General features: G+C 40.4%; 1 protein-coding gene across 1 annotated transcript; it reads left to right on the top strand.

Annotated features, from left to right (window-relative positions):
- The first annotated feature begins 33766 nt into the window (after nt 1-33766).
- On the top strand, nt 33767-64526 carry pudp (pseudouridine 5'-phosphatase). The gene is made up of 4 exons (XM_076723043.1): nt 33767-33868; nt 34661-34879; nt 36037-36266; nt 62701-64526. The coding sequence occupies exons 1-4, from the start codon at nt 33799-33801 to the stop codon at nt 62875-62877; spliced, it is 696 nt and encodes a 231-aa protein (XP_076579158.1). The 5' UTR covers nt 33767-33798; the 3' UTR covers nt 62878-64526.
- The last annotated feature ends 7563 nt before the right edge of the window (nt 64527-72089 follow it).

Genomic DNA, 72089 nt, shown 5'->3' with positions numbered 1-72089 from the left:
AATTCTGGAGATATGTACTCTATAATTCCCTTCCAGCTGTTAATCACAATGCGTGTAATGACTTCCTCCAGTGTCTTTCACTTCAGCACTGCCACTTTCACAGAGCTGCAGCATCCAAGGAGGCTTTGTCCTAGATTCTCCAAATCAAACTTAACCACCACATGACCACAATGTTGGAACAATGAGAACGCTGTGGTTGAGGACCACAAATACAATCAAATAGAATGTTCACAGAAATATTTACCACAAACTTTTCATGACTAGCCAATGCAGCAATGCCACAATCCATTTTAGAGTGCAAATATCACATAAGCTAAACAAATGCCACCAATTTTCCCTCTTCCTGGTGTTCAGGAGTATGACTTCATATGTGAGAAAGTTGTATAAAGCCTCCCTCTGTCTCTAGAGGGAGCTGCATGAAGTTTGACAAATGTCCTCAAGTGATGTCACTTGAGTCAGCATGGATTGGGGCCAAAGACTATGAGTTTGAAAATGAAGTGTGAGGAGAAAAAAGTGTCTACCAGATCGTTGTAGCCCACTGCTCATCTCTGCTGCAGGCTTGAAGTGTGAGGCTACATTAACAAATATTACAGCAAAATCTCTTACTTAGCTGTTGGTGGTCAAACTACTATGCATTGTGGGTAATGTAGGCCTCAGGTTTTGACAAGGAATAGCAATGGTTCTGCATCAATTTTGACCCTTTTCACACTGCCATTGGTGAGTCTCACATTTTACAGAAGTGCAATGCTAGATCAGTGGCGCAACCTTTTAATTCTTCATAAACTAAATTAATTTTAATTCCAGAGATGACAAAGAAAGAACTACAACTACAACGATCAGAGCATAAACCTAATGTCAAATATAACCCCCAGGGAAGGAATTGTCATATAGGTGGTTACAGTGGTTTACATTACATTTATGAATCAGTTTGGGTTACAGAAAACTAGATGTAAAACACAACCAATAAGCTGCGATTGCTCTGTCAAGACAGTTTGCAGGTGTTCAATGGTTATCCTGCAAATTCAGTTTCCCAAAATTGAACTTCAGTATTTTCACCCATGAGAGCAAGCAAACAAGCAAACAAGCAAGTTTGCTTGTTTGCTTGGGGAGTTTGAGCCATAGCTGGAGTTTGAACATACTGCGGGTGGAGGAAGGTCTGGAGTAGACTACATGTAGGCCTATGGTACCTTTAGAGATGGTAATAACAATAATCCATGCCATATATCATAATAGTTACCACATACCTGATAATAAAGATAGAACTTTGTTGCCTGTTGTTGGAAATTAAAGCCATTTTTCCTATTTTCATTTGCTATTCCTCACTATTTTCTCTAGCAGCCTATTAGATATGCTAAGTAAAACTACAGACGCAACCTACAATACAGCTTCTTCAGCATGAGGGAACCATGGTAGGATACAAAAAAACAGATGCTACGAATGCTTATGCTACACTATTTGACATTGACTGATGGAGTGAGCATCATCAGTTTTTGACAGTCTCACTTTATGGTGGCGTTCCAATTATGTTATCTTATTATCATCGTCATTAACTGAATTAATCATCATTCATCATCGTCATCATGGCATGGCACACGCACTGCTGTTACGTCCCTGTTGAGCGAGTGCATGTTGCTCCCTGCTTACCACTTCAACCACGCTCTGCCTGCTCATTGTGTTCCTCGGCTTCCCTGCCACACACTCGCTCCTCTTCCTGCCACTGCTGCATCCCCTGCAGCAAACACCACTGTGTTTTTTTTTTTCACATTTGATGGCATCCGCATCTAAATTCTTTATTTTTTTTCTGGCCTGCAACATCTCCGCGCCCCCTTCTTTCATTTTTGCTCATCCGTCTTGACAACTGACAAATACGTCCTCCTTCACCCACAGATGTTTGGCTCTGAGCCGGGGGATCTGACATGAGAAACAGAAAGAGGTAAGAGAAGAGGCCCAGTAAGCGATGTGATTGGACCGGCCTGGTGTTATTGTTGAAAATGAGCCATTGAGCCATTGCCCCTGCTTTTTTATGGCTAGCTCCTTAGCAATAATTTTTTTATTGCTTGCGATCAGCCCCCAAGGTGCAACAGCCCATCGGGAAAATGCCTGGTATGCCAGATTTGCAGTCCACCATTGCCTTGAACCAGGTGTTCAGTGATTTCCTTACAGTGAGAGCACCAATGAACACCATAAGAAAAAGAGCAACTAACTCTAAGGCTAACTTCTAAAACTTAAAGTAGGACTTTATGAGAAATTGAATCTATTTAAAACGGCATTTTTCTCTTTTTTTCCATTTCAAAGCAGTTATAAAAGACCTGTTTATGAAAGGTTATTTCCTTTTTTTAATTCATGGCACATTGCACCATGCTTCATTGGAAATAGGTGTTTTTTGAAGTCAAAAAGAAACAGCATAAAGGAGATGCATACTGAGTCGTTGTATTACAGAAACAAATATGTGAAGTGAAAATGTTCATTTTCCTGTTTGCTTAAGAAGAAGCCCCATCAGGGAGATGTGTACATTTGTCTAATAAATAAACAAAACAACCACCAACATATTTTTCTTATTAAACACAAAAATACAACCATACACCTTCTGAATTCTCTCTTTCACTGAACTAAGATGAGCTCAATTGCCTTGTTAACTTCTCGTAAAACACATTTCATTCAAACTTGACATGCACAAAATAAAACTCCAGCCATCTTGGTTAGTCTTTCCACTAATCCAACCATCACCAGCTCTCATTTGGTTAAAATAAACCCTTAATTTAAAATTTTCTGTCTCTACATGCGAGATTTCCCCTGCTGCCTCTCTCATTTCTTTGGAGCCAGACCATTAAATTAGCAAAATAAAACGACAATATTCACCCACAAAAGAACAGCCCAACCCTAATTTGTACCATACTGAACTGCATGACATCATGTTTTTGGCAATTTTCTGGCAATGCATCAGGCCTCAATGATAGAAATGCACATCCATACTGCACAGAGAGTACAATGCCAGTGTACGTCAGTGAAATGTAGGAAAAAAAAGTTGTTTTTTATGTTTAACGAACTTTTTTCCCCATTTTACTGAATACAAAAAAGTAAACATCTGTAGAGCATGATATTAAAAATAAGCTTTTACAACTCAGTAACTCAACCAAACAGCATTCAAAGTTTCAAAATATAGAGTACTGCAAGGTCTAGTGGAAATACAATGAGAGAAGCTCCGCATGAAGTGTGCAGTACTGTGCCAACACTGAAGGACCGCTTACCTTTGCTATACACATTGTTCACTGCTGCCCTGGAAGAGTTTAGTACGTGTTAAACATCCCAAAAGCTGCAGCAGCTAATTTTCAGAGCTGCGGTAGAAATTGCTGTGGTAGAGACAGGTCATTCTGTTTGCAGTGCTCCATCACTCAAATTGGTTCAGTGCAGGGAGAGGCCTTTTAGAAAAGACCCAGGCCACTCAAATGAAACACGAACCCGATGTCAAGTTTAAGTGGGCCAGTTTAAAGTTAAGGTTGATGCAGCACATTGCAAAATTACCTCCCCTCTCCACAGACAGCACACGCTGCTGTGTCACTTACAAGTTAGTGGGTAGCTGAAGCTGCGGGAACATCTACCCAGTCTTGATAATAAAGGGTCACAGTATTCAGCACTTCCAAGACGAGGAGCACATGAGAGCCCTTTCACCAAAGTGGAGGACAGATTGAATGCCTGGGAAGCAACAGAGAGAAAGAGCCATGTCCGTCATGGAGGACTCCTAGGGGAGAAGATTGTATTGATTTCAGCTTCCCTCCTGCACGACTGAAACTGACCGAAAATAAACACAGTAGTATGTCAGTGATATGTCCAGGACTTAAAGGATTTCAAATATTGTGATTGGAGGAAGGACGAGATCAGTCCTAAGCCCTTTTAGCATGGGACTGCAAGGCGGTGACATTTATCCATTAATTACCCTCTGCCTTTTTTTAAACACACAAAATGAATATTATCTCTACAGACACAGCCATGGCTCTTAGAAATGAAATTTGTATGCTTTTATCAACAGCAAATCTTCAGAGGCATAAAATGTTCGTGTACTGCAAAAGGGTCAGCATGTATTCATATTTTAACAGCAACCACCATCTTTCCCTACTTAAAGTGCTTTTGTTGCCTAAACCTAACCACACACACGACTGTGAACCTTTGCCTCTGGTGTCCCTTCAACTCATGCACTGTACATAATCATAAATTCACAATGCAATGGGGAAAACAAACAAGTATGATATGTGTATAATCTCGAGGTTTTGTATGAGTAATGCGGTTAAAATGGAGAAATATGTTGAATTTGACCTGCTGCATGCACATAAGGCAACAAGTCAAATTTAATGACAACATGCATTGTTGCTCCAAGCACTCCATGACAAAAAAGGGGCAAAATAAAAAAAAAACAAGAAGAAATATTACCAAACATTATCAAAATAGCAAACCGGTTAGCCACTGGCCGGAAACCACTGCAGGACAAGGGAACAAATGCAGATGACCTCACAGCAGAAACAGAGAAAACACAGCAACTAAAGACACAAGATGTGGAAGACTAATGAGGGATAGATTAAAGCACTCCCAAAGACAGGAAGCAAAAGAGAACAGGCAAAAACCAAACTAAAAGAGAAAACCATGACAACATCACCACTGAGAAAGATGTTTTCTGATGGGAAGGGTTTGGGAACAATCATGGTCAGGGTTAAACGAACGTTGACTGTCAGGAAATGAGAAGTGAAACCCAGGCTCCTGTGTTAAAGTCCAACACTTTGTTGATTCACGCTGATGTGGAAGTACAAATGGAGAATAGCATTTGTTCTGCCAGCGCATTGAAGTTGTCCTTTTACAAGCTGATTGGCATCGGCTGCTTCATTCATGCTTCACAGTCACTGCTCGCTCATCAGCTGCCTAGCTACCAGCTGACCGGGCATGTCCGATGATGTTGATACGGGTACGTAACTTCAAGTCAAGTCAATTCAATTTCATTTATGCGACCAAATATCACAAATCACAAATTTTCCTCAAGGCTTGACACATGATACCCCCTGTCCTTGGACCCTCAATTCAGATAAGGAAAAACTCCTCCAAAACAAAGGTGCCTCCACCATGGAGAGGACAGACTACACAAACACACTAGAGGCAAAATTCATGCACATACAAACACAAGAAAGCACGCAAGCATGCAGAGGGATCGAGAGACGAGGTCAACATGCACACAAGGGAGAGTGCAAGAGACAAGAAGACAGGCCGAATCTCTTGGATCCTCAGCCCGATCTCATTCTGTCTCATGCAGATGCACAAGGTGCTGCTGAGTGTCTGTTTGAGACGCCCATCCACAGCAATATTAGATGCCCAGAACAAGGTGGTGTAGTATAAAGAGCAAGAGAGTGGAGAACGGTGCAAATGGAGGATGGCAGTGTGGATGGATGGGTCAAGCAAACAGGAGACAGCAGAATTTGTGTCTCGTGAGAAACCAAACAACAATCAACAATTCAACAATTTTTTGCTCTATGTAGTCAAGCACACGTGCATAATATAGGGGTCAGACCTCATGTAACCTACCGGGAATAGTTTTTATTTGGGCTTCTGATTGATGACATGGCTTTGGGGTTGTGGTTATATCACTGCCTGTTGGAGTGGCTCAATTTTGGGGTAAAAACACCATTTTAAGAAATACCTGTGTGCACATGAACTAGGGCTGAGTATCGCCGTTTAGTGCCTCATCACAGAATGTTATTGACTTTGAATCTATTTGACTTTGAATCTAGCTGAGCCATGGGGTTCGATGAACTGAGTGGACTACAAACATCTCCCGCTGCCAAGTTGGATCTATTTACTGCAGTAGGGAACATTTCCATTGCATTAGAACCTTATGGGATGTTCTGACTATCAGTCAAATCTTCAGGTGTTACCAGAGAAACTGAGTGATGGCTTGTGATAAACTGTAGATTTTGTTTCAAAATGCATATTAATGGTCTTTTATGGGCAAGCGATTAGAGTGTCAGCAGGATAATGCTCATTTAGGTGTCCATAATCATGAATGAATGGATAGATAACACTTTATTAATCCCACAGGCAGCAGCAGTATCAAAAAGACATAGAAAGGAATAAAATACACAACAGAAAATGTTTAAAAAGATCAAACACTCCATACATACTCATTCTATACAAGGCTGTACAGTGTTTTCATATTGTTATAGTAATGCTACTAAAAGGTAAGTAGCAATGTATATAAGAAAAATATGTATATGCATAAACTAGAGTTGTAAGTCTGACCGCAGTTGGAATGAAGGACCTGTGGTGGCGTTCCTTCTTACAGAGTGGATGCAGCAGTCTGCTGCTGAAGGTGCTGCTCAGGGTCCCCACCGTCTCATGCAAGGGGTTGGAATAGGTTGTCTGTGATTGATGTCAGCTTGGCATTGATTCCTGATAATGGACATCTGATTGGACATTATTGCTTACATGATGTAGCTACAAGCAGACCATTTTTGCATTGACATTTGTCAGTGTATAATAATTCGACCAAAAGCTCCAGAACAGCAACTGTAGAACTACAAATGGACCATGGTGTGGAATTATTTTGTCCACATTTGTTAATTCATTACACATAACAGATATACAAAGCCAGATAAAGTGTTAACCTTTGAAGGAATAAATTCAGTAAATAAAGAGTGAGCATTACTCATTTGTGTGCACAAGCAATACATTCAAGGATAATGACTCATTTGCAAATATGGGCTCAGCAATGAACACACAAACAAACAAATAAATGATGTTGTGAGAGTGGAGAGGGCTTTGAAAATGAAATGAAATGCATTATGTCTTTGTAGGATATGCACTTTTCAGAAAATATTATTTAACAGCCGAATACATAAACTAAGGACTTTGAATGATCACAAATATGTACACTTTATTTTAGCTTGTTCAGATCTTCTGGGGAGGGACAGGGGCCCCTGGTCTTCGTGTTTTCTGGTCCTCTTTTTTTTCATACTATTGAAGCTGTTGCTTTCTTTTATTTGCTGTTAATGCAAACTAAGACGCATCATTATAGAAGTATTCCACTAGTGGACATCTGCTGGGTGCAGCTTGAGAGGTTAATGAGTGATTGATTGCTGACAAAAAAAAAACAAAAACAAAAACATCTGGATGTGAATAATTTATGTCTTTTTTTTTGACAGCAGATTGGTTTTAAATATTGCAGTAGAGGAAGAAGATGTGCACAAAAGTTACCTTCTGCAGTTTTGCTGAACCTCATCTCAAAGCCCAAACACGCCATGAACGCCAGTAAAGCCCTGCCAGAATTCCAGGTTGTGATTTTGGTGTTGACGTGACATTGCTTTCAGTCTGATTTAAGTGCGCCATTATTTACCCCAAAGACTATTCTGTAAGCACTGTTCCCCGCAGACTGCCTCAGTCTTCCAAGCAGTGATGGATCATGCATAAAGGACCATGCAGCTCATTGGAAATATGATTTATCAGAAGTAAATGCAGCACAGAAAGCTTGTATTGTGCTGAATTATTCCTGAAGGGATAAGCACTGTAATCACAGTGCTTGTGGTACTTGTTCTAGTGGGCAACGCTCCAAGCACTTCATGCATTCCAATTTCTCCAGAATACATTAATATTGTCCTCTAGTTCTCCCATGGTGACAGTGGAAATTATACATTTTCATGAGGAGATCACAGGAGAAGCAGAGCATGGAACATGTAGTATTACAGTGTGATGGATTTTCACACCACTCCAGATTAAAAGTTAATGGAAAGAACTGAAGATGGGATGTGATGAGGCCATGTTTGCCTGCCCCTTCCCCCACCGTGGCGGCTATTCTGACTCTGCTCTTCAAATACATGAATCGCAGATTACGACTGTTCCCTCCAGTACATCTTTGATCATCCAACAGCGGAATCACAGCCTGACAGAGCTAATCAGAGATGTTCTCCAGGAAGAGCTGCACTGGAAGTGGCTTCACTAAGAGCTGCTAAGCACGCTTTGTGTTTTCATGTGTTTTCAGAAGCAACATGGGTTCTTTTCTTTAAGACAGTAGTTTAATTGACGTTCAGAAACAAGGCCGTCACTGAATGACTGCGGCCTCTGCCGACCTCAACGCAAAGTTTATCGTTGAACTTGGAAAACAGGATGTTTTTGGTAGATTCTGAGAAAAAGTTTTTTTCCGTCATAATCAGCCTTCTGTGTAGAAAATAAATTCCTACTACTTGAAACCTCCAAATTTCCAGAGGACATGACCTCAGTGTATTCGAGATTCATTCGTTCAGATGACTGATGGCTTCAATCTCAGAGCTCTGTTTTGGGGGTCCTTGTCTTCAGTCAGCAGTGAGCAGGCTTGTACTTAATGAGTTTATAGACATCATACAGTAACTGTGGCAGAAAGCTTGAAGAAATGAAGGAATAAAGCCTCTCTAATGGCCCAAACACTAACACAGTGCACACAGCTATATTTATAGCTGACTGGCTGCAATCAGCTGCCTTTTACCTCAACCACAGGCTGTTAGACAGCTCATCAATATGACGGACAGCTCCTGGACCAGACCAACCGGGGTGGGCGGGACAAACAATACACTGCTTCAAGCCTTAAGCTCCACAGTAACAAATCCAACTGCTTGTTTCCATTTTTTAATATCGTGATGGAAAGTAGGAAACGATAACTGAAGGACAGTCTTTAAATAATTAATATAAAATAAAATGTCTTTCTCTTTGTCCCTTGGATGACTGGATGAACTCATTTCTATGGTAGCGACACGCTCATTACACACAGCTGACCAAGAATAATCAAGTTTAGTTGGCACCAGCAGCTGCAACACAATGTCTGCCAGCTAACTTCGCAAGCAACGGGAACTAAGCAAGTTAGCACTGAGCGGCTAACTCTGCAAACAGCTATTCATCCATCTTGCACCATCATATCACTGCACAGCAAGAAGTGCATCATTTGACAGCGAACGGCAACTCTTTGACACCAATCTCCTGCAGGTAAATACGCTGACTATGAATAAGCTCCTCATACAACTCCGCTTCAAGAAATCGGAACTATCCCTTTAATTAACTGACGATTGATTTTCCCTTTTAGAAGGGTGGTGCCCCGGGGTGAATTCAGTGCGAGTTCAATTCTTGCATTAAATCTAAAAATGGATGGCATCTAAACCTTTTTCCCTCAAGCAATTTTTGACTTTTCACCTCAAGTGTAAAATGCTGAGAGATGGAACTGTACAGGATACGTCCTTCTGTCTTCATTTTAAGGTACTTGTTGGAGCATTTTCTAAACAACACAATCATAAACCTTGGTTAATGGAAACAGTGGCCTCCTGTTTTAAAGCCTGATGTTTTGTTGAACGATATGACAGTGTTGTGGCTCAATAATGCCGTCACCCCTTCTGCTCCTGTCACACTTCCTTCGGCTGCTTGGGGCTTAAAATATGTCATTTTGAGACATTTGCTTGAAAGACTGATGCTGTTGTTTTTCTCTGGAGGACATTTTCTTCAGTGAAGGATGGCATAATCAAGAAGTAACTTGTTCAATGTTGGTCATTCCTCTCTAAAGCACACCAATTTAAAAGACCAACAGAAGATTAGCTACAAGGTATGGTACATTAAAAATTAAGGTTTCACACAAATAATCAACATACTGTAGTTAATATGAACTACAATTTCACCTACAGTATGTGCACCTGGAACAACGTTAATTATATCGTAGGAACACACTGACACAGCGATATCAGATAAACCCCGGAGCACTGCGCCATCAGCTGTCTGCAAAGAAACGTCCGCTCTAAAACAACCAGTCCTGCAAAAACACTGTCAACCATCACCAAGAAAGCACCTGGCCTAGCGTCACGTGCCATTCGAATCCCTCCTTTCTGACCAGCCTTTGGAGATTGCTGCAGCTAATGGCACAGATGTTCACTTTGATGGATGGGCAGATGTTGAACTCCGGGTCTATAGTGACACTTATGTCACAATACAAGTGTTTGTATTTATGAGCCAGAACTATCTTAACTCTCCTCTTTCAGGCTGTAACGTGATATAATAAAAACAAACAAAGAATAGAGAGGTGAGGCAGATATTTCCACTTTACTCAAAGAAGCTTCAAGTGTCAGCTCTCCAGATTTTGATGTGTACTGTGAGAGCAGGGAAGAGGTGTAACTATTCCTGCAGGGCAGATTTGTGAGGTTAGGTGTAGAGTCAAGGGGCATGACAATGCTCTTTTAACCCAATCTCATGAGTAGCTGTCCTGAGGGGTTTTAGGTGTTTGTTGGTCCACAAAAGTTGTCAAATCCCTATTCAGAACCCCACTCAACACGTGATCCATCTCACAAAGAGAACACTTCTCGGAACATTGGAGGAGTTACTGAAGTGAAACCAGTTATCTGTTTTCCAGGTGGTTCAGAGCCAATATTCCATCCCACTGTAAACACTTACTCAGCTCAGCTAAGCACAGACAAGCAGAGACAGAGAGAGAACTGATAAAAAAGACAAAAGACGTGACATGTATACGTGACAGATTCTATGCTGCAAAGACAAAATAAGGACACAGGTTGTGTCGGAACCGCTTACTACAAAGTACTGACAAACACAATATGTAGTATGTGGTACATGTTGCATGCTGCGTTCGCACTATAAAACTGTTTAAGTGGTTTATTTTGGTAGTTTTGGAAAGCAGCACAGCTAATGGTGAGCAGCATTCCCTTCTGCTCTAAAATAGAGCAATTATTAATCAGGATTTTCCCAATTTACCAAAAGATGAACATTTACCTGAGAGATGGGTAACGCATATCTGATGATTTGAAGGAACCAAATTCACCAGTGTTCTGTCGCATTACTTCACTGCAAAAGTGATGTGGGTTGGAGCTGGTCCTCCTGATATTTCTGTTGCATGCATAATATTATAGTATAGTATTTTTCGCATACAACAGATCTTGTTTTTGTTTACAGTTTACAGTACTGCATACTTTGACAAAGTTGGCAGGTACACTAATCATTAGGGCTCAAGCCCTCACCCCTATTGTGTGTATTATTAGGGTTCAAGCCTGGGGGTCTGAATTTTTTGAAGGACAGTAATATGACTAGAACTTGTTGGATTTTGCTTGTACCGATACCAAAATTGGTATAGAGCATCAAGGGACAGAGATACACATTGCTATTATAAATAAGTAAGATTGGGCTGAAAACATGGCCGCCGCCAATACAAAGGTTTTAATGGAGTAGAGCTGAGCAGGAAAATAGCCACAACACATTAACAGTTTGTCCAGTAATCATAAGCCTTGCTACACATCTTCTGGCCGTGTTTGGGAATAGGCTTACTAACTTTTTAGCCCAACATTTTAGCCTGATTATTGAAATGCTGCAGACATTTCTGATAATGAAACAAGTGTGTGATTAGTCTCATTCCTCGTTAAAGCAAAATGAAACCAGCTGAAGTGACTTTGTTCACCCTTGTGAAGCCTGAAACACTCACATTGCTGCTCATAGCTTTAATATTGGCCCGTTGAGCTACTTCCTTCTGTTGAACGCAAAAGGGCTTGAACCCAGGATTGCTGCATATTCTAATATTATATCTGTGAGGTAATCCTTTGTGCTCTGGCAACTACTGCACAGTCAACAGTGTGTAATTAAGGCAGCATTAATGCTTTACATTTAATAACATATGATAATATCTAACTGCCCAGGGTCACATTTAGAACTAACCATTATGGATTCATTATATAATCATGTTATTAGAAGAGGTTGCAGCAAAGGACCAAAGCTACATTTGGTACCGTGTCTCTGCTTTTACAGCATATTATCATACATGATGAAGAGAAAAACCCTTGCTTCAGGAGTTGAATAGGTAGAATAAACATATTCAAGTATGTTTTTATAAAAATCATCAGTCACACTAAACTACAGATTTGTCATGTATACTACAATGGAACACGGCATTGTCCTTAAAACCTGTGATGCATGTCCAGCCTCCAGAGTGTTGGCAGAAAAGAGAATTGAGTTCAAATTTATTGTCACACGTAGAAGTGCCTGTTCTCTCATTCTTTGTGTACATAAACACAGAACATCCAAGCCCTCACACACATACGTACACATACACTCCATACCATAACTGATAAGTTGACCTAAGCTTTTGTACTGCATTAAGGAGCAATTTGTGTCAGATTGATGGTAAATGGACTGTATTTATAAAGCACTTTTCTAGTCTGAGGATCACTCAAAGCGCTTTTACAACACAAGCCTGCATTCACCCATTCAGACAATAATGGCCAGGCCACCTGCTCATTACAAGCATTAACATACTCACACACTGATGCACAGTATCAAGAGTAACTTGGGTTCAGGAGCTTGCCCGAGGAGTCTTCGACATGTAGGCCGCTGAGGCCAGGGATTGAATTACCGACCTTCTGATAGGTGAACAACCGCTCTACCTCCTGAACCACAGCTGCCTCATTGTGAATCTGTTTTATAAGCACTGCAAAGCCTTTTTGTTCACCAGCTGGAAATTTCTGAACACAGGGCTTTCTAACAGAATGCAAATCCATCTTAGAAAGCTACTAATTTCACTTTATATTAAAATGAACATGAACTATCATTAAAAGCAGATCCTTGTGGTGCAGAAGCCCAAAGTAAAAAAAAAAAAAAGGTATTGATTACAGTCATTATCGTGGTCTCCTTTGAAAGGTTAGACCACATTGTTAAGGGTTATTAGTTCCCATAACATATCACTTAAAGAAACTATGCACATAAACATGGATGGCTTACTAAACAGGCATGTTAAGCACAGAGCTTCTGCATGAAATGACATTTCTTGCTGGGACTACAGATACAAAACAACTACAAAGAGACAGAATGGACACAAAGAGACACAGGAAGTCTCTAAACATCCATAAAATGACTTAAGAAATGCACAAAACTCAAAAACAAGACCAGCAAAACAATGCAAAGAGAGACACACATTTACCACAAAGAGATGCGAAACAAATACAAAGACATACAAGATATAACAAGACAATCATGAAGAGATGCAAAACGACCACAAAGCAAGGACAGAGACACAACAACAAAAACATACACAACATGACCAGGGAGAGACACAAAACAACTACAGAGACACAGAATGACCACAAAGAGAGACAAAATGTCTTTTGCGACTCTTTGCTTCAGTACCAGACTGAAAGGCTGGTGTCAATCCACAGGAAATCATGAGCACCCATGGGGATGGCATGCACATGAGGGGAACAGGACAAAGCACACGATACACAAAGCAGAGTTTTAACCGTGAGCTAAACCTGCATCCATTTCTTTATTAATTGGGGATCACTTTAGCAGACGTTCAGGAGCAGAATCACACCTCCTCTTCCTGTTGCACCTACATATAATTTACCAAGGTCTCAACCAGATGCCATCCCAGATTAGCAGCCTCCCCTCTCAGACCATATTCAGGCAGCTGCTTTTCAAAGACCCCATTTGGTCTTGGACAAATTGGGTCACTAGCTGAGAGATATCTCAGAAAACCTATAAATGCATCCAAAAGGCAGTTAAGACAGTTTGAAATTCACCGCTGAGGTAATCTTCACCCCTCCTTCATCGTGTAACTACGTCAGGAAGCAGTGTGTAGAAATACCCTCCACTGTCTGATTTTCATCATACATGGTCTGACTTATCTGATCCCTGATCAGTTCCACCACTGAATGTATATGAGCAGCATGAGTTAGAGCCTTTACACTGAACGTATATGTTATCTTATGTTATCTTGCATCAGTTAATTAACAGCTTCCAGTGCATCACCATGATCTGTGGCTTGGTCAAGCTAGCAGGACATGGGGAATTTAGGTGACCTAAGTCGATCTTTTTGTAACGAATGTGGTCATTCTGTACAAATTGCATTGCATTCGTGGTACTTTTGCAATTAGATAATTGATTGCAATGACTGAAATGCTCCATGCGAGTCAAAACAAACTACAATGGTGTAACCGAATTGCCTTTTCACCTCTTTCACTTTCCATCCTCATGGCTCGACACACTTAGCCAATAAAATTATGCACTTGTGACAAGACAATTAATCTCACTGATAAAAGATGCAGCAATGAGGATCTGACTTTGGAATTTCTAATTACTGGAGTGTAAATATGTGAAGTAATGTTACAAGACTGATCCATTTCTCTCTGGGAAACTTAATGAGGCTAATGTACATCAGGCTGACTTTGACTGTTAATCACTCTACAGTTCCCTGGTAAGCTGTGGGAATCAAAGGCAACAAGGCCCTCATCAACATGCCTGTAGATAAACAGTATCCTTTTCTGATCAGGAAACTGGCAACCAGAGAATAGTCAGCCCGAAATGTTCTCATTGTCTGGCAACGTCTGAAAAGATTGCTTTACATAATACTATGTTATCACTAAAATGGAATTCACATGCAGCAAAATGTAATTTGCAAATATCAACAAGTCTCCTCCAAGGCAAAAATTAAAAGTGCCAAGACGGAGCTCTGCCACCAAGCAACACTTTCTGGAGCTGTTCCACTGCCAATGAATGAGCTGGCACATCGAGTATCCAAGGTGATTTTCTGGGATATGTGCACATTTTCTGCTCCACTCTGCTCGTTTGGATGTGATAACCCAGACAAATACTCACAGTTTACAGAATACATTCCACATTTGTTTCACTGGATCGGCTCCAGACGGGGTACCTTGGTGGCAACAGGGATTAAAGGACTAATTCACCATTTTGGGAGATATGTTTATTCACTTGAGATGTTCGATGGGTATCAATATCACGTCTGAGTTAAGTATGGTATTCTATGTGCATTCTTTAATAATGTCTCTGCGTCTCCATCTCTGAATTTCAAATGTTATCTGTCCAGGTACAACGGCGCCAAAGTGGCAACCTCACTGTGACATTTGTCAAGAAATAGCTCCAGTCTATGAGGCCTTCCTCAATGCAGAAGTTCAAACTCAAGTCTGACTGTATTCTAGTTTAAGTGATGAGATTTCTGATTTATGGTGGAGTATCCCCTTAAAAATACAACCATCACATCTATTTTCTCTCCTTCCCGAGTAGCCCCTCTTGACTTTTAAAGGGGGGTGCTATGGTTTTCATGCTGTAAACACAATGCATAGTGCTGCCATGAGGCCTTGTTAGTGGCACCCAATTAGGCACACATTATTTCCAGCTTTCCGCAGGGTTCAATTTACACAAATGATTATAGTTTGTCCAAAACCCCGAGGCTGTAGTGATTTCCAACCACACTGCTCTGCTCTGTATTTTACAGAACGCCGCTTATGTTTACTTTGAAGCTGTGAAGGCCAGTGTTTTCTGTAAATGGCAGTGAGGATATGGAGGGCTGCGGCGTGTCCCGCATAGATATGAATATTTTATTGGGCTGCTCAGGGGTCACTGCACGTCAGCCATGACAGCCACATAAATCAAGAGCCATATCAAGCAGGAAGATGTTCCTGAGGTGCAGCAGACTGTTAATGCGGGGCAACTGTGACCCTTTTTGCTGGTGACAAACAAACACGCAACAGGAATGCAGATAATGGGCCCCATTTATCAACACATTTGTGTGTTTATTTCTGCATCAAATAAATGAACTAAAACACCCAACACAACATCTCTAAATGGGAACCATGACGTGCGATTGAACCGTGCAGAGCAGGTGAATTCTTATACAATATTAAAAAAAACCATTAAATACATTTATCTTGATCTCTTTTGGAGCATTTATGTATTTATTTATAAGCTGGTTTTTGTTTTCAGAATTGTGAGCATAATTCATAGCACTACTGCTTTTACTCAGCAGGTTGAAAGCGGAGCTCTGAGGACACAGTGATTCTTCACATCAGGTCAAGTAGGGCAGCCACACGAGCCATCAGAGAGTTTAATCATATTCTACATATTTGAAACCACTTAGTGACAATAAAAATGAGGTTCTGCTTAGAACTCGAGCACAATGCCATTTCCAGCAAAAAGATTACTGAGAAGGGGCATTGGATGTAATCTAGTTTTTTTTTTTTTTTTTTTTTTTTTTTATTAACATATTAAGAGAAAAATGAGCATATACATGTTCATTTTACAAATTTTTCCTTTTTTTTCCCTCCACCCCCCCTCCCCACCCTACAACATGAACATCCGAACACAGCGGCCAGACACCAGAAAGGAAAGAGCAGAAAATAAATAAATGAAGAAATACAAATAAAATCAAGTCATTAAATAAAAATATACACACATATATAAGTAAATCACATAAGGCACATAATTAAATCAAAATTAATACATAAATATATACCGAATACGTACATACATGCGTACTATAATTCAATATCATCTGCATTCACATTCTCTAAGTAGTTCAGGAAAGGCTCCCAGGCAACAGAAAATTTCTGAATTGACCCTTTTATAGTATATCAAACTTTTTCCAGTTGAATATAATATGTGACCTCTCTCACCCAATGTGTATACACAGGCGGTGATGCATCTTTCCATTTTTGTAATATTATTCTTCTCGCCAAAAAGGTACAGAAAGCCATCATATTGGTTTGTAGCTTAGTCAAGCTGACATTTCTTAGAATCACTCCAAACAAATGGGCACTTCAATAAATGGGCATGGTTCCTGGGAGGTATTACAAACCTTCGACAGGGTATTAAAGATGGATTCCCAAAAACTGCTCAATTTTTGGACAAGTTCAAAACGTGTATTAAGGTTGCAGGCTCCCGTTGACCGATCACATGTAGGGTCAAGATCTGCTTTAATCTTGCGTAGTCTTGCTTTAGACCAGTGAAGGCAGTGTACAATTTTAAAGTGAATTACAAATTTAAATTGAAGTGGTTTACACAACTAGTTTAAGATAAGATAAAATAAGATAAGCTGTAGACTTACTAATAATTCATGCTGCAAATGGAAAGACAAAAGACAATTCCTATCCAAACATAGGAATGATGTTCAAGTATTTATTTCAACCCATGTGGATTTTCTCAATCTTCTCTCTGTAAACATCACGTAAAAATCTTCCCAAACGACTCAAAGATGATTCTTGAAATTGTCTTGAGTGAATAAAAAAAAAATAGTCACAGCACAGTTGTTGATTTTATTGATTCTATTTGTTGCTTGATTGTATTTGTCTGACTTTACATGTGTTGTTCTGGCATACTGAGTGTGTGGTTGTTTGATTATTAATCCCTGAGAGAGCAGAAGAGGTCAGAGATATTGATCTTAACAAGACTACTTGATTAATTAAAATGACTATAGTTACTAAATGAAAGTAACAAAAACAACAACAACAACAACAAAAAAAACCCCATCATGAACCTCAGTAGGAACCTTCCTAGAACACCTACATTACCATTAAAAATACATCGAAAAACTCACCTATGTTGAATATCAATCATGTTTTAAAGATGTAATATATTCTAATTTATATTCTCACTTAAAAGAATCAGAAAATCAAGAATCTTTAAAATGCTGGTAAGCAGACTAAAATCCCTGACTTTGGGTCACAGTGAGGTCACAGTGTATTGATGCATACAATGAAGATCAATGCAATTTTCCCGTTTTTTTTCTGTTGACAGTGATGTGCTTTGCATTCATTGGAGCGTACCTTATCGACACAAATGTCCTGTATAGTAACTGCCGATATACTGCACTGCCAAAATTACATGTTTACATTATATGCTGTGGTATAAATTACCAGCCCAGGGGCCAGACGGCTTAGCTAGGGCCAATCACATTTAGAATTTATTGTTAAATCCAATTAGCAAATACATTTTTTCCCCATTCTGTTTCATGCCTTTGCCTTCTATAGTAATCATTTAAGAATTCAAAGCAATGATAGCTGGCACAAACTGCACTATTCGTCGATGTAACTACTTAGAGAACTCTTATTTACCACGGGACACATGATGCCAAAATGTCTGTTAAAACCTAAAAGAACGGTTTAAAGGACCGATGTCCTTACGGGCAGAATTTTAGTTTAAAATGTGAGTAAATAACAGTTCTGATGGCATGTCAAAAACATGTGTTGCAGAGATAGGTAGGGAGAGTGGGGTAAGTAGTGCCAATTTTTACTTAAAGTGCCTTTTACGCAAGGGGATTACAGGAATGCCTCCAACTAAATTATGTACATATAGTTTAGGATGTTGTGCATCCCTGGGAGCAATCACTTTGGATCTTAAATAAACTGTTTGAGAAATATAGCTTTAGAAAAAAAAGTGGTTTTGTGGCACAACTTGCCCCCAGTGCGGGGTAAGTTGTGCCATTAGTCAGAATACACTGGGGTAAATTGTGCCATTGATAACTGAAGTAAAAAAGATCATTTTAATCTCACAAACGATAATGCTATATAAAAGCAAGACAATTTCAATACAAAAGTACTTGTTTAATGTTTATTTAAAGTTTTAACATCATCAAAGGCCAGTTTGCTTCAACAAGGCCTAGCACCACATGAACACATGCTCAGAACCAAATGAAAATTCCAAAATGAGCATGACACCTAAGCCATGAAACATTGCTGCTAGTGTTTTAATATGGTCAGCTAGCTCTTTCTCCATGTTCTCACTGAAGACTCGTTTGGCGGCTGCTGTTCTTTCATAGCCTGGCTTTGTTACTTCTCCTATTTTTTTCTTATCCATATATCTTTTTATGGTCATCCTGCAGATCTTCATCTCCTTTCCAACCTGACGTATGGTCTTCCCCTCTTGCACCTCTTTCACTGCTCTTTCCAACTCCTCAAGAGGAATTGAAACCCTGTCTGTCTTCCTTTTGTATCTGCGTGGCATGATGGATTTTGGTCTAAAATTAAGAATGGCACATAGTTTTAGTGATCAAATGTAAGAATACAATGTACAATAACAATAAAATACAATAAAGTAATATATAGTAAATAATCACAAGTTGGGGGAAGTTGTGCCACTGGCACAACTTAACCCAGCTCCTTTGGCACAAATTACCCCAAGCCCACCATTTTGCAAAAAATGCATCCCCCAGCTGTTTTGAGCTAGCATCATGCTAACTGTATAGACTCATGATGTAGCTTACTAAAGCACTAAAACATGTGTGAACTGTTTTCAAAGTTTTCTATAATTGTTCAAACACAGCAATCAAAAAACCTTAGTCATAGAAATTTTACTTTGGAGGGCAAAAAAATGTTTTTTGAACTTAAATGTGCTTACCTCTCAAGCCATGTTTCTCCCTTCTTTGCAGGATGAGCAAAATGGATGCCTCTTCAAAAATATGTGGTCACATGACCAACTTCTTCTATGGTTTTCTAAATAACAGGGGTGGCACTACTTGCCCCTTGGCACAATTTACCCCACTCTCCCCTACCTACTGAAGTTAGCATGCTAACCAGCTAGCACCCGCCCACCTCCTCTTGTAATACTACTTTATATCTCAAGAAATGATAGTATAGGCTCCCATAGTTTCATTTGGGAGATGTATGCTACGTTTAAGAAGTGCTTTTAGCTTTCTTAGTCTAATAAATAAGCAAGAAGGCTGCTGACAGTTACCTAATTGGGCCATAAGCTGCACAACCAACTGAGTTAACTAGCTAACGGCAGCTACTAGCTACAGCCAAAGATAGCTATAGCAAAAAGTATAGCCAGCAGCAGTTCATGGTTACTCTGGTGATATACTGACCCCTATCTGTTTGGAGCAGCCTTTGACAGGTAGCCAGTTCTTAAACATTGTATCTTTAACTTGACGACAGACAGCAAGATGAGAGGCAGACATTTGACTGTGCCCAGTTCTCTGCAGCATTTCCCCAACCGCAGGTCCAAGTGGTTCCACAGTTAAACAAAAACTCAGTCCCACAAGAGTGAATACAATATTTTAGTGGGGATGCAGAACACGACCTCGACACAGGTTGAGAGGTTTTAGCAGCAGGATTACATTTTTTGATTCAGTGGAAGTGCGAGACCAGTTCAGCTGATTAGAGTTCAGAGCATCTCAGGGCTGATTTGTGAGTCCCACAGAGGGCAACCTCAGCTGCTTTTTTTTTTTTTTTGCTCCTTTTGATTCTGTATTTCCTGCAGTCCACCTCCTGATTCTCATTTACGTGCAACGTGGACAGCACTGCCAGAGGCCAATGCACAAGTAAAGACTAACTTGTGTCTTACTCCTCAGAAGGGTTGTGTTCATGCTGACAGAAGAAATGCATGACCAAGCGGTTAAAGTGTCAGTTCACCCAAATTTTTTACCATGAAGTCGCATGGACAGACAAGCATCTCATTCACCGGGCAGTTTTGATGCCATCCTGCATCATTACAGCAGGTCATGCAGGACTCTATTGAACCTGATGTATCTATTGATAGTCTCTGGTGTCATAAAGAGCTCACCAAGAAACAAGTGATCTAGATTTTTACTAGAGTTCCTCAATTACCAGCTTGAAAAATACAATCCAATATGCCATCTGAAATTTCAACAGATGTTACCTTCTCTGTAAGCAAACCAAGAATGACTTATAAACTGGTACGCTAATGTTGCCAACCCAACTCACTCATGGTAGACACAGAGCAAATGTGCAACAACACTTCAACTAATGGTGCAAATATAAACTTGTGTGAATGCAACGTTAATGGATATGAAAGTAGGAGAACCACATGTGAGGAGGGATAATGACGAGGCTTATTAATTTCTTTGTAAAAACAGAAAGGAGTGGGGAATGTGTGGTGTGTGTGAGAAGGAGTGTATGTGTGTGTGAGCTACCTGCAGTCAGTGACTGCATATTCCACTCTGTACCCCGGCTTGTCAATTTGGAATTTGGTGGAACCCCTGGCCGGCTTTGAAAGAGCTCCTCATTTTCTTCATAGCATGGTCTAAAAAAATAATAATAATAAAAAAAAAATAAAAATAAGAACCCTGCCTTGCCAAGTGTAGCCCACACGGGGAGTTTGTGGACTGTTTGGACTGTTTTGCTTTTCCTCCAATTAGCTCGCTCAGTTTTCTTCCCATAAGATAATAGACTGCGCTCTCTGTTAGCACTCTTCATACTATTTTTATTTCCTAATTTTTATTATTTCATCCATCTGTGAAAAGGGTGGCACTTTGCACAAAATTGTGCCTATATGCATGACAGACAGTACTAAACAGCTAAAGAATAGCATATTTAAATGTTATAAAAAGTAAAGTGTAAAGACCCTCTTTATCAGGTTTCTGGTAAAAACATTTCTGACTTTTCATTTGAAAAAACTACACACTTCAATTTCAGAAGAGCCTCTTAGTATACGAATGAATTGCTTAATTTTTGAATGTGCTGTTGATGGATACTGTTGTCCCATAACCCGATGCAAACAGATACTGCTGGTTTTTAAGACCACCATAATGTTACCCACACTGCAATGTGAGGATTTAAGTGTGAACGCACACAGTCACAGAGAGCCAGGCTAGATACTGTTGAATGAACTATGTTTGCTGGTATTTCAATGTGAAAAAATAGATTGTAGAATTTAAAGCATGAATATTGCAGCTTTGAAGCAGGGCATCAACAAAGAAAAAGACACAAGTCATGTTGAAAGGAGATGAAGTGAAGCAAAAGCACTGATAGATTTTTCCTTTTAACTGCTCAACGGTGGAACAACAAACCTGTCAAGGCTCAGCTTCAAAGCACCTTCAATAAACACAGCGAGCTTTTGTGCATACTGTATGTCTCTAAATGGATCTCTGCATCCCAACTTGAAGCTGAAAGCTGCAAACTGGGTCTCCTCGGGTTCCGTTTGTTTAGCACTTGAACAGAATATGATTTAGCTCAACTTAACACAATTTCATAGGTGCAATATGTCGAATTATGTACAAGCCATAATTCGGTAAATGACATCAGGTGAGGGAGAGCTGCTGCTGATGCTTGCACAAAGTTGAGAAGAGCCAAAATAATAAAGCAGTAATAGATACATCTGAGCAGCTTAGTCTGAGTTTCACAGCATATTCAAGGGATAAGAGTGACTTTATTGCCATTCATCTGTATACAGTGCAGTAGGGGAGAGTGGGGTAAGTAGTGCCAATTTTTACTTAAAGTGCCTTTTACGCAAGGGGATTACAGGAATGCCTCCAACTAAAATATGTACATATAGTTTAGGATGTTGTGCATCCCTGGGAGCAATCACTTTGGATCTTAAATAAACTGTTTCAGAAATATAGCTTTAGAAAAAAAAGTGGTTTTGTGGCACAACTTGCCCCCAGTGCGGGGTAAGTTGTGCCATTAGTCAGAATACACTGGGGTAAATTGTGCCATTGATAACTGAAGTAAAAAAGATCATTTTAATCTCACAAACGATAATGCTATATAAAAGCAAGACAATTTCAATACAAAAGTACTTGTTTAATGTTTATTTAAAGTTTTAACATCATCAAAGGCCAGTTTGCTTCAACAAGGCCTAGCACCACATGAACACATGCTCAGAACCAAATGAAAATTCCAAAATGGGCACCTAACTGCATCTGCATCTGAATATCTTCACAGATTCAGCCTACTACTGGACATTCCACTTGTCAATGCTGCAGGGGAATGTGAACTTGTGCTCCCTTCTGGCTGTACCACCAAGCTTTTGTGGTGTGGGTAGTTTCTTGAGCACATCACCTCTAGGGATGACTCCTTCATCATTCTCTCTAAATGTGAAGATGGGCTTTCCATCAACAGACCTCTTACAACTTTGCTTCAGAAACTTTGCACTGATCTCGTCACCTTCAACATTCTCCACCAATCCAACATAGTTATAGGATTTGGATTTTTTACCTGCAAACTTCACAAAGACAAAGTCACCAGCAGACAGATCCTTGTCACCATCATCATCATCATCATCGTCATCAATAAAATACAATAAAGTAATATATAGTAAATAATCATAAGATGGGGGAAGTTGTGCCACTGGCACAACTTAACCCAGCTCCTTTGGCACAAATTACCCCAAGCCCACCATTTTGAAAAAAATGCATCCCTCAGCTGTTTTGAGCTAGCATCATGCTAACTGTATAGACTCATGATGTAGCTTACTAAAGCACTAAAACATGTGTGAACTGTTTTCAAAGTTTTCTATAATTGTTCAAACACAGCAATCAAAAAACCTTAGTCATAGAAATTTTACTTTGGAGGGCAAAAAAATGTTTTTTGAACTTAAATGTGCTTACCTCTCAAGTCATGTGTCTCCCTTCTTTGCAGGATGAGCGAAATGGATGCCTCTTCAAAAATATGTGGTCACATGACCAACTTCTTCTATGGTTTTCTAAATAACAGGGGTGGCACTACTTGCCCCTTGGCACAAATTACCCCACTCTCCCCTACAGTACATAGAGGAGCAAAACTGTGTTTCTCCTGGTCCCCGGTGCAAACATGACTGATGCCACTGGGAGTGAGGCAAATATTCAGAACTACACATAAGGTGCAACAACAAGACAGTAGTGCAATAACAGCATTAAACCAGCTTCTGGGTCCCTAAGGATGTTTGTGCATTAGAGCACATGTACAGAATATGCGTGTTGTGAGGTGCAAGTAGTCAGACAGTCCAGTAAAGTGAGCTGGGCATGAAGTAAGTCGGGTATTGCATTGTGGGAGAACAAATCTGTTAGCATTATCCAAAAAATACAAACTTATTAACACTGATAAGACAATAAAGATTTATTCACACTGCAAAAAGTGAAATCAAAGTAAGATGAAATATCTTAATTCAATGTAACATATGCTTGTTTTGATGACAAATATATCCAATGGCTGAGCCTTTCAAGGATGCCCCTTTCATACCCAGTTAACAATGAACGTTTTGTTGTGGAATGGTGTTTTTTGAGCATTTCCCAACTTTCCCAGTCTTTTGTTGACCCTGTCCCTACTTGTTTGAAACGGCGGCATCAAATTCAGAAATAGCATATATTTGCAAAAATCAATGAGTTGATGGGGTAAAGCATTAAATATGTATCGTGTCTTTGTGCTATTTTCACTTTAGCGCGTGTCAAAAAGGAGTAGCGAGTTATGACACTCTGTTTTATTTATGTTCCACACAGCATCCCGGCTTTTTTGGAACTGGGTTTGTATTATTAAATTTGAATCACTGAATTGAATTGAAGAATATTCCTGTTGTTATTGTTATTATCATTGCTGCCCTTATTATTATTGCTTTCACTTTTGCTGGTACTGCTAGTGACCTCCACAATCTGAGTAATTAGAGCAATTAATGTATAACAAATACATTCCATCACAACCCTCGCTTCTTATTGCTGCTGTGATGATTGTGTCCACCCTGTGAAAGATGCAAAATAAACCAAAATGCTAAGCGCTTTGAGTGGTCTTCAGACTAGAAAATCGCTATACAAATACAGTCCATTTACCATCTATGTCTTGTTTCAATAGTGGAAAAAATTAAATAAAATATGAAAGCAATCATAATGTGAAATCTCTACTTCATGACAGTATTGTATGTCTGTTATTTTATTTTACAGGACAGAGCTGTCCCCCACAAGTCCTGAGCGATGAAGGAGCATTTTGGAAAATGTTTATTTCGCAAGAGTCGCAAGAATATCTTCTTTACCCATTATTCTGTCATCGCTGTGACTCAAGAGGAGAACATGCAAGCAGCAAGAACGACGACGACCAGGCGAATTTAATGAACTCTCAGTCCACTCGTCAGTGAGAAAGGATCTCCTCACATCCTATTCTCTCTGATTCCATTCAGTTACATTCCCATGTGGCTTGTATATAATTAATATTAATATAAACCACCACAAACAACGCTCCTCGGTGTCAAAGCCACGCACTCTGAGGTAGCAATGTCACACTTCATCCACCTTTGCTTCCAAAAGTCAGCAGTCATTATTTACAAGGTAGCAAGAGGTCACATGTCAGGAAAATGTAAACAGGTTGTTATAAATGTTTGAACGAAGACATGAACTGTTGTTTTTCAGGTGTGCCGCAGTCCTGAAAAGACAAATATGGACTCAGAGAACAAAAGTTGTCACTGTACCGTGACCCCAACAAGATACCAGTCACTTCTTGTAGCACAAGAAACACTGATGATCTCACACACCAGCCCAGTAACAGAATTCTTGATGCAGATTTTAGTGAATTGTCTTTTTAATCTAATTTATGGATTTTTAATCTGTTTCAATTCCTGGTCCTGTGTACACTTACTTACTTATTAAGATCAAAATACTAAACTCATTCACATAAACTCTTCCTGTAATCAACCTTCTAATTGAAAAGAGAGAGGCCTCCAAATGAGTGCCACAATTACCGTTATCATCAGTGAGGGGAAGCCACTTCATAAACACTTCAGTCTCAAGTGCTCACAGCCTCCCTCTGAGCGAGCCACACATAAAAGGAGGATAGGGGTGATTTTATTGAGGACTATATTTAAAATGGTGTCCTGCAACCTCCATCATGTTACCCTTTATATGTTCTCTCAAGTTTGTTCAGGCTTACTTCTGCTAAACCAAATATTCCTAATTACAGCCTGATCAGCACAAAATCAGCACCTCACTTCACACTTCCATCAAACACCTCGAGTTTCAGAGTTTTTGAACGCAACTTCAGCAAAGGTTCTGAATGAAGCCTCTTGTCTTTGGTATGTACGTCTTTTCTTTTAACAAAGCTGTTGTTCAATAATGCAGCAGCTCAAGCCATCTAAGAAGGGGCTTTGTCCTTCAGTTGGAGCTCTACAAAGTTCCACCACACCCCAAACATCAGTTCAGGGAGGAATCAGATCATCGGTTCCATAAATCTCAGCCTCAAGGCTTCGGAGACATCCTCTCCATTCCTGAAGACCACTAACGGTGCAGCTGTTTAGGATTGCAGTGTTCCACGTGTACGAATCTGCAGTGAATAGAATTGAAAGCTGAAACATGTAAAGCTTCACTATCTGCAGTAAATTTCAACCAGAAGACTGACAGACTGGTGGACTTAGAGTGGACACCAAAAATCACACGGTAAATCCCATAACATCCCAACACTCACACAATAAGCTCTTTGGCGAACCACCTGAGCCCAACTCTGGCCAACACAGGAGTTCTTATTCCCCTTTTTCAATCTTAACCAGACAATGAGGACTCTCACAATTGGCCTGTTAGTCAATTAAGACCACAATTATCTGTAATAGGTGCTGCAAATGAAAGGAAACACTGTCAGTCAGCATCTTCAATACCAGCGTCCTGGAGCCATCATTTCTGACCCTCCTTTGTGGTTTCCAGTCCAAATGTCTACTGTATACTATTGTCTTATTGCTATGGTGCTTGCAGGTTAATATATCTCTATGTAATACGCACTGATTGGTTTATCTGTTTACTGAAACAATGTTAAAGGGAATACAGATTTAATGGACACCTGGCAGCAAATCAGAAAAGCTCTGCTCAAACTCAAGTCACAGTCGTTTCTCTGTGTTTTGTAGCAAAATGTCACGGCTTTCATTTAGGCTTCAAGGACAGCAGTCTTTACCAGGTACCGTGCTGTACTTTATTCCCTCCAGTGAACAGTATTGATCTTCGCTGCTGAATTAGCATTTCATATCACCTTTCCTCATTTAAAATGGTGATTGCTGATATCTCACCCAGGACAAATGGTTGGCTGGGGAATTGCAGCCGAGAACGATACCGATCAGCCACAGAGAGTTAACGAGCTTATCATCACAATGTAAATAGCTGTGTGTGTGTGTGTGTGTGTGTGTGTGTGTGTGTGTGTGTGTGTGTGTGTTGATTGCTTTAGGGCCAGTCCCTCCCGTGGAAGTGTCATGGTTAGTAATCAAAGGATAAACTGGAGGAGAATTACAAATGACTGTATCATCTGTGGATGTGACAGCGTGGGCTTTAAAGGATGATCATCATTGGCTGTCTGTCACACTGTAAGAAGACTGGATTTATCAACTTGGCTTCTGCCAGCGTCGTAATAACACAGAATGCAGTTATTGATCCCCCTCGACCCAATCAAAGTGAATTAATTTACCAAGCAGATCTGCTGGTCAGTCTATCTCCATTCTGACTGAAAATGGTAATAACAGGAGCTTCATAAGCTGCAATTAATAACTTAGAATTAATAAACAATAAAGATTTTGGACAGCTGATACTGATACTTTTGGCCGCTAATATTTTGTGTTGACATTCATTGTCCATAAAAAACTGCATTTAATGGGTCAGGTGCCAGCAGTTCTTTTCCTTTGTAAGGATATTGGAAGTCATGGGACTTTGCCAATCCAGCTTACACTGTGGACTTGAAGGCTTTTGACCATTTTCCTTGGCATGTCTTGGAGTGCTATAGGAATTCAGGGCACTATGTTTTTTGATGTCTGGAAGTTATTCGTTTCATGAAAGAGATATGCTTCCATTTTAACAAACTGAACAATCCACGCAGACTCTGAGATCATACCTGTCAACACAGGAATTTGAAAATAAGTGAAATTTTCCGGTGCCCCGCCCTGGGCTGTTCCACCCCTCTTATTACTGTCCACATAACCCTTACATTTAGGCAAGGGTACGCGCTGTGAATCTGAAAATCAGCAGGCAAACTTTAAAATATCACAGCAACAAGGATTGGGTTAACTAATTCCTACATTAAGCACATGTCCACAGTTAGGTGGTCAGAATCAGATACCTTTTGAAAGTGAGATGCTGTGAACGTCCCTGCATTGTACAGTTCTTGGGAGTTTCTCAAATTCAAACTCCCAGCAATCCCAGTTTGAACTTAGTGTAGTCTGTACTGAGAAATAGCCAAGGTCCTTAATCACAGGACTTGTTAAAGTCGAGAATTTATGGCTAAACAGAGGATGCATGGTAGATGAAGATGAAGATGAAACCTTGACTGCGAGTCATTTTTAAATCTTAATCTTTCTGAGAAATAAAAGCCCCTCCAAAAGCGATAAAACAAAAATAATTCATGAAGTCTACTGAGCTGTGTGGTGAAAAAACCTCACAAGTTCAGAACAATCTCATCGTGCCTGTGGTTTAGAATTTCCTAATGGTTGTTGCAGAACAATGTGTGCACCAAACAGCACCCTAATGCACCCTCTCCAGCCACGTTGAGCCATTTTTTTCAGGGTTAAAACCAAATCAATGTTCCTGTTAGGAACATTCCTTTGCACCCTTCACCTATGCAGTAAGGATTCAAGGAAATGAGGACTCGTGCAAAACATTCATCGGGGCAAGCTGCACAAACATCCTACAGCTTTTTTTACATGAATGATTTCAAACGCTGACTGAAAGTAAACACAGCAAGTAGCTACCTGAAATGGCAATTATGGCTAACTGCATAGATTTTGGTCAGATTCGGGGACAAGTGTTTGAAAGGATTCATGTGAAAATCATGTTTATTGGGACATCTGTATGAGGCACCTGCAGCTTGCCCTAATGTTTTGTGTGAGTCCTCATTTCCTGGAATCTTTACAACAGAGGTGGAGAGTACAAACCTAAAATATATCCACACTTGTGGGAAATACAGTGTGAAATAAATCGCAATTTTCTTTTCAGGTGGACTTTGCTTTATCATTTGATCTTGATGCCCTGTCTTGAAGAGGGGCAATATGTTACGTCTATTTTAAGCACCTTCATTATGCGGTTATGGGTTAACAAAGGGCCAGCCAATCATTTTTGCCCTGGGTCTCCATGTACGTTGAGTGTGCGTGCATAGTACGCATGATATTAGAATTTAGGTTTTAAAAGGTCAGAATGAGTCGAAGCAATCAGTGTCTTGATTAATTCTACATTTAATCAAGTAAAGCGCGTCTTACATATCGTATCAAAGCTAGACCACACTGCCTGTTGATGTCTGAATCGCAATGACAAGCCAGAGTGATGTTTATATATGGCTCTTGGTGTAATGAATAGGCAGCAAACATAAAGTTTTGAATACAAGCATTGTCAGGTCTAATTGTGGCAGCGTTTCTGCAGCAGTCCCACTCCAGAGGGAGCGAAAACTAACTATGTTTTTTAGCTGTGATTTTACCGCTCCACTATTTATATCTATAGACACACTGTTTCAGTCAGACAGCAAAGTGTTGCTCCAGGCTAGCTTCATAGCAATCTCCTGCTACTTCTTCCAGACTGTCATCTTTTTGTTGTTGCATTGATTTGCGGGATTGGAAGCATCATCAGGCGTATGCTCTTTTTGACTGCTGTTTCCCCTGCACTCATGATATCGCTGGAACAATACTCAACTTTCTCGTCTTGTCAGGCTTGTTATATTTACACAAAACAAATGTGTCATCAGGAATTGCACTTTTCCTCTGTGCTCCTCCAGAAAGAGGTTCTTGCTCCTACTTAGTGTTCTGAGCTCTCAGTCAATCTGAGCAATTCCCTAAACTATGCAATTTGACACACTCAAAGCCTCAAAGCCTCTATTTCACTCTCACCATTCCCAATTAAGTCTGAAATCCATTGGCTCATTAGATCATCCAGGTTACAGGGTTCTCTCATTCCCCTGACATTTCTTTCACACTAACAAGACAAACTCTTAACATGGAGCTTCCAATTATTCAAAAAAAAAAAAAAAGTGCTGGTAGCAATGCATTGAACGGTCTTTTGTCAGCAATTTGCTGTGGCCCATTTCTGTGACACACTCCAGAGAATGGAGACGTAAGACAATTAATTTTAAATTAATAAAAACATTTGTTATTTGGCTGTTGAAGAGCAGCATCTTTCGGCCTGTTCTGAGAACTTATATGTAAGAGAGGACATTCGAATGTTGTGGATGGACATCTAAATGGGAAATCCAATCGTTTTACACGTGAAGGTCATTTCACTAAGGTGTCAGCTACTGATACCATAGTGTCATGCAGAGAGTGCCTGAGTAGATCTAACTGAATAACAATAATAGAATCATACAGCTAAGTGATGAAGCAGTAATGTTATATTTTTGAGACCTTAGCCTTCACAGAATTCAAAACTTAGTTAATCTATGACTGTAACGTGACACTTTTGTAATGCGTTACCCTGAACGCTGCTAATCAATCAGTCTGAGCTTAAAAACGGGTTTGAAAACCTGTTTAGAATGTTGTCAGTGGGGCAGTCCTTTTGTGTACTTTTGAAAAAAAGATTGCAATTTTGAATGTAAACATGACAAGAAAGAACTGATCAAAGCAAAGACCAAAGCCAAATAGAACGGAACCTTGTGATGCGTTTTGGCCATCATCAGGTATATATATATAGGGATAGACAGATCATTTCCAGTATTACAACACATAGTTACATTGCGATCGAAAGGAGAGAAAAAATCTGAGGTAAACCACTGACACAGACGAGATCTGCTCATCAGAGGAAAACCACCTGCACACAATAGCATTTTTTTTTGGACTGATTCTACCAGCCAAATAAAATGAGGTTCACTAAGACAGCAAGAGGTACTGAGAGAGTGCCCGTGACCAACAAGACTCGGAAGAACATCCTGAAGAAGCGTCACGATCGTCTTAAAGATGGTCGCAAACTCAAAGAACAGCTGGGCGCAGAACCAAAGGAAAAAAGGTTCATCAGGACTGCTAATGGTATCGAGAGGGTGCCAGTTGCACGAGAATTTCCGAAGGACATCTTAAAGGAGTGCCACAATCTGCGTGAAGATGTTCGTGAACTCAACGAACAGTTGGGCGCAGAGATGGCCCGGTCTTCCAGCGAGCAGAGTGCAAGAGTTGTTCTTACCAAACAGCTGGATAAGACCACAAACCAGTGGCAAAGACAGAAAACCCTGAAAGAAATGTACATCAACAGGGGGAAAGAAACAAAGAAGGAACTGGATAGGCTGGTAAAATACAGTGATCCAGGAACTCTCAACACCGCTAAGATTGCCACTCAGGCGAGAAATACCGCCAAGAGAAAGAAGAAAAGAGATCTTCAAGTCGATTACGAGGAGCTGCAGGTGGCTCAGATCATCAGTGAGAAAAACTTTGCTACTGAGCTTCAGGTGGAGAAGGAGAAGAACAAGACTCTCCAAGAAGAACTGGAGAAAACGGTTTCACACCAAGAGGTCAGCCCAACTTGTGACACTGACATCATCAATGTCAGACAGCAGGTTGAGACCCTTCAGTGTGAGCTCAGCAAGCAAGTCGAGCAAAAGAATGTCCTTCTGAAATATTACCAAGAGCTCCAGGGGGCATATATGGCGATCCAGCAGAAGTTCACGACTGAGCTCCAGCAGGAAAGGGAGAAGAACAAGCTTCTCCAAGGAGAGCTGGAGAGGATCACTGTTTCACACCGTGAGGTCAGCCAAAGGTATGAAGCTGATGTCATGACTGCGAGACAGCAGGTCGACACCATTAATTGTGAGCTTGAGAACGAACTCCAACACAAGATAAAGAGTAGAGAGCTGCAAGAGGCATGTACCCTCAGCCAGGAGAAGTTGACAACCGCTCTCCAACAGGAGAAAGCGAATAACAAGCTTCTCCAAGAAGAACTGGAAAGGACCAAAGTTTCCTACCAGGAGATCAGCCAAAAATATGAGGCTGATCTGATCACTGCAGGACAGCAGGCTGACACACTTCAGCGTGAGCTTGACAAGGAAATAAAGTCTCACGCGGTCACGGTGTCAGAAGGCTGGCGCGTGATCAACACCTTGAGGGCTGAGCAGGACACCCTTCGTCACAAGATGGCGGAGGAGATGAGCGCCTCGCAGCAAAATGTCGGGAGAGAAGTGGAGGAGATGAAAACTCAGCTCAATGATCAGATCGCACTCAACCTTCAGCTTTCCACCGAGCTTGAGGCTGAGAGAGCGGACGGTCGACCTCCTCGAAAGAAGTCCAGGCGTGAACAAACCTGTGAGGATGAGCCATGGAAGATAAAAGGGTCCCTCCTATTCACTCCTCTGAATACACCCCTGAAAGAGGCTCAAGTCGCCCTTGAGTCCACGGAGGAGGCAGAATCCACTGATGAGAAGCTCCCAGAGACAACACACACTACTATGTGGAGACGCACAAGCCAGTTCTTGGGATTCAAGACATGGAAGAAGTAGAGGACTTCAAATAAAAAAAGAAGGCTTCAGAAACGTTGTGACAAAACTTAAATACATACAATAAATTTAAAAAAAAAATGTAATTCCTGTGCCTATGGTTGTATTTTGTATTTTTTAGTCGTTGCATAGTCAGTCTGTTAAGAACTGTGTGTAAAATGTAAGACCACGTCTCTCTTATGATGAGGGGACACATTACGATTGCTGAGCCGATTACAAATGTGACTTGGGCCTGACGGCTGGTCGGACCAAGGTGGACCGGGTCTGTTCCAGATTGGACCCTGGGTTCTTTTACTTGAACACACTCTATACCATCAACTTTGTCATTCTTTGAACCATATGTCCTGGTTTAAAGCTTCAATCAAACTACAGTATGATAGTGTGAATGTATATTTTAACCCTTGATACTTACTTGTTAAACCAGAAGCTTTTAATTCTTATTTATTATTTTATTTCTTATTTTTGAGTCAAGGAAAGGGAAAAAAAAAAGACTTTATGGTATTTATTCAACAAATATGTAAGATAATTCACCTGTTTAGTGGTCCTTAGAGCTCCTATCCACAAAAATGATATGTTTACTGACCTGCTCTTTACTTTAAGGTTACTGGAAAATAAAATGCCAGACAAAGCCTTTTAACCTGATGGTTTTTAAAAGTTAGACACATTTTTAACACAAAACATGTGGCAAATATCAGCTCCTTCACTTCTCAGAAAATATTCCATCACCACTTTAAGCTGATGTGAAATCACCTGTTACCTTCTGCCTGTGACTGACTCACAATTACCATGAAATCAACAACACAATTTACTGCTTTTCCTCTTGGTGACCCACAAATGAAATAATAACAAAAGCTGGCAATAAACACAAATAAAACTAACTAAGAGCGAAGCAGCAGCCACGTAGCCGACACGGCGGAGGCTAGATATATCTACACATCAATATGACTCTCGGCCCAGACAGTTCACCATATAACACACTTATCACAGATGAGTTGGGAACAATGTAAGGCACTAAATCACACTTCTCTCTATATTTTTAGCGAGAGAGAATAACACACCTCTAGCTGCAGAGAAGGTGTCACACATTATGTAGTGATAATTTACACTTTATGTTTGCTTTATGAACACTTAAAATTATGTGCATCATTAAATTGTATGAGTGACAGTATTTGTGGCACTCATCATTGAAAACACTGTTTCAGCTCAAAAGCTCATCATATGAGAACCTTTTTTCCACTATGAACAGCACAAGGCCTCACAAACGCTGACATATAATGTTTATATAACACCATTAAAAAACTAATGATTTTGTGTTGCATGTACAAAATGTACAAGCAAATACACAACAGACATTATTTCTAATACATCATGCTTCAGAAACAAACCCAGCATTTCTTGAATCCAGCTGTATTGAACAAAGGTCACTTTTTTTTAATTATCTATTTTTGACACTTCCCTGCTTCTTGTGAGTCCATCACTCCTTCAGCTTTATGGAAGTACAATCCAAAATCACCCTACATATATAAGGACTGATGGAATCACAAGAACGAGATAAGACCCTGTTTCAGGTTTGGCAGGCATAAAATACTCCATTACCCATATGTCCAACATACATTAAATGCCACAGTCAATCAGTGTGGACTTTATTTCCCACTAACCATTGCGCTGGGACGACTAAAAAGTATTCCTGAACAGGATGCGGTTCAATTTAAGGTTCAAATATTTTGTTTACACCTATGAATTGTGTTAGTCGAGGCTGTTTTTCTAAATATTGCCTAAAAGCGTTCTTTGTGGCTGCGATTAGAGCATTTCATGTGATTGGCAGCGTTTTTTACACGATGACACGTGTATCGCTGTTAGGTTTTAGTTGTCCCCCTTCCGTCATGTTCAACGCGGAACCAGTCAGGCTTGAATAATGTCTGAATCAAGTAGCTCCTTCAAACCTGTGAGCCATGTCGTTTTCGACATGGATGGATTACTGTTAGGTGTGGAAAAGTACTTTTTTGTGTTATGTAGTTTTGTTTATTATTTCATACATGGTTGCACCTAAGCTAAGGCTACGTTGATACCGAATGTGATTCATTCACTCCGAGTGCGTTCGTGAACTCCTCGCTAAAAAAGAGAGGTTTATGATTTCTGTACACACGGCGAAAATATCGTACCACGTCTAACATTCTTTAATAGAGTACTTATAACTTTATAGTCTATGGGTAAATTCGGCATTCATCTAAGGTAGCAATCTGTGCGACAAGCCTTAGAAATTCAACGTTGACTATTGTTGAAGCTGGCACACGTGTACGCTAGTAACCCCTCAAATGTCAATCACATGAACTGGTTGCAACGATAACCCACTTTAGAAAGTTAAGGTTTCTCTGACAGTTAGAACTTATTTAGTAATCAGTCATGTGCCGAATTAAATATTTCTGTCCACTGACAATCTTAAATACATATTACACCATGTGTAGTGATTGTATATCGACTGCTAAGCCCAACGACTACAAATACATTTATATTGTAAAGATGTTTCGCTTGACACTAAAGCACCACCTCTCATTCGTGACAGGAACACGTCTGGGTTATCATTTCACGTATGTGAAACATTGATCATGTCATTACTGAACGTTAAATTTAGTTAGGTGTGAGCTCTATTGTCCAGTAAGGACGTACAGTTGAATGCTGCACTTTGAGTAGTATGAGTGGCAGGTTTCCATTCATACCCATTCCTAAAGTATATTACATTTAATTGAAATTAATTTTCTGTATTCTTCTAATTTTAGACACAGAACGACTGTACACTGTGTCCTTCCAGGAAATATGTGACCGCTTTGGAAAGCAGTACATGTGGGACGTGAAGTCATCAGTGATGGGCAAAAATGCTCTGGATGCTTGCCGTATTATTCGGGACACTCTGGATCTTCCCATAACAGCTGAGCAACTCCTCGCTGAAAGCAGACAGATACAAGAGAGGATCTTTCCCTCTGCCAAACTCATGCCAGGTATGCCTGATCTATCTGAGTGCCTATCATTAGCTCTTGTGTGGGCTGCTGTCCTCTATTCTACATGCAGGAGTATTGCTCCTTCTATTTGTGGACATGTGCATGCAGCCATGCAGCTGTTGGGGCATGCAACCAACTCAAGAAGGTTTTGACTGTGGCAGCTTGATTTCAACAGTTTAACATTGTTTCTGTGAGTGTGAACATAAGAAACTGGTTCAGAAAGAAAAGCGCGTCTTTGAAAATGTGTCCATTGGTGTTACAGGAGGATGGTGATTCAACAGGTGCAGCAGTCACTCATGATTTAATTCATTGCATCTGTAAAATATCCTGTCATCACTGAATCGTAATGGCCACTAATGCTACTGAACAAGGAGCAAATGTTCACTGTTTAGAACGTCACACAGCTGTATTTAGGCACCGTTGATCAGATCACATAAAATTGTAATCATTTATGATTGCAGAGGTAGTCTACAGTTCTGTCTGTGATTCTGCCTCAACTATAGAAAACTGAAGGTGTGCATCTTCACAGACCTAAAATAATGGCTTTGAACACTCCACTTCAGTTCTCAAAAACACTCAATTTCTAAGTTTAGAACAAAAATGTTGCCTTCAGTGGTAGACACCGGTGGGGCAAGTGCTGTCATATCTGAGATTACAGAAGCATTTGTAACATTTTCCTTGAACACACGATGGGGAAACTGGAAAACTGTTTCATGATGGTGTCACTTAGCTTTTTCTACGTACTTTTAACTATGTATGCATGATCGGTAAGACAAGGGGGCGTAGACTGTGTTTACTGTACAGTAGCCTTGTCCTCCCTTTGAAGCATATATAGTCTAGATTTGTGGATTTTATACATTTCAGAATTGTAATTTATGGTGGAGTGGTAGCACGGAGCAGCAGTGTTTACTGTGCACGTAACAGGTAAATTGAAGAGTTTGTTCCCGAGGTTTTATAGACTGTCATCCTTGACTCAGATTAAAATCTGCTGTTTGGTCTCCACTGAAATGAAAAACAAGAATAAAAACGTATGTGTAATGTCTGGGAAAGAGCTCCATATCACCAGGGATTTCTATTGAAAACATTAGCTTCGTATTGTAGCAAACTGATATATTAGCCTAACCTTAAGTCTCATTTTGCAACATGTGTACCAATAGGTGTGGAAAGACTGGTGCGCCACCTGCAGAAGCACAATATCCCCATCGCAGTGGCAACTAGCTCAGCCGGTGTGACGTTCAAGTTGAAGACGAGCCAGCACAAAGACTTCTTCAATTTGTTTCATCACATTGTTCTGGGTGATGATCCTGAGGTGAAGAACAACAAACCTCAACCCGACTCCTTCCTGGTCTGTGCCAGCAGATTCAGCCCTCCTGCTTCTCCAGAGAAGGTGAATACTAGAGATTACAGACGTACCATGTCTTAAGTCATGCTTTGTCAGCTGTGAGCAGAGGTATCTAGATGCAAATTTGGTCAACGCAGTTCGAATTGAGGCAAACATGTTTCCGCTCGAGTTAAATAGCTTGAACTTGCTAACTTGATGAACTTCATAAATCTGCAGCACCATTAGACCAGCACTCGCATTCACCACGTAGCTCAGTCGTATCAGGTGGAATCACTGTTAAACGAATGAAAGATACGAAAAGATTCAATTGTGTTTGAAGATTGAAACTCTAAAACCATTAATGCGGTAAACGATGGATGGTTTGATGTGACATAAGCACCTCCAATGAAGATCACCTTGTCTCAGAGCAAGTCTCAGAGCAAGCTGTCAGTCATCTGCACCTGCTGCCCAGCTCCACCACCTAAGTTACACTTCACATGCAGCTGCAGTCTCACAACTACTTTCTGCTGTAACCTTTTCTCTTCTCTCACTCTGTCTCTGTCTTTTGGCTGGATAATTTCGTCTGTTTATTCATTGTTAATTAGGGCTGGGGGCCTGTTTCTATTTTCACATCGTCCAGTTGTGGTCACTCAAGATTGCGGATGGGTTATCCGATCACCAGGGGGCAGCAGGAGAGGGTCAGGGGAGCTACGTCACAGCATGCCAGTGAAATGTCAGCATGGACAACTTGGGGTCAGGAAATTACAAAAAAAAAAAACAAAGACCAACAGAAACCACCATGTTCTGAACATTATAAACACTGAAATGTAAACATAAAACAGCAAAGTTGAACTTCTCAGTCCAGGACTAGGCATGATGGAAAACAATGTCACATTGATATTCAGGGTCTGTTAATCGATTCACAATGTCAGTTCTTGCACTGAGCGACATCCAAGAAAAAAAAAATCCACCTTAAAAGTTGCCTGTAGCCATTGGTAGCGCTTGAGCGGCACAGTGAATTAAGTTGTTTTCTCTCCGGTCTATTGTTAGCCAATGTCAACTAGATGAAAAGGCAGCATTGTGTGAATTAATCATTGTTAAATAATGCATCTATACATTAACATTAATCAGTTGAAGAGGCCCAGTCCCTCCTGAGGGTCATCATTGATTAGCTTACCAACCCCTGACAATTGGCAAAAAGTGCGTAAGTCATAGTTCACCTTCGACAGCATCGGTTTGTTCTTGGTCTTCAAACCACTCGCCTTTCAGGCTGGCCCCTCCCTGGAGCTGACAACGATTCACTGGTCGTACTGCAGGAGGTAACAATGGCGTTTTCTGAGAATCAAAAAACTAGGTATAACATCATAGTTCTAATCATAAGATCGTCAATCGATGTAGGAAAGACCAATGGCCGATCATCCCTTCAATCATCAATATATAATCTAATCACCAGTTGGTACAAGCCTGATTTTAATCACTCCCTCCTGAACCCTACCCACCATGCAGGTAACCATTAACTGATGAAGGCTTTTGAAATGCTACAATATTAAAAGAACACACAGTAACAACTGGGAGTAATCTATTGGGATCTAATCAGTTCTAATGAATCTCATCAATTCATTCTGCTTGCATTGTAAATCCTCAAATGAGAGCTTGTAAATGGGGTGTGCAAAACAATAGAAACCCTCAATACAATGCAGATCATGGCCTAAGCTGGACTGTGCACAGCTCTAAATTCCGAGGGTTATTTTGCAGACTGCATAAAAATCATGGGTTGATAATGTGATTCTAGAGAGCGAAGAGCTTAGATGTACCATGAAAACACCAGTGCAGCATGTTGAAGAGATGCAGAACTACATGTCAACAGCATGTCAGCCAGTATGCCTTCATGTCTGTCGGTCTAGTTGTATTTACCTGCCTGTGTATCAGCCAATAGCTTTTCATTTGCAACTAATGTGTTCCATTTGCAGTAATGCAGACAGGGCCTGATATCAGCCACTCTCTGCGCTGACAGACACACACTTCGACTGTGGCACTTTGATCAAATGTGGTGAGCTCTCAGGGTTCATGGGCTGTTCGAGATATATTTTCAGACACCCTGGAAGCCTTTTGCTGTGTTGAGTCAGTCTAAAATAGCTGCCAAATATCTCACTAAAAGACACCAAATAACAGTGTCAGCCCTGACCTACTTCCATGAAAACAGTCACACTGTAAACCATGTGTAAAAAAAAAATGTTGTACTATGCTAATTTGAACAAGTCTACAGTTGATCATTGTTCAGTGCACAACTTGCTAATTGAATATGTAGCTGAATGACATTCTCGGCTTTCCTAAAGCGAAATCTTTACAATCCCTCCCAGCGTTTCCAAGTGGTACTATTGTTGCCGCCACTGTAGCAAAGACGACCAGATCGCTTTCTGTTTTCCTCAGAGCCCAGCAATTACCAAAAAGACAGGACACACCGCATTCATTTCCAAATTTCCGCAAAGAAGCGATCAACGCCACTTTGGAAGTATTAGAGAAGAAAGAAGCAGGTTCAGTAAAGTCAAACTGTCATAGCATTATATGGAGTAATAACATAGTACGGTGGAGTATTGCTTCACACAAACAAGTAACTACAGCAGAGGTTGGTGTAGCGTGGGGAGTAGAAGAAAACATTAAGAGAGAAAGCGGGAGTTCCTTCATTCATTTAATCTATAATGGAGACATAAAAGCAGATAGAAATGGTGGCAGGCGGACTGGACCACTAGTCAGCCCTAATTTTCCCCGGAGATGGTACCTGGTAGCAGACAAATGCCAATGATGTCATTATTCTTTAGCCATTACATTACATTGTGCAATCAACATTTACTTCACAATGATGCGTTACAGCAAAAAACCCGTCTATTGTCACTTAAATAAGATTTTATTCCGGTTGAATTTGTGTCATGGAGTTGTGTCGTTGTGTCTTTTTAGGAATATTATATAATGCACATCTTCACTGACGAATCATAATCTTATCATCCATTGATGAAACTTTTTTTTTTTTTTTTTTAGAATGAACAGTAGAGAGCCGAAGTGAAACTGTGACATCTGGGTTCTGTTCAGGGGTTAGAAAATCTGCTGACAAAGTTGTTGTCACAGCAGGGCAGAGAAGAGTGAATGGTGTAGACTTTTTTAGGCAGTAGCTAAAATGTAGAAATAGGACTCTAAGCTTGTGTGAAAAATGTGAAAAACTCAAATAGTTAGTGATTTGGTATATCCCCATTTATGTAAATATAGAATTTCTAAGTTACAGGTAGGTGGATGCCTTACTGTTGTCGAGTGATTGACACAACTGTAGATGACTCATTAACTGTTCGTCAGGGAAGAAATTCTTCTTGTGTCTGGTTGTTTTGGCATACAGTGCTCTGCAGTGCTCACCACAGGGCAGAAGATGGAACAGGTTGTGTTCAGGGTGTGATGGGTCTGCAGTGAATTTTCTTGCCCATTTTGTGTGAGGAGGTTCTCAGTTCAGTCGCTGAGTTGCATGTTCTTCTGCATAGCATACAGTGGAAGCTAAGTTTGGTTATGATAGTAGTTGTTGTAGAAGTAAGTCTAGGGCCGGGAAACAATCATTTTGACTGAAATTAGGGAATATCTGATCAAAACATAAATAAGACTCTGATCAACCTGCCAACCTTTAGTACTCGATAGATTGATAGTGCTTTCAGTTGCTACTCAGGTGCTAAGTTTTAGTACCCAGGCTTAAGTACAAGCATAGTTTTATGTGGGAATGAGAGTTATAAACTTGTTTTTTTTCCCCAAACAACAGTATGATGTTCATTATTCAGCAGTCCTACCGTTGCTAATATTCTAAACCTTAATCTAAATAAAAATGATAGGAGCCATATATCACATTTTAACTATAAAACCCTGCATTTGAAAATGGCTTCTTGATTATATAAAAATCAAGGTGCGCTCAAAAAGGAATCGCCCAAGAAGTGAGCAATGATTGGCGTTTTCCTCGTACTGAATTTGGATATTTACAACCTAATTTAACGGGGAAATTTGAGGCATCCACTAGATACATTCTCGCTAACTTCTCTCCTCTCCTCTCACTTAAAAGGCTTTTTTAGCTGCAAATAGGTCTGCCTGTGGCACTGCGCACCTGATTTTTTAATCTGGAGCCAGCCACGGTTAGGGATGGCATTTTTCTTGATGAGATATGATACTGAGGCTCAGAGGGGGAATCGACAGAGTGTTCAGTGGAATAACGAATGATGATGCGTCACTCCCTGGCTCCCACTCCGTGACAGAGGAGAGGAGGAGGGGTGAGCGGCAAAGACACGAGACAGAGGGAAAGCTGGAGGGAGGAGGGTGGAGAGAACAGTATGGAAATAACACACATCCAATTGTCGGGGTTTTTTTGCCCTAATCTCAACTCTGATGAAAAAAATACCATCTTGTTTTTATTCATCGAGAGTCATGAGAAAGAGGCAGAAAAGCAGATGCTTGCCACACATTTAAGTCCACACAGACAGACCTAGACTTAGTTTTTTTAATGCAAGTGAAACATCATATTGGCAGTTATGCAAGAAAAACAAGACCTGCTGTACCACCTTAAAGGTTGTCATCCGTTTGCATTCTCCAGAAATACAGGTTATATATTGTATTTATGAGATATAACCCGTACAGTTGTCAGCAGTCAGCGCCAGACGCTTCAATTAAGTGTACCACACATATCCATTTTAATAATTGTTAGCACAGAACAGTCTGCATACTAATGAATCTGTGTCTGTTGTTTGTATTTCTTGACAAGTCGTCAGGCCAGAATCTAATGACAGCTCCGTAGCGTTAGCTATTGACAGAGACAGAGTAAATCTGCCCACTGTTTGGTCAACCCCCATTGGCTTCACCTCATGCCACCAGATAAACCCTCATTAACAAACACAAACCAAGTGCAGATCAGTGTGGATTTTTTATTTCAGTCTGTCCCTCTCGTAGATAGTTCTATTTTTTGTGACGTGATAGCCACCCCCATATTGTGCAGAAACCAGAATTAAAAAAAGAATCATATTAATTTGATGTGTCCAGCTCCACCCCCAGTCATTTTACTAGAATTTACACCTACTGCTGCTCGAGGGTGCTCGTATTAATAAACGTAATTATTAAATGTGTTACTCTTTATGGTAAATATTCTTAGCATTTTTTTCTGTATTGACTCTTCCTTGGCAAGCGAGCATCAAGGGCAACACGACTGTTGGAGTAATACAACACAGGAGGAGTTAGAAAACTGTAGCGTGTCCTATTCAGAATGATTTTATGAAAATGGTCCATGCAGAAAGGCAAATATATTACATGGTGTGATTTAATGTGGTATTCAGAATGCCAGGGGCAGAGCAGCAAAAACTTCATGTCCCTCACTGTGAACACCGCAGTTCAGTGGCCTCACAGGTGAGTAATGTGGTGTCGACGCTGCTGTCTCAGCTGACCGAAAGTGAAAGAAAAAGTACTGCTCTCTTTTCCATGGAGAGCAGAGGCATTTTTCAGAACTCCAAAGTAACACTGTTGATGAGACAGGAGATTTTACCAAAGGTGTGCTCAGCAGCCTGAATAAGATTAATGAAACATGAAAGTGAGCTAGTTCATACCCACAGTGATAGGGAGGGAGAGAAACGCAGAGAGAACTAGTTCTCCCCTGGTCATTAATCATACAAGGCATTACACCTGGGGAGGGCTTGATATTCCAGATATTCAAATCAGGTACAATTAAGACTCGAACATTTCTATCCAAACATTAAATTGGCCCATTACTGCTCTGACAAAGCTTACCGTATTCACCCCATGCCTGCCTTTGTGAAAAACACACCAGCCCATAGATTTTCAAATGCACATCTCTGAATTCATTTTTTTTTTATGTGAAAGTGTAAAATGTACTGTAGGGAAGTGGTTGAGGTCTAAACTGCGCTACTGAGAAAAAACCTTGATTAATTGATTATTAATCAGATGAAAGGACAAAGGCTTCATCTTTTTAGTTCCAGCATTTTATTTGAAAAACAAACAAACAACAAACAAAGAACAAAAATTTTTCCTCATCTCCGTGTTTAATGCTCTTTCAAGCATCTTGGCAAGGCCAGTAAAGACAATACCACTTTAATAAAGAAACGAAATTCAGTAAATGGACATTGGCAAACTTGTCAACCTTCCAGTTTTTTCTGTGATTCTCCAGTGTTTTACCCTTCTTTTCTGCTGACCTCCCATTTATTATTATTTTTGAAATTAGTTTCAACCTTTATACACAGAAAAGTTGGCTGTCACGTTGACAGGGAGCATAACTGAGTGGGCTGTTTTATATGTTTGGTACATTCTCCTGTGGTGAAGCGGGTGGCAGTTTATGCATTTATACCATCTCTTGCATTCATTTTAATCACCCTTTCGGACCAATTGTCTCACCAATTATGTTATGAAACATAATGTGTAAGTGATGTAAGTAATTAAAGCGTTATTTATGTAGCACAACACAGCGTAATGACAGACCAGACAGCAAAAACAACAAAACACAAAGCCCAAAATGGAAATCTATGAAAACACTTGTCAATAAAAATGGGTTTTTAGAAGCTCCTTGATACAGTCCAACGATTCAACAAATCTGATAGATAGGGGAAGATGATTCCAGAGGGTTAAAACAGCAAAGGCACGATTGCCTTTTGTTTTGCAGTTTGAGCAGGGGATGGATAAAAGGCCGAGATTAGAGGATTGGAGTGGTCGAGAAGTGGAATGCGGAATGAGGAGATCAGAAATGTAAAAGAAGCAAGGTCATGCAGAGCCTTATAAGTAATCAAGAGGATCTAGTGGTTTATTCTTTTACAGGCAGTGAATGGAGACAAGCAAGAACAAGGATAGGACTGTCAGATAGTGCAAGTTAATTGCCTGGCAGCTGCAAACTGTAAATGGCTTAGAGCAGCTTGACTGAGACGTGTAGACGGAATTACAGTAATCGAGGTCGGAGAAAATGAAAGTGTGAATCAATAGTTAAAGACCTATGGCAGACAATGTATATCTGATTTTTGCAGTGTTTCTTAGCTAAAGAAAACAGGATTGGACAAGCTTAATAACATGTAAGTCAAATGGCATATACTGACCACAGATGATCCCATGACTCTTACCGGTGGATACGATATTTGAGTGAAGTCAACTAATTAACTGCAGAGGACACGTTATCAGGACCAATTACAAGAATTTCTGTTTGGTCAGGGTTTAGGTGGAGGAACATAAGAGATGTCCATTCCGTGGCAGCAGCTAAGGAATTATGGAGGGAGGACAGTTGATTCAGGTTATTGGGTTCAGCAGAGAAAAAGACATGTGCTTCATCGGTGTAACAGTGATATGACACGTCTTAAAGTGGCTTAAAGTTTGCCAGCCTTGTCTAAAAGTAAGGGGTATGTGGACAGTGGTTAGGGTCGTAGGACAAACCAGGGCGGGGTTGATGTATAGATACTCCACATTGAGTTTACTAGTTCCTACATTAGTTATAGTCGCCACCAGGCAACAGCTTGCTTTAAAATATGATGTGAGGTGGATACCCCACATTACCCAGACACAGTGGGGTTTTGGTAGTTTTCGTACCCGCATCTTTTCCCAGATACCCACAGATTATGAAAGTGGTGCAAAAGAGCTGCTAAAGCATCCTCCATATTCATCCCTCCAGTGCGGTGGTTTGGTCAGGATAGCAGGTCCATCAGTGAGTATCAGAGGTCCTTGCGAGTTGTTTGACCCTTGATCAGCATATAAAGTTTTAACAACACACCATGTTGCTATGAGGTTCTTGGTTTTTCTACCTTAGAAATATTTTGTGTCTGCTTACTCTTACCTTGTTTTAGAGTCAGTCTTTCATTCTGGTGTCTCATCCCAGCTGGACTAATGTCACAAGCCTAAATAAATCATTAGTGGAAGAAACTGCAGCTGAATAAATGCTGCAGCAAGACTGTAAAACCACAGAGCTGTTTTTCCCTTTCTTGGCATCACTTGATTAGATTCTTTGTCCTTTATTCACTGCTCCTTTTAGCTACCTAGATCATCCTCTGTTTATACCAAACAAACCATAAACTTATATAAATCATACTCTGTGTGTATGAGGGGATTGTTTCAGGGGAATACCTACAGATAAATAGGGATTCTTTTCAGGTGTACTGCAGGCCTTGTAGGTCAGGCTCAGCATGCACAGACCTTCTTTTCTCATCTCTCAATTTAGGACTCTTTTCAGTCATTGCTCTTTAGCACCTATGACATGGGCAAACATTCAAGGACAAGCTGCTGTGTCAGAGAAACCAAGGCAGCACTTACTCTATTTGTCAAATTCTCAATCAGTCAAACATCAATATTCAAAATGTCATTTCTAATTTTTTTTTTTACTGTTTTAAATTATAATTTTTACATATTGTCCCTTTAATCTTATGTTAAATGTTATCCATATCTGTAAACAAACAAAAATGAAAAAACTTGACTTTTGCCTCAAAGATCCAGTATCAGGATGATCACGTTGACAAATATTGTCAATATATTAAGTGAAAAGTTTCGGGCACAGAGCCAGTTCCTTGTGAAACCCTACATTAACTTCCATATATTCAGATTTCTGTTCAGCAAACTGTACACATTGTTGTCAGATATCCAAATAACTGACACTTATCAGGGAAATAATGATCACTGAAAGGTAACAAAACCAACTTTTATAACTTTTATTTTTTTTACATGCCTATATCATTATCAAACAACTTCAACCATTTTCAAACCACACAGATTGTTTGAGGGGCAGAAAATTAAGCTTGCACTGAGAAATGAGAGAGAGTAAGAAAGGGTTCTCACACAGGGTGGATAGAGGGTGAATTCCCATTTGGCCATGGGAGCTTTGGATGTGCAGATAATGATACTGCAACAACATGGCAACTATGATTCAGGTCCTGCCCCACCCCCTCACTTTTATTGCCTTTCATTCCTCAGAAACCATCAGGCTTTACAAGGATTCACATAACAAAGAATCAACACTCTGATCTAAAATCAGGAAAAAAGTTATTATTTCCAAGCTGCAGCGTGTGGACTTCAGACCATTCATCTATCACTGTAGCCATATAATTTTCTCCAGTTTGATACTTGATTGTCACATGGTTAGAGTCTCTCTTATTACAGATGTAGCTGAAGCTGTGAGAAGCTGTGATGTTTATGCAGGGTTTCTTAAAAGGCGTCCATCAAACGTTCAAAAACAGTCCCATAAGGTTTCAAATGGTGCTCAACCCGAGAGGCTTACTTTGTGTTTTCTCTGCTCTCTAAAAAATTAAAGATGGCAAGCTTTTTTGGCATAAACTGACAGAATATTATGGGTTGGTGAATGGTTTGATGTGCATTGATGTCCAAGTTGTTTTAAAACCACTTTGCCAGTCTGGATCCCCCTGCATGCCTCTTATCTAGTGTAGCATTGACTTGCTCAACTTGCATCCAGATACACAGTTCGGTCTCTCCTCCCTGTTTGTATTTTCCTAGCTGGAAACTTTATCGCCACAGACTTCAAATGTGTGGGTTAAGCCTGCTGCAGGGTCCCCCTCAGATCACAAGCAAAGCAAAGGGAGGCAGGGTGGCTATGAGATTTGCAGACACTTATTTTGGCTCAATGGTGATTTTTTGATTAAGTCCTTGAGCTGTCCACAGGCTTTCCTTTGAGCCAATTGCATTCTTTTTACACTGAGCACAGCGGTAAGTTATCTCTTAATGAAAATGTGCTCAGTAATAGCTGCCTCTGTTGTGATTGCATTGTGTCGGTCAGTCAACATGTCAGGCTGTGTTTCTTTCTCACCAGTTTGACAAAGAGCTTTTTAAACTTACAGCCATATCAGTCGACTCCAGTCAACATACAAATTAACTTTACATAATTCTGACTGATTTAGATTGTAACCAAGTAATGAACAATGAACCTAATAATAATATATAATAAAATATAAATGCATTAATGTAATTTAAATGCAAGGGTAATCATGGATCCTGATTCTACACATTGAGACTCAATTGTCATCCACATTCAAACACATTAGACAATAATACTGTCTTCTTCCCCAGTTTGAAAGCAGCCCCTGTAGCACAATCCATTTCTCCAATGTACATCTGAATGCTCAGTATGTTTCAAACTGTTTTCACCAAAGTAGGATCAAATACCCAGGGACACTTATATAGGAATACAATACATGTTACTCTATCCAGTGATAGTTGTGTGTCTGTAAAAGAAATCCACTAATAAAATACATATGAAATATGCTCACAATCAGGGTTAGATGTTTCTTCAGTATCAAGTTTATCCAGGTGATGGCTGTCTGTACACCCACGGTGCACATTTGCCAAATGAATATATAGTAAAAAAAATAGTATTTCAAGGTGAAGCCTACACATAACTGAATGCATGCATTTTGTTTGAATCATCATTTTACAACAGGGTTGTTAAACAAAATACTAGTTGTAGTGCTGTTCAGCTATTCACAGAACAAAAGTTATATAAATGGATAAATAAATAAAGCTCTAAAAATAAAACTTGTTTTTATGCTGGAGTGCGGAGAATGAATTGAGGAGTCTCACTGCCTGAGGAAAGAAATTGCTTTGTAGTCAGGTGGTATGGCAGCGGATCATTCTCTATTGCTTGCCAGAGGGTAGCAGGGTGTATCCTTGGGCACTGTGCAGTCACCTCACCTCATCAATATCACTGATGCTCAGTAGGTGGGTACCAGTGATTAAGCACCCAATGCAGAGCTCTGCTGTCCAGCGCCATACACAAACCATGCCAATTTGTGATTTTTTGAGTCAGGATGTTTTTATTGCTTCTCTCTAAGAGTCAACAAGAACTTGGTTCTCCTAATTTACCTTTGTAAGTGGTTGGTTTAGGACCCAATTGCAGTAACACCAGTACACAGAAGTCGCTTTCACTGACTTTGATCTCAGGTGTGACAGAGACGGATAAGCTGTAGTACAAAATCAGTGTCCTCTTTGGAACTATTGTCTCTCAAAGTACATAATGCGGTAAGATCAATGTTCCTTTCAGAACTATTGAGATTCTCTTGAAATTTTGAAAACATTCAACAGTCACAGACAGGCAGAGATTCAGGAAGTGCCGGGCAAAACACTTACTGACACGGAAAGCAGAGGTATTTACCAGAGAACAGCAGATCAGGTGAAGTCAAAGGCAGGCAGGCCCAGTAACGAGAGATCAGTCAGATAAAGAACGTGACAGGTTCTCTGTGATGTTGATTTCAAAGATCCTCAAACTATTAACCTGCTCCACCTCAGCCCCACTGATGTAGACAGGAGTGCATGTTTTTACCTCCTTTTTTCAAAATCAATGATCAGCTGCTTGTTTTTGAAGAGGTTTCACAATGAGTTGTTGTCTGTGCACCACTCTGCATGATTGTTATTTCCTCCTGGAATGAATTTTCATTATTGTTTGAATCCATCTGAAGATGGTGGTGTCATCTGCAAACTTCACAACAGAGTTCCTTGCATGTCTGGGGTTGCAGTCATGGGTATACAGTGTGAACCGGAGGGGGCTGATCACACCGCCCTGGGGGACTTTTGAGCACTGTGGAGGAGTAGAGTGGAAGAGGTGTCACCACAAATCTGAACTGTCTGGAGTCTGTTTGTGGGGAAGTTGAATATCCAATTGCAGAGTGTGGATTGTGTTGAATTCTGAACTGAAATCAACAAACAGCATTCTGATGTACCATAGGTGTTGATATTTTCAAGGTGTGTGAAGATTGAGTGAAGGGCATTGGAGATTGCATCCTCTGTGGATCTGTTGATTCTAAAGGCAAGCTAGTGAACTGGCTGGGTTGTTGTTGATAAGGTAAGATAAAACTTAATTAATCCCATACCAGGGAAATTAAGATGTTACAGACAGCAAAAATGAATGAGGCATAGAAAAAGAACAAAAAAGACAGGCCAAGACCAAGTTTGTGATGAGAGTGGGGGAGGGGTGAGGAGCTTCAATTCAATTCAATTCAATTCAATATGATCGAAGTCTGCAGAGATGAGGAGGAGGGCCTGGAGATGCGATGTCTGCAGCTGTGAAACCACCATGTGAAGGAGCTCGCAAGGCTGCTGTAGCATTGGTTGATGGGGGGATGTACACCATCATCCACATGACATGTGAGAACTCCCGTAGGAGGTAATATAGCAGAATGCTAACAGCTAGCAGCTCTATGTGTCTTGTGTAGTGTTGCTCCTTTACACTGATGTGCCCTGGGTTACACCATCTGTTGTTCACAAACATTACTATGCCTCCACCCTTCCCCTTACCGCAATCCATTGTTCTCCTGTCTGCTCTCATCAGTTGAAATCCGTCCAAAGCAACATGCGCGTCTCAAGTGAGTTCATTCAGCCACGTCTCTGTGCAGCACATGATGGTGCACATTCTGGTGCTACCTCTTCAGTTTGGTTGGCATCATTACCTCTTCAATCTTAAGGAGAGAGCTCACATTCCCCATAATTAGAGAAGGTATGGATGGTTTATACCATCTTTTCTTCTCAGGGCACTTCGCTCCTGCTCTGCATCCCCTCTTTCTTCTCCTTATGTCTGCAGGGATCTGCAGTCTTTCCACTGGGAGTACTTGTTGCACAGTGCTAACAGCTGGACTGGACAAAATTCTTAACAAAATGGAATTGTGTATTGGCTTGAAATAGGATGGAAAATTAGGCATAAGTCTACATGTGTTTTGGGAGGCGCAGCCTGCTCTGTAATATAGTTTAAATAGTAAATGGTTATGATTCTAGGGCTGTCAGAAATGGCCAAAAATTCTGTACGATTACTCATTCTGAAAAACCCCACATAGATTTGAGCCATTCACATAGCTATTTTTACGCATTATGTCCACAAGAAGGCAAACCAATCAGAGAGACTTGTTTATCAGTTCAACATAAACATGTCTTTAAAATACAATACAAAATAACCATGTGAATTATTTGCCTGTATCAACTTGACCCACTTTCATTTTCAATCAGTGATGTGTCAATGATTTCAATGTGATGTGTGTAGATTTCCAGTGGTGTCCTGGAAGATTATAATGTCCCAGACAAATGGGAGAAATTCCGGTCACAAATTATCTGACTATGGACCCTATTTTCTCATGTTTTTGTGTCCAATAACTAATGGAGACAATAGTTTTTCAGAGTGGTCCGCTATTTAGCAGGAGCGCTGCAGTTGGCAGCCACTACACAGGCTGCAGTCTTATTCCTCCAGCCATTTGTGCACTGTCAAGTGTTTGTTTTTGCTCCTGACTGGCTCAGGTGGTTATTCTGTGTGTCTGAAATGATGTTGAAGGTCCCAACAGAGATAGACCTCTTTGTTAAAGAATAAGATCCTTTTTGTTTAACTGGAAACAGCTGCTATATCGCTTTCACCTAAGCCTCCAGAGTCCATTTACTGAAACAAAATAAAACTCAACAAAAACAAAACCTTCTCGGTTTATCTTTCCACTGGTCCAAAAACCATCACCAACTCTGGTTTGGTTGACATAAACTCTTAATTCACCAATTCAAAGAGATTTGAGTAGGTTGGACTTCAACAGATTTTCCCGATTTAAAAAAAAAAAAACAACACCGTCCGTCATGCAGTGCAGCTTATTAAATCCAAGATTTGTTGTTAAAGTTAGCTACACTTAGTTGTAACCATATCAGCACATCTGATGATACAATGAATGGTAGCTAGCTCAACTAGATAACATGGCTCACTTGTATCTAGCAAGGTTGTTCCTTTGTAAATTCAGTCATTACACACATCATTTGTTAGATGGTGCGGCAGTGATGGGTGATAAGATCAGCAGCATGAATGTGGATTATCACAGTAAAAGCAAAGTGTAACTGCACATAGCTTATTCTTTTGAATAACTCTCTGTATCCTCCAAAATAATCATGTCGTTGAATCAGCATCAAAAACTCAACATTATAACCTTCATGTAGGGAGAATTTATTGCAGGACTGTCAGACTGCATTTGTTTTAGCTTGGTGTATCTAATAAACTGGCAACTGAAATTGTATATTTTAATAGTAGAGAACCAATACTATATCCCAATAACAATAACCCAGACAAGCTCTCTTTCACATTTTGGCAAATATTAACATATACACATCCTATTCTCCAGCTACTTATATTCAGTGCGTGTGCGTGTGTGTGTGTGTTTCAAGAGGCAATCTGAATGCAGGAAGAGATAGGAATGGCTCTGAAGTCACGTTTTTAACAGTTGTTAGACAGAATACAGTGGTGGATTTAAGATGCACAACACAGCTTCTCATGTTTATGGCTCCCTGTGACTAATACCAGTGAAAATTCTCATTTTATTTCCCGGAAAAACAGGCTTGTGGCTTTGTGAGAATGTCACAGAAATGAGAAAACGATCTCTGAAAGACACACATGCACACTATGACCTTGATGCTAAAACATCTAATTGAATTAACGCTTCTATGACAGCATAAAAGTACCCCGTTTAGCTGGTATATTGGATTATATGAGATACTACAGGTGTACCTAATGAAGTGACCGCCATTATAAATCCCTGCAGATCAAATCAAGGGTTTTCCTGTATGCTCTTCTGGGACAAGTGGTTGAGAGTGTGGTCACTCAAAACACTGGGCTAACCTGCCACTTAAATTACAGCAAATCTCAAGAGGGATAGATCCACAAAATGCACAATGGATTGTTTCTTTGTTTCTCCTTTTGTAACAAGGGAGATTGTTTGTAACCAGACCCGTCCGCATAGTGTTGCCAGGAGTGGTCACGCGTAGACGGACCTGCTGAAATGTTGCCAGGGATTAGCTCCTGATTCCTGATGTTAGGGAACGCACAACGTCCATATCCTTGAAATTGGGAAGGAGATGTTTAAGTGTTGGGAAAACCTACAGGTGTAAGTTTGGTTTGGTAATCTCAACCTGATGAATATGTTTGGCAAACATTGGCTTTCGATGTGTGTTTAGTCTGTGTCCTGCAGTGTTTTAACCTTAACACTGCTGAACCTTTCTTTCCCACTCCCAGTACTCTTCAGTAGTGACAGGCTGGACTCGACTCCAGACCTGATCCCCTCTGAGGTCTTTGACATGGTCTGCGTCTGGTAGCGGAATGCCCTCACCAAAAAATACAAGAAACTGTTGCATTACTTGTGCCGTGGTGTTTGAATGCATTCACTGTATACATAAGCGTTTGACTCTGTGTTACTGTGTTATCAGTATTAGTCTCTACATTGCATCCAAAATTCTACTCAAGTTGAAGTAGTTAGGATCAAAATATACTTACATTGCAAAACGTAAAAGTACTCATTATGCAGGATGGCCCATTTCAGAATACTTTATGTTAATTTAATTGAATTATAACATCAGAAAGCTGAGAAGCTGGTTGGGACAATGGAGCTTAAGGTTCATCTCTGAGAGGTACTTGCTAATGTAATGTCTTGGCAACAATGAAGGCCAAACCAATTGGCTATCACTGGGTTTCCATGACAGATTTCCCCTCCATCACTGTGAATTCTTTTGGACAGACTGACACTTTGGGACAGTTTTACTTTGTCTGCTTTGTAGCAGCTCCATAGTGGCAACAACACAAGGGGTTCCCCACCCCTGACTGAGAAGATGCAGTAGGCAATTTGTCACTGTTGCTTATTCACTCGCCATTGCCCGCAGGACATAAATACATGTATGATGCACATACATGGACAACGTCCCCTAATCTCATATATAATTGGAGAGTGTTCGTATGTGTGTTTGACACATACATGGGTGCGTGGGCTTGTTAAATTTCCATCATACATCAGCCATGCATCTTGGCTGTAATGCTGTAAATAACAACCATATGTTATTGCAACTGTTTCTTATGTATTCTTTTCATTGCTCTGCTGCGATCAAAAGCAGCAATATCTCTGAGTAATGCACACAGTGCTTTTACACACAGTGAGCAAGCTGAGAATGGGAAACTTAGGAGGTGATATATTCTGTGAAACATGTTTCATTGAGGTATGTAATATCTCTCTTGATTCCACAAATACCTCAGCCTGTTTGTGGAATGCATTATATGCCACTGGACAACAGAAATGTTAGATTGAAAAAGGTTTCTCCACCCATCTTCCAGCAGTATGCAGTTGAATCAGGTGTATCTCAGTTTGAGGACAGCAAAATTCCCTTTTTTGCCCCTTGGACTGGGGCTCTTTGAGGGGCAGTGGTGAAAAAATATAACAAGCAGCAACATGCAAGTAGTTGTGAATTTACGTTTTCTGTATTATAAAGGCACACGTTAGTGCACTGCATCATGTTTTCTCCACTGGAAGGGCACTCTAGTGGGCACTTGATGTTTTTTTTCTCCACTGGAAGGCCATCATAAAAGGAACTTAATCACGTTTTCTTGAACAGCGGGCCACCATAGTCGGCGCTTTATCATGTTTTATCTACCGTAGAGGCATTCAAGAGGGAACTTTTGACTTTTTTTTTTTTTTTTTTCAAATCCTTGCATTTGTTTGAGATGGAGCAACTGTTTTGATTTTTTGTATACAGAGGTTGAATACATCAGCTGTAGCTAATTAACATTAATTCTTTTGTCTCGCTCACTCAGGTGTTAACCCGTGTTCAGTTCTCTCATATTAACAATGAGCGTGAAGGAAATTTGGTTCGTTTGGGTCATTGTTGTGTACTATAATAAAATCAGTAACTCTGTCTTTTAAGAATTTAATTTGGCATTGAAACGTTCAATGTTTCACCCCAACGTTATCTGCAAGCTGGAATTCCATTCCAAAGTCATCTCCACTGGGTGTTGATGTGCAGATGCTCAAAAAGATAAAAACATGGCAACTGCATCAAACAGTACACCACGTCTTGAACTGAATCCCAGTCCACCTAAACTGGTTAAGAGACCTGCAGCCGGGAGCCAAATGTGGAACTACAAAACTGGCTAACAGAGCTACCAAAGAAAAACACACCAAAAGCCAAAAGTTACTACTTTCCATGGCATCATTGGTATCAGTGTCAGAATGCTACTGAGAATTAATTTGTATTTGTACCTCTGTGAAATTGCACTTCAAATTGCAAACCTGGTGGACAAAGACTCCTCGATATACAAATAATTGAATAAGGTTGTGTCTACGGGTACTTACGTTTAACTGTGGACAGTGTAAATCAGGCTTGTGCATGTGTGGCTGGTTACACATTGACACACTGACTGGATTGATTAGGATAGGATTACTAAAGACTGGAGGAAAGACATTTCAAGGAGTGAACATAAAAATGCTAAATATATCATCGCCTAATCTTGTTTTGACTTCAAATATCGACATCAGTGTAATGTTTCAAGCTTAAGTTTTAAGTCTGCATCTCTAAACATCAAACATCCATAGAGTAAATGCTACCCCTCACAATAAAATCCCATGTCTGATCCTTGCCTATAAAGAGATGATCTTACTCATTGTGAGCGCCTGTGAAACGTACCAGCACACTGCTCAAGCAGGTTTATCTCATGGGCAGCAGCTGATTGTCGAGGCGTTCGTATTGAACTGCTGTCCACACTCAGCAGCGCTGTCTGCAACCAAACAAGGGCTGGATCTTCTTCAAATAGTGAGTAGTGCACAGACGTCAGCTGCTGCAAACTGGCTGCAACACGTTCTTCTAAAGGGGTTACCTCTATGTGTGTGTGTTAGTGGGCCAATTGTGTTTGCAACAATAGCAAACATTCACACACTGTGTATATATCTGATAGAAGGTCAAGTCAGTTTATGTTATTATGTTATTAAGGTTAAGATACCCTCTTCTCCTGGTGGTCTTTTGAGTGGACAGACCGTTTAAACCAAAGCAGGTATTTTTCACTTACACCATCACTAAGACTCTTTTTGGATTCACTTTGATCTACATGCCCAATCGAGTTGAGCCACATTTTACCAGTCCGTCCTCTCTGCAGATTGCCTGAAGCCACAGATGTCTTCCTAAGTAAAGAAAATCATAAACTGGGTTTTTGGTTGGGTTTTTTTGTTTGCTTTGTTTTGTCACATGCAAAATGCAATGCAGCAGCTTTTCGGCACTGTTACACAGCATGTTTTCACCCAAAGGGGGCCAAGGTCATTCTCAGAACAGGGATGTCTTTGTCCTCTTCTAGTTTTATCGTGGTTTGCATCCATATGGGTTGCATTACCAGCACCTACTGGATTAATATAGCTTCACAGCAAAAACTAGTTCCATTTTTAATCTAAATATCATACAAATATAACTATTTTCACAAAAAGGAGCATGTATTTTCTCAGTATAGGGTTGACATGACCCCTCCCTAAAGAATGCGTGATTATGCCCATGCTCTTATGACTCCTGTATGTGTTTTAGTGTAGGCCTAAAGCCAGTTGTCAATCTTCCATGGTATCTTTTAAAAAGGACAGTGTGTGCTGCATCTCTTCATAGTAAAGCCAGGAGGTCCAACTTGGAAAGCTTCATGCATCTGGAACATAGGTTAGTTCCATATACATACTGTGCACCTTTCTACAGTGGCATATTTGAATAAGTCTGAAACACCCGCAGGGTGCACTATATCTGTTAAAAATGTGCTTGACATATAGTATATCTTGTTTATTCAGCCAGTATTTACCAGTGGCTGGTACTGTTTTCGCCTTGCGAGTCCATGTGTGTCTGCCTGTGTGTTGCATGGAAGATATGGTTCTGGATATACGTATTGTAGCGAGAACTACCCACTCATATGAGCAAACACAGTCAGGCTGAACTCTTAACTCCTCAGCACTGCTAATGACTGACCTTCAAGTCAACAGCAAAAGTGATATTTTGCGTGTTTACATCAGTCAGTGTTCTCCACTGGAAGGGCACTCTAGTGGGCACTTTATGTTTTTTTTTCCACTGGAAGGCCATCATAAAAGGAACTTAATCACATTTTCTTGAATGGCGGGCCACCGTAGTCGCTTGAAAAGGTAGTAAACTATTTCCTCCCTCTAAAATGAGTGAGTTTCAGTGGATTTACCTTGTTACATTTTTATGAGGCTTTGTTGCTCTGCGGCTGGATGTTTAACAAGCAGAACACCTCCTCTTTGTGTGACAACCACCACTGGGACATGGTTTTGGGCTATAGTCAGCAATACTCATCTATTGGTGCTGCTCTGTTTTCCTACTGCAGTTTCAAGTGTCTCACATCCACACAATATTCAGATGTGATGTAATACACGTTTTAGTCTCATGAAAGTGTCTCTGTAAACCAGATCACAAATTGGAACACAGTCCAGCCTGTTTTTTCCATGCAAATGAGGGTAGGCCCTTCTTCAATGTAGAGCAGGGGTTCTTAAACTTATTACTCAAAGGTCAGCATCTGATTTTAATTCAAAGTCAGAGGTCTATAGAGATTGGTGATAACAAAATAATATTTAATCAATTAATTAACGTCACATCTCTTGTGATTGGACCAGCATGAAACAGAGGCAGGAAAGGCTCAGGCAATCAGTCCATATTTATTTCTGACTTTTATTTCAAAATAGAAAACGTTACACTTCATACTGCATTGTTCATAATAAAAGGTGACAGGGGTCCTAAGCTGCTTTTGTTCAAGGGCCAGAATTTATCTGTTGGGATTGGACTTATTTAGTTAAAATTTATTTAATCCTAATTAGCCTGCTATTGTTTAATAATTTCACTTTCTTTCAAAATAAATGTTATTTTTATGAACAGACTCCTTAAAAACATGGAAAATCCATAAAGAAAACCAGATACTTAACCAGAGAAGACTTCCACCGAAGAGGCAGTCAGTGCTCAAGGCAAATACCCACATTTCAGTCCTTATTTCAACAAAAAAAAAACTCTGTTTAAGGATCCCAGGAAGCAAATAAAATAGCCAGTTTTAGACTCAATACAGCAGTTAAAATAAACCCAATTGTTGCCTCTTGCATCTAATAGACAAACTTTGTGATTCTCTGTGACTCTCTGTAGAGCAGGTGAACTATAAATTATGGACTTTTTAGCTTGTTGCCAGGGGCACGCTAATCGACTATCACTCTCAGAGTGGACCAGAGCCTTTCCACTTGTGGCTAACATTAGATGCATGCATTTTCTGAATTCATTATTGTGCAGGCCGGATGGGGAGCTGGCAGGATGGATGTGACCTGCAGGCCACCAATTGACATTATGGGTTGGGCCCAGAATGACTTGCAGTTCGATTCAGATGGGAACTGAGGTCTGGACTTTGAGAAGCCCTGGTTTAGAGAGTGTTAATAACACAGTGTTTGGTAACTGGTAGGTTACTGCCAATTGAAGCAGTTGAATGGATGGACTAGAAGTAAGACTAAAGTCCTCACTATGCATCAAACCAAGTGTCTGAAACCCCCTTGACTACAGTGGAATCATGGGATCAACATCTGACATGTTGGGGAGATGATGGAGGAGGAGGCTGTGATGGCAGGCTTTTTGTTCCCCCTTCTCAAATCAGAATAGGTGACAAGATTTTTGCCTTTAAATGTGACCAGGTCGAATGCTGTCGGCCCTGTTGAAGCATGCTGAGGCCTTAAAGTTTTCTGTCATCGATAGAGATCACTGCTCTCTTGCCCACACAGGCTGTTCAATTGGTCCACTCATGCGGCATCAGACAAATGCTTCGTCTGTATGACCACATGTGGTAAAGTTGTTGGAAGCACTTTCTTCCTGTTGCTTTAATGTGAGAGACAAAAAAAAGAATTATGTTCAATTCCACTCTCGCTTCAGCTGCCATTATCACAGGAGGGACGCTTGGATGTATTTGCACTTGGCTTTTCAGATCTGAAGTGTTAAAGTGGCACTGTAGTTTCGATTGTTTCCGTCTGTATCTCAGTTCATGCACATACTTTTCGTAGGCACAGCTTGATGCCCATCTCTAATTCACCCGAGCCGTCAAGCCACTGTGAGCGGCAATGCATCTGTGTCTGCTTTGATCTATTTTAGAATAGCACATTGGAAGCAGATTAAAAGGTCATTTCACGAGCTCATTGGGACATTACCCGTATTAATTGCTCCTAATAAAAGGAATTAGCAAGGGCCTTCCGTTGTGTACTCTCAGTGTTTCCGCCGTCATTATTCGACATCCTTCAGTTTCAGGCTTAGTGACATCATAGAAGTCAATTAGGGGTTTCTTTTGACTCAATGGGGCCTCTTTGTTCTACCTGGTTATTAGAGTTGAGACAAACAAAGGTCCTTAAGGCTTTCTCAGACCTTTTTGTAGCCACTGTAGAGCTTTAGATTCATTGTACAGCTCACTATCCACAGAAACATGGAGGCATTTCAAATTTGTTTTAAAGGGCAGTTTGCGATATGTAATGCTGATTGGAAATAAAGGCTCAGTTTTTTGATGAAACAGATTTAGTATTGACATTTCAAGTTGAATACAAGAGAATCCACCCACAGCCTTTGATTTCCTGATTTATTGTGGCGTTTTGGCAGTAGTTTGTCATGGTTTCTGGTTTTGCTAGCCTTCCAGGATTGTTCGCCTCGCCTGCATGGTGCATGCAAACCACATTTTACACAAAATAGAATTAAGACCTCAATATGTTTCAGATAAATTTGCATGATGTCTTGCCTGACTATTAATTAAGTAAAATTGTTCCTATGTGTTCTGAATGGCCACACTGGAAGGCAGGTTGTCCCACTCCCTCCCCACTCTGTGAACTTCTTGTAGCCTTGAATTGTAGAAATGGGAAGAAGCTAAGACTCTAATCTCCCCCTTCGATGGTATTCATGGTGTTGCACTCCGTTCCACATACAAGAATAGTGTGGAAAAAAAGCTCTCGGGAGAGAAGTTCAAACCCTGGCTACTTTCACACCTCTGCACACTTGTGTAAATTGAAGATTTTCAGATTATCTTTTCAACAATGTTGCAGAATTTGTCTGCCCGATTTTGAAAGGCACTCTCAAGTGCTGTAGCACTCTGTTTGAAGCAGACTGAGGCCAAAAGTATGTGGCATGTACTGTTCAGTGTTCTTTGGGTCAGGGGCTCTCAGGAAAAGGGTTTTTCCTAGTTTGGTCTCGGCCCCTCATATGCATGCAACATCATTTTTATTTAATCTTTGTTTAATCAGGCAGTCTCTTTGAGATTAAGCTCTCTTTTCCTAAAGAGACCTGAGAACAAAAAAACATTGACAAGAACACGACCAGCAAACAGAAACAAAACAATTACATAAGAAAGAAGGAATTAATAAAAGCAGTTCCAAGAAAAAACACAGGGTTTGGCTGCTGAAGTGTTGATGGAGCAGCATGGCAATGCAGAATATCTCCATAGTCAAGGACAGACATGAAGGTTGACTGCACAATAGTTTTATGGTTGGAAGAAGACAGACATCCTTTGAGTCTGTGCAAAAAGCCAGGTTGAATTTGTAATTTTTGAGTCAAAAGTTTGATACAGATCTTGAAAAATTGATCTGTTCCACCTGTTCCTGAGTAGACGGAACGGTCTGGGGAATGTCCTTTCCTGGTTCAACATGACAACGCTTCCATGCGCAAAGACACATCCATACGAAATGGTTTTCCCTGTTTAGTGTCGAACAATTTGACTGGCCTGCATAGAGGCCTGACATCAACCCCATCAAAAGGCCTCTACATACGCTCGAATGTACGATTCTTGGCTCACAGTTGACAGTCGTGAGAGAAATGGGATGAAATCGTATGTCATCAATCTAAAATGGCGGTCCTAGATCTATCCGTGAAACACATCCACCATTTGTCAAACTTTGGTGTACAAAGGCAAAATTTTGATAGCGTTTGATATTTAGTGCTAAATTCCCATAATGTGACTCCTGCTATGACCTGTGTCAACAAACCAACCAATCGTATACAGCATGAAAAGACAGAATATTGACATTATAAGCACCACAGACATATACACATAGATCTGACATTGGTGTGTACAGTATATGTCTACAGTTAACACCACTTATGACACCACCCACCATCTACCACACACTGTGTATATGTACAAATAAGCAGTTGCATGCATCCAGGGCAGCCTGGGTACATGTACTGAAATACATTCCCATGCACATGAAGGCACACCTAACATCAGTCACATTTGAGTGTCATATTTGGGCTGTGCTATGTGTCAACTTGACATTAGCTTGGTGATTCCTGTAGAACCACTCCCTACCTTGATCTTATAAACGACTCTATCTGTTGAGAAACCTTTTTCACTTTGTTTCAGAAGGTGGGCTGAAGTCTTTTACTGAATATACACATGCATGAATACAAATAAGGCACTTTTATTTCTTATTTCTCTCTGCTTGTAATAGTATTCATGAGATATTCTTTACACAATTTTCCTTACTTTGCCTGAAAGGCCTTTTGTATAAAACAATGAACTCACTCCTCCTCAGAGTGATTCAGAGCCAAGGACACTTCACTTACCTACTTACCAACAAAACAGTGTTTTTGTCCAGGAAATGGTCTTCCTGCTCTTTCAGCCTTGTTGAATGGGTAGTAAGATATTCAACTTTGACAGCAGGTGAAAATACAGAGTGTTTAAGTCCATTTCTAAGACTTGTGTTTGTGTAACCTATACCGTATAGCAGCACAATAAATACAAATTACAATAAAAAGCATAATTAGAAACAGATTGTTAGAAAGTGTGTCTTAGATTTGTACACACTAGTGCATTTTGGAGCTAGATGCTGACAAAAGGCAAATTTTAATGGAAAGAATATGCTAGTCTGCATATTTTTACCATCATGGGCCAAAGATCATGAAATCTGCTTGATGCTTGCGTACCAGTTTGTTTCGACTGGTGTGAAAACTGCCAATAAATCTGAAAAACCAGACTGAGACAGCATGAAAAGAGGCTTCTAAAGCAAATGGACCAACCACAGAATTTTCATAACAGTGGATATTTGAATGAAGCATCAGTTGAAAAAACAAAGCTACCTTTACGTCGATCTTCTAAATTTTTAAGTGTTTGGGAAGCAACCTGATCATAAGCAATCTGTGTAAGCAATTTTTGTATCTATGGAAATAATTTTGTCATTTTTCCTCTTGAATCAGACCATCAAAAGCAGTCCCACAGTAATTGCAGTGGAGATACACTTAAAAAAGCAAGTGCTGGATGACCGGCAGTCACCCCCAGGGTCCATGTAGAAATGATTAAGCAAGCTGACGGTTGCCAAAACTCCATCCTAAGGACTTATTGTTTACAGCTCTTAGTTTGTTTGAAATATGTCAATGTGGACATGAACCAGACAACAACTAAAAGACTACAGATTTGAAAGTGCCCTTAGATAAATGTGGACAAAGCCACAATAAATGCAATACTAATGATCATAGCAATACCTTTACCTTAATCATACTGATGAGGCTGCTGAAAGCAATGTTATATATGTTCAGCTCGCTGCTGTCACTAAAGCCAGAAATCAGATATCCAGTCCTTACAGGTGTGTTTAAGGGATATTCTATAAGGCCAGAAATGACAAAGTTAAGTAAATTAGACTGTTTCAGCCTTTGTATACTGCTAAACATTTTTCCTAAGTTCTCCATGTAACACTCATATTTTCAGCTGATTGAGCAAGTATTGCTTCTCCGATTTCTGTCAGGGGGTAGAGGTGAAGGATAAGGTCCGACTCTCCATGTGAGTTGTCTTATTGAATTTGTGTTGCCTGCATTAACTATAGACTCACTGTGCAGATCCTCGAACGAGACCATTGACTCGTAACTATCAAGTCCATGTTTTCAGTATGTAGCATTATGCAGTGGATGTTTTGAATGATTTCAGTATGAAATGTAACACATCAATTTGCTTCGATCCTCACTTTCACACACCACCTAACTGCGATTTTAGACCACAACTCCTTTGTGCTGTGTGAATTAAAATGCAAACAAATATAATGTATCATGTTTTTCAGTTGTTGTACTTTCAACTTATCTAATCAGTACATGTGGATTCGGGTTATTTAAGATTGATTTTCACACCTAGGCAGTTACCTAAGTAGCTGTATGAGTACATATTCAGTACATATTCAAGTCATATTGAATAGTTGGTATTAACTGTTTCTTCCTAACCATCAGAGCTAAGCCACCACTCCTTCCCTCTTCCTGTCTGCACACTCTTGATTGTGATTATTGGATCCTGAAAAAATGATTAACCTCACAGTGCAGGTTCAGCCATATTAATTTACTGGAGCTGTTGGAATGTCCCTGTTGAACATGCGCACGGATAAGTATTTCAAATGACAATTAGTCTCCATGTTTTTCATATTTTAACTCGGCCTGGCATTTCACAGTGAGCTCTGCCTCACAAATGACGTCCATTTCCAATGAGTTTATTAGACAGGATTCACCGCAGCAGCAGCCTGTTTGAAAAGAAACTCAGCACAGAAATACAGTTGTCTTTGACTTTCAAGAGGAGAAATGTTACTTCCCTTCTGGTTCTGGTCATAATCTCTCTCTCGTGGTCCTCTGGATGTTACTTTGTGCAGTGCAACTTTGCTCGGTTTGTTTGTTTTGGATTCAGTCACCCAGCAGAACTCGCAGTAATAACTGAACACTGCAGCTTCAGGGAATCAGTTTTGCAGATGAAAATGTACCTAACTGAAATTTTACCTAAAAGATGTTTGATTTTTAGTGGAAACATGCTCAATTAATAGAAAATATGCATGTTTACTGGATGGCAGCAAGCCAATTAAAGGTCTCTCAGATTTGTTTTTTGAAGAACACATTTACTAAGTTTGACATTTTACAGTTTACAATCTCAGCTACCTTTTGGCATTTCTGGACTGCCAGTTATCATTGTTAATTGGCTAGCGTTTCTGCCAACATGGTATATGCAGGACAGGGTAATAATCGCTTAGCAATGGACCTGGTTGTTGCCCCTTGTGACTGTTTTGGGGGGAAAAACATCCACTACAACCGCAGCCTTCACCAAAAGCCATAAATTACCAGTGAGCGTTTTCTTCACTTCAGCCTCAGGGGGGCAGTAATGAGCCTGCTACAGCTCAGGACACCACAATATGATGCAAAGAAGGTGCCGCGCTCAAAAACTAGCAACACTCCTACCTTTTCCAAGTGCAATAACAACCATCTCATCACAAAGAGGACACAGTCATACACTAATACATATCTTGATGATGAATGAATAAATAAAACCAAAATAAAAACCTTATTTTTCCGCAGCCATGTGTAAGCATATACTAGGCACAAGTAATACCCCATAGTCTTAAAAAAAAAAGGATTAATGTTTGAGTTATCTTCACTTTGACACAGTGGTAACAATACAACAGTAACAACAGTGGCTGAGAAAATAAAGCCAATTAAGTGAGGCTACAGTGGGCACTGTTCCTCAAATTGTAGATTTAATGGATATTTCACCTGGCGGAGGTAAACAGTACTCCTCTGAGGAATATCAAGTTCATCACATTGAAAATGGAAATGGTGCTCCCGCTTCCCCCTTTTCCTGTGTTTGTTTTTGGTCTCAGCTCTGTGGCGTCTGCAGGGATGAAATCTTGTAGACCTAATAGGCTTACAGGATAATATCACTTTGTTTTCCTCCTCTGTCCTTGCTCAGTGCTTGGTGTTTGAAGATGCTCCCAATGGCGTGAAGGCGGCGCTGGCTGCGGGGATGCAGGTGGTGATGATTCCCGACGACAACTTGGACCCCAGCCTTACCCAGGAGGCCACGCTGCGACTCAGGAGCATAGAGGAGTTTGAGCCCCAACTCTTTGGCCTGCCAGCATTCGACTGAGCCCGAGACCAAACCCAAAACCACACGGTGTCATTCAATCTTCGTCTCTCTCTCCATTCCCTTCCTTTGAAAGAAACAACGAGGATAGAGTGAGAAAACCAAGCTGATTGTTTTCATGGATGCCTTACCATGATTGGGGTGGATATTGATGTTTTTTGTTGGCACCAGTCAGTGGCCTTTTTTGTGTTTCCTGTCAAACGTGAAATCACATCACTGGAAAAAACCTTTGAGTTGTCTCAGCACAACACTCAGCTTTCTCGATGGGTCACATTTTTCTAGCACTCAAGCCAAGGGATGTCTGGACATGTTCGTTGGTCATTGCGGTTCATTGACATCTGCCACTGTCCTAATTGTTTTCTTTTCTTTCTTTTTTTTTTTTTTTGGATATTAGGAACATTATAAAAGGAACTCTATTCCCCTTCAAATTACTGGGCTGGAGGCAGAAACATAAGCGATTTGCATGGCTACATACGGCACCACTAAGCGTAGGTGAAGTTCAATTTGTAGATCATTTACTTAAGAGTTCCCTGTAGAGTTTTAGACCTCTGGTAGAACTACTGAGCAGTGTTTCTTAATCTTGTGCATGCACGTGGGTAACATCACACACATCCCGCCAGTGGTTTCACACTTGCGCTGATCTACAGGCTGCCAGAAAAGCACCAAATACACAGCAATGCGCCAACAAAGTCAGTGAGGAAGAAGACTGCTAACAAGCTAACATGGATGTCAACAATGCTGGATTTGAAATACTTAAACAGTTGGCTTTGCACATGCTTTTTTGAGGAAGGATAGGGCTAGAGCTCAAGGATAGACACGTGTTTGGTGAGTAACACTGATTGTAAATTCCACAGGACTCTCAGGAACTTCAGCTGGTTTGCACCATCTCACAATGTTAACGCCTCCAGATTCAAAATTCATTTTGGATTTAATTGTAAAGATATCATGTATTTGAAAAAAAAAAAAAAAAAATGTGCGTCATGTTTTGCCAAGTAGATGCACAGTAGTCAAACTATGAAGCTCTTCAACACACACGCACACAATGGTATAGTCAAAATACTGTCTATGCAACACAATCCTTGTCCAAACATTGTGTTAAAGCGGTCTTATTGAAATCCCAAAGACACTACTCCTCAGTGTAATCCAGTAAAAAGAGGATGCGAGTCATCCTCACCGTTTCATCTCTGCTCATTTATACCTCTGCGCTTACCACAAGTGACATGTCCCCCATCCTCTCACCAAGCAGGCTTTAACAGGGGACCCAGTGGAGGAGCATGGTGCCACGGCTCCCTCAGGCTGCTGAAATAGGATTTCACTGCACTCTCATCCACTTCCCCTCCAAGCATTTCTGGCCTTTCATCCTGACGGATGGGGTCGTCTCCAGGGCTTTTTTTTTCAGTAGTTTTACATGTCATTTACCCTCTCCTGGCCTAAAGTGCGGTTAATTTCTTTCTTTGTGAGTTTTCCTTTTAATCCTTGCCACAGAGTGACTGTCGCATTGAAACGGTTGTCTGTGTTTCAATTTAGATTCAAATCGAAGGCTGCATGAATGAATCACACCGGATCATCCACGCTGTGTTACATTTTGTCTTTTGTTCAATGTTCAAATGTTCAAATGTGTCAACTTTGAATATCAAATAAATCCATAACACAAACCCTTTGCATTCTAATTGTGCAATTTCCATTTATTATTGACTCATTATTGACGTTGATTTCAGATTTAATTAGGCTATGTGTCTGTAACCCACATTAGCTGTACTGAACTGTGACGACCAACATTGCGTTAACTCCATGCAGTTCCCCGTTTTCACCAGAAGGGTGCGCCTGTATGCTACAGTGTGCTCTCTTTTGACTGACGCTAGAGCGGAGAAATTCCTTCAAATACTTCCAGCTTTTTCTAAACTTCATCAAGTACTATCTTCAAGGTTTCGCTACTCATGCAAACCAAAAGGCTGACCACCTGCGGCACCCCTTTCATTGCATTTTTATCGAGCAAAGCTCCATTGAGTTTGTCCTTGAGTTAAACCACACTGATATTATCCTTGATTAGCATGCTAGCTAGCGTTGTTCTCGTTGCATGTTTATGTCTTGTAGCTATGTGTACCATTACACATCCTTATTTTGTATGGTAGGAGATTCTAAAAACCAGCTGGAGAAAGACTGAATGTATGTGGTGTTTGGTATGGCAATATTCTTGAAAATATACCCCATAAGTCATAAGCTAACATAGAAGCTGAAGTTACTGTGTTTCATTTGCACAGCTCCACGCATTGTGTCATTGAATTCATGTTTTCATACTGTACAGTGAGGATTAATAGATTTTAATTAAAAGCAAGTAGTGCTGTATGCAGGTTGTTTTTTTGTTTGTTTGTTTGTTTGTATGGACATCACAAGAGTGGATTCTGAAACAAGATGGCGAGCCTGAACCAGTGCGCCTGGAGGGTGTGACGTGCCGGCACGGGATACAGCACAACCCTCTCCTGGAGAATCAGCTAAGATCTTGCATAAACAAAATCACACTACCTGGGTAGATGGAGACTGACTGTACACACAGACACCCTCACTCTCTTTGTTTCCCTTTTATTGGCCAATTTATTTATTTCTATACAAGTGATTGTAAATACAAGTACTTACCAGTATTGTTCCTGTTGAATAGAAGTCAGTATACATTGAATGGTTGTTTTTGTTGGATCCATCCATGATATCTGAGCTCTCACTGAAGGCATTGATTGCTCGTCCTTGGCCATTCTATCCCCCTTGAGCGTACCTAATGTTACCATTGGCAGTAGATACAGTCTATTCATTGAGTTAAGCCTTTTATTGATATATTGGGCCCTTAGTAAGTGTTACATGTTATTTTTTTATCAAACATATCTTTTCAGATATTCAGATGATCAAAGTCATGCATGTATAGTAGATATGCGTCTTCCTTTTGAATTTATTTAAGCATTGAATCTTGTCACATACAATTCACTGCTGCTGCTGTATAGTCAAATAAGCCAAAGTGGCTTTGTCTTATAAAGATACTTTCATAGAAAAGGGTAAGGTAAAAGAAAAGTCACCAGAAATTATTATTTGGCAGCAGAAAGTAGTCTGTATCAGAAAGGATATGTGGTAAAAGTAGCAATGAGAGCTGTAGCAATCCACAGCCTTTAACATTTTCATGATGAGTCAAAGAAAAAATCCATCATAGTCAGCTGCCGTTCTTTTGAGGAGGACGTTCTTGTCTGGTGTTTGCAATACGCATCAAAAGAAACTCCTGTATGTCTTTTTTGTTACTCAAGACAATTTTATTTGTCGGGCTGCAGTTGATAGTAACACAAAAGGGGCATTTTGGAAGACATCCACTTGATTTGTCTATCTCAGTATGTTAGCTTTAGCTGAACACTGGCATGCATGATGGGTTTAATTTGATGCGGGTAGCACGCACCAGACAAATAACCATGATAACCTTTAAACCTTATTTTAACCCAAACCATGATCTTTCCCTAAACCTGACAAAACAACACATTTGCACTCCCAACTTGTCACATGCATGTACTTGGTCAGGATGTCTTGGCATCACTTTTTAAGTGACTGGGTAGTTCATGTCATTTTTCACAAAGTACACAGCTCCCCAGTCAAACCTTGTGGGGTCATTATCAGAGTCATTGGAACCAGCTGTGGGAATGACAGTCTTTAAGGTTGTCACATGGGCCAACTGTGAAAAGTTGTTAAAACTCCTGGGAAGGGATGAAAACATTGTAAATGGGGGAGGTAGCGGTGCGATAACAACCCCATTGAGGTTAAATATCTGGGACTCCCCATCAACCAGTTAGAACTGAAGAAGCCCTTTGGATGAGAGGTGAAGGTGTTCAGGTTTCTACAACCAAGTCACTCCAGATTCAACCCTCCCTGGACAACCATAACCTGGATGATCGAGAATCCTCACAGACATGTTAGTTCTGCACGTTACTTACAGACATTAAGTTACTTGCATTATGTTAATTCAGTTGCAAAAGAAGTTAACCTTCATGTTTGGTTTCACATGAACCTGGGGCACAATCCCTGACCCATCCAACTACCCCAACCTCCTGTGCGCACAGATTTTTTCATTCTTTATACAATGTCATTTGACACTTTGGGAGTGAAAACGTGCTGTCAGTCATTCGGACTATTTTGCGTGTTGAAAAATGATGCTAAAGGCGTACCCAGTGCCACTGAGGCATTGCAGGCGTGCAGACAACATATAGTCCTGTCAAGAGAGGCCTCAGATCAGAAAACACGCTTATTGTTGCTGCCATAGTTTGTGACTTCTGAAGTCACTGCTGCGGCTACTTGTCAGCGATGTTGGAAAACGAGCTAAAATGTGTGTTTATGTGGTTTATTAACCATCATAATGGCATTCTTCAGATGTCATTGCAGATATCTGCTGTTAAATTGGCCTTTAAAATTAGCCTGCCAATTTAAATGATCTGAAGAAATACACACGATTAATTGTGAAACATTGTGCTGTTGTTCAACAACTTGAAAAGTCACAAACCATGACAACAAGAAGTACGTCCTAGCTGGGTTCATCACTTTTTTTGAACTCCCTTGAAACAGATCCGTTGTCATCTGTGCTTCTTGCAGCACATTTCTGTATTTGGTTGGTTTTTTTCTATAGAAGATTCAAAATGCCGCCGTGAATCTTGATGATAGCCATTCAAAGAATGTATGTTACATAATGCGCCTTTAATCTTGTGTTGCTATATGTGAGGAACCAGGATCTGTGTTTGAACTGATTGAGAGCGTGTGAAAGTGTATGTAGTCTCCAACAGTTCATTGATGCCTTTCTGGAAGTAGTTGTCTTTGAAATTGAAATCCAGCTTGTGAAGAGTGTTGTGGAGCTTGGCATCTTTCCTCTCATTTGTGCATACTGTGACCCATTTCAAGATAATGGTTTCCAGCAGAGGGAGAAAATAATTTTTTCAGCATGACTATTTGTCATAATAGACTTTTTGGCGAGGCGACTGTATGGTGGGTCAGCCATCCAAATGCGCCCACGTCACAGTGTGCATCTGAACATACCTGTTATAGAATTCATAAGAGCTCTTGAGGCACACCCCGAAAATAAATACATTTACATTCTTTCCCATATCTGTCAATCATCCTTCGCTTTTATCCTTGCTGCAAACCTTTTCAACTTTAATTCTGTCTCTGAGTGACGAAGGCAGGGGGAGAAAAGGGGAGCTGCAGCACAGATAGCTCCTTGACATGTTTCCCAGGCCCCTGTCCTTGTCTGTGCTCGCGACTGATAGGCGAGAGTGGCTGTGGGACACATTCATCTTCAGCGTCAGGTTTTATATCTGGATTTTATCAGTGCTTAGACAAGAAGCTCCACTACAGGCAAAGTCTAAAAACACTGGACACCAGGGACAGACATTGTATGGATGACCTCATTTTTGATATTAAAGGGTTTTTTTTCCCCGTCTTAAGGGGCTGCCAAACAGTCCCTCTGACTGACTGTTTAAAGAGGAAGATGGGGAAGCTCATCAGATAATGCAGGCCTCCTTCTGTACATTTCCTTCAGTCTTGTCTCAGACATGCAGTATCAAAAGATACTGACTGAATGTCATATCTTTGAGGAGGCGGGAGGCAGTCTTTACATTTTTCTTCAGGGGATTTTCGAAAGAGAAGTCATCACCTTACTGAAGAAAATGAGGGAATAAATATGTCACTGCTTGTACAGGTAGAATAAGAGAGAAAGACCCCAACGCAGACTGCAGACGAAGATCTGATGCAGTTCAGTGATCTTTGATAACATAAACTAAGGAACATAAGACTTAGAGAGAAAAAGTGGCAGGCAATGGCCAAAACCAGAAAGCAGTCCAACACATTCAAATCCAATAAGGAGCAGGCAGGAATCCAGAGTCCAAATAACAGACAAAAGGTCAAGTCAGGTAGGCAGGTAACAAGGTAACAGGACCACATGGAGCTGACTTTACAAGCTGGCCAGGAACAAAGGAAGTAGACCAATACATACAGTCGGTGGCTGATGAAAAGTGTACTTATGCCACTTTCCATGCAGGTTTCTGAACATATACAAATCCATGGGTGGTGAGAAAGGCCTTACTGGTGCACATCTTTCACACCATGCATATCATATAATTAATCTTTTGAGTCCAATTTGTATAATGTTGCAAGTTGGCAAAAAAGGAATTTGGATGTACTCCCCCCCCCCCCCCCCCCCCCCCCAGTACATTGGGAAGCAATACTTCAAAAAATAATGATGCATGAGAACGTAACCCTTTATTTCATTCTATCGAAAAAGTGTAGTACATTTTGGTTCATGTATGTAGGTATTAGGGAACAGGATGGGAAGTCATGAAATAAGGAGCTAACAATTCTGGATCTTACAAAGAACTTATACTGTGGCTATTTTTTACTACTAAGTGCTCATTCTGTCATTACAGGCCATGTCTGACCTACCCTGAGTGAAAATCTGGACATTTCAAGGAAGATGGAGTGATGATTTGTGCATCACTTAATGTAAGGACTCTGAAAAAAGCACTTTGTGACAATGAAGAGTATGTTTCTCTCATTCTGCCAAGACAAGAAATTGATGATGAGTAATTAAAAGCAAGTATATCTTTGGCCTTACAGGAATACTGTCCCCACAGTTATTTTATAATAGGCTGAAACAATGGTTGCATTGACAATTTTGAGGTCATTAAAATGTTTAAAGTCTTCTCTCTGGCAGTCATGTTGGACCAGCATTACAGGTCCTCAAGGTGCAAGCTTACTTTTTTACTTACTCTGTGCACAGCCTCCTTTCATCCCAAGTAAAACAAAAAAAACAAAAAAAAAAACACAAGGGATAAATCACAACGCATTTAGTTCATGCTCTCATCTGACAACAAACTTTGCAGTTCATATATTTTTGGATTTTTTGTTCTTCCACATTTTGAGGCATGGTGTGATGCGCCGACTCGAAGCATGATAAGTCAAGTGAACATTGTGCTTTATGAGTCAAGAAGCTGAAGGAAACACCTTTTCCTTTTAGCGCACAGCTTATTTCACTTAACGACTGCCTGAATGTCACTTGCAATTCAGTTCAATGCAGTTCCATGGCAAGATACGCAATAGGATTTCACAATTGCATTTTGTGACTGTTGAAGCAGGCGATGGCTGTGGCGGTGGTTCACTTGTTGAGGTTCAAGGGAGAGAATCCAGTACACGTTCGCTGAAGGCACCAGAATCAGAATCGGTGAATAAAATGTTCTACATTGTTTATTGTTGATTGTTTGAGTTTGATTGCAACTTTTCCGTGGTGTATTCTCTGCATCATTGTAAACGTTGCCATCAATGATTTCCCTGGCAATATAATGAAGGTTGCTTGAATGAATGAATGAACAACATAATTCATGAGGCCTCTGGGCCTCATGCTTGAAATCAGACCCCCTTTCTTTTTTTTTGTTTTTTTATCTCCTTCAGGGTATGTGGCCCACAACTAACGCTGTCCACTGCTTCGGTTAATGTCTGCCATCTTGTTTCATTCTGTTGCTAATGCCAGAGTTTAGGCTTTCAAATGCTGCACCTTTTTCTTCTGTCATTTTCATCAACCATTAAGTTCAGTCGCTAAAATTGTGTTTCTTCTTCAACTGCCTGTATAGTCCTGCAGTTCATATATTGACTGGATTAGGGCTGCAATGGTATGAGAGTTGAGCAGTACAAGAAAGCAGTCTGAAGGCTTGTGCACATGCGCAAAATTTCACAATGATTGTACTCACGTGGTGTTTTACACTGAGACAAAAAACCTGCATGTTTCCTGTTTTGTGTGTACACAGATTTCTTCATCTCAATAGACCCAGTTTGTCACAGTCCAGCCCAGCCTTTACCTGTTGCTGCAGTTGCTTAGCCACGCCCCACACCTGCTCATCTGCACACCTGGCCTCAATTAGACTCATCGGCAAGGTATTTAAGCAGTGCTGGCACTCTTTGTTGCCAGATTGTCTACGTGTCACTTCCGTCCTTGCCTGCTTGATCTCCAGTATTCAACCTCGCCTGATTCTGATTTCTCCATCTGAGTGGACTCTCTGCTCAGCACTGTTACCCCGGTTGGCCATTCCCCTTATTCCCCATAAATTGTTCGGCAGTGCAATTGGGCCCTACACTAGCCCGTTGCACAGTTTCATACTTTTGGTGTCAAGCAACTTCAGAGCAGATGAGGGCAGTGCAAACAGTAGTGTGGTTGACAGGGGCAGTCAGTTCAGAGAGAGAAAGGAGAGAAAGTCTGAGGGCACCTGGTGAATAAGTGGAGAACATCACTGAAGGGCCTTGGAAAATAGAAATGTGGCTGAAAGGGAGGAACGGAGACAGACTGTGACAAAATACACAGAAGCATCTTTATTATAGGCAGGAATCCACTGAAAGACTGATGAACTGTGAATCTTTTAATTGATTTGTCTGAGAGAAAGGGATAATCCAAAACTCTGCATCCAGACAGTATTTCTGCGTCAGCTTCTTTGTGTTGCAAGTCTTAAGAAAATCCTCCTTTTCTTTTGAAGATTTGGCCAAAACAAATAACTGTACTATGTGCAAGGTGGCAGAACTTTAGATATATTAGATATTCTCAACACCAAGCAAAAGGATATCTCAAGTCTGCATATCTCCAAAGCCCAGGCTCTGGCTGAATTGCCAAGAAGGGTAGAGCACAGAAGAATGCCAAGATCCGATGGAAGGAGTTCTGCTCCGTGCTATTTCATATTCCACTGCCAAAGTGTGTAACCTTAACTTGATCCAAAAGAGATTTTATTGAGATGAAGATACTGAAGGCCTCTGACCACGAGAAGCACTGTCTGTTATGAGATGGGACGCAGACGCTGCTTTCTACACTCGCTATGAGACTCAATGCTTCTTCAGTGATGCAAATAGAATTCATGTTTTATTCAGCTTAGCGTGATGAGAGAATAAACTTGATTACAGGAGCAGGTGATAGAGAGGACAGTGTTGGGAAGCAGAATTGTGACCGCAAAGATGAATTTAATACACAATTAAGGCCAGACAATATAAGATTAACATGTTTTTGCAATAATGCTTCGTCGAATTACAGAGTAACTTCCTTGCTGTCTTCTAGTGTCTAATGCACACAAGCATGTACTCAGACCCAAATGATGTTTGCAGGTACGTTGACATGCTGTTTAATGTGCTGAAACTGAGCAGCTGTGTGATCGCTTGTTTAACAAGCGACGGTT

This window comes from Chaetodon auriga, chromosome 23 (genome assembly GCF_051107435.1).
Source record: "Chaetodon auriga isolate fChaAug3 chromosome 23, fChaAug3.hap1, whole genome shotgun sequence".
Lineage (NCBI taxonomy): Eukaryota > Metazoa > Chordata > Actinopteri > Chaetodontiformes > Chaetodontidae > Chaetodon > Chaetodon auriga.
Note: the sequence above shows the minus strand (reverse complement) of the source record. Positions and strands in the feature narration are given on the sequence as shown.

Coding starts and splice junctions, on each gene's coding strand:
- pudp (XM_076723043.1), top strand. CDS start 33,799: ATGTCTGAATCAAGTAGCTCCTTCAAACCTGTGAGCCATGTCGTTTTC. Junction 34,880..36,036: donor CTCTGCCAAACTCATGCCAG/GTATGCCTGATC, acceptor GTGTACCAATAG/GTGTGGAAAGACTGGTGCGC. Junction 36,267..62,700: donor CTCCTGCTTCTCCAGAGAAG/GTGAATACTAGA, acceptor GTCCTTGCTCAG/TGCTTGGTGTTTGAAGATGC.